Here is a 72,089-nt window from a genome sequence, read left to right on the forward strand (position 1 = left end):
GATTCTGAGGATGGTGGAGTTGTAATCCAAAACACTGCAAAATCATACCTCATAGCTGAAGTCAAGGAAAGGCAGTACGAGGACCCAGAGTTGGTCGAGTTGAGAGAGCGAGTTCCGCAACAGAAGAAACCATTGTTAGAGCTCAAGGGAGAAGGGGTTCTCAGATACAGGGGTCGTTTGTGTGTTCCAGATGTAGCAGGGCTACGAGACAAGATTATGTCAGAGGCACATTATTCATGGTATTCCATCCATCCTGGATCGACGAAGATGTATCATGACATTAAGGATGTGTACTGGTGGAATGATATGAAGAAGAACATTGCTGAGTTTGTCGCCCAATGTACTAGTTGCCAGCAAGTGAAGATAGAGCACCAGAAGCCTGGAGGGCTAATGCAGACTATAGAGATCCCGACATGGAAATGGGAGGCGATAAACATGGACTTTATCACGGGTTTACCTCGTTCTAATCGTAAGTTCGATTCCATATGGGTGATAGTCGATAGGCTCACGAAATCAGCTCACTTCCTACCGGTCAGATCTACATATACAGTAGAAGATTATGCAAAGTTATATATTAAGGAGATAGTGCGGCTACACGGAGTACCAGTTTCTATTATATCTGACCGTGGGGCTCAGTTTACAACACATTTTTGGAGGTCATTTCAGAGAGGTCTAGGGACTCAGGTGAATCTCAGCACAGCTTTTCATCCACAGACTGATGGACAAGCCGAGCGCACAATTCAGACGCTCGAGGATATGTTACGAGTATGTGTGTTGGATTTTAAAAGAAGTTGGGATGAACATCTACCTCTTATCGAGTTTGCATATAATAACAGTTACCACTCCAGTATCCAGATGGCTCCGTACGAGGCTTTGTATGGGCGTAAGTGCAGATCTCCTATAGGGTGGTTTGATGTTGGAGAATCTGGGTTACATGGGCCAGACCTGGTTCAGCAGGCCATAGAGAAAGTAAAGCTTATCCGGGAGCGACTGTTGACAGCTCAGAGTCGTCAGAAGTCATATTCTGACATGCGGCGATGAGACTTAGAGTTCAGGATTAATGACTGGGTATTCTTAAAGGTTTCACCTATGAAGGGCGTGATGAGATTTGGCAAGAAAGGCAAGCTTAGCCCACGGTATATTGGGCCTTATAGGATTATTCGGAGAGTGGGCCAAGTAGCTTATGAGTTAGAGTTGCCCTCAGAATTGGAGTCTGTCCATCCGGTTTTTCACGTATCTATGCTACGGAAGTGCATTGGCGATACTACCCGAGTGGTGCCCACGGATGATGTACAGATTACAGAGGACTTGTCATACGAGGAAATTCCAGTTGCCATCCTAGACCGACAAATCCGCAATCTACGAAATAAGGAGGTAGCTTCCGTAAAGGTTTTATGGAGGAGCAAGAATGTAGAAGAGATGACGTGGGAATCAGAGGAAGAAATGAAGTCTAAATACCCCCACCTATTTCAAACTGAAGATATGGTTCGAGATGGGACGCTACAACATAGCTCTATGTAGGCTAGCAGGTCATCAGGTAAGCTTTTATTTTTCACTTTCAATATTTATGATTTACGGTCGGTGAGGCAAATTGCTGCTATTTATAAAGATTGGCCATGTGTAGCATGCATAGTATGTTTCTGGCTACGTGCAGGTTGGTTTTAACCTAGTGTACGAAGGATACTCTGGCAAAAGTTTCCAAAGTCTCTAAGAGTAAACATTCGAGGACGAATGTTTCCAAGGGGGGAATGATGTTACACCCTATATTTTCGTACATAAAAATGCTTCGTAAGCAAACTAATGTAGGACCAAAAATGAGATAATATTTAAAAGTATATAAAGTAAGTTAATAATGTTACCTCTGAGGTTACAAATATTGAAGATCATGAACAACAAGTACAAAGAGGGTTGGACAGTTCAGAAGCTAAAGCAATTGAATAAAACAATGTTTCGTCGAAAGTCGACAAGTTGGGAATGTTATAACATGTACCTTTGGGGTGAGACTAGGGTGATTAACATGATAAGGAGATTATGTTATGATTTATATTAGTCGTATGACATCCGTTTGTTATGTTTTGAAGTCAAGAGAGTTGTGGAACAAAAGTCGATGAAAGTCATCACAAGTTACATTCATAAGTTTTACTGAAACTTTGGGTCAAATGTAACTGCGATTTTCTCCCAATATACTTAGGGTTATGGGGTGTTCCACCCATCAAATTAAAGATCTATGAGTCTAGTTTCCAACGCATTAAACCGTTTGTCAATAAGACATTGGAGTAGAGAGATATGGGCATTTTTGCAACACTGCGCAAGCTGCTAGGTGACAAGTAGGTGTGTCACCTACTTGCTTAAATGAAAGCCCAAAAATGGGCCATTTCGGGTCGTCCAAAGAGGCCTTTTAAGGGCCTATTTTCTTCATATATTAGACTTAAAATAGAGCATAATAACTAGACATAAGCTCTGCAAAGAATCCTCCCAAAAATTTCCCACAAACCCTAATTGATTTTCTCTCCCTTTCAAGTTCCAATTGGAGGTAAAACTTGGAGTTTGAAGAACCAAGATAGGAGCTGAGTTATCCAACAAATAAGGTGAGTTTACTGCTCTCTTTCATCCATTTTTTATGCTGTAAATTCATGGTAAGTCGTTCTATACTTGTAAGAACTCAAGGGACGGTGATCGGAAGCCGTGAGTTCGAGTTATTCACTTGTAGCGGACTGTTTTGTGGACTGTTTGGTGTTGCTGTTGGGCTGCGTGTTTTACTACTATTTTGTGGAGTTTTGGAGGAGGAAGGGGGTTTATAAACACCATATAAATGTAGGGTGGTTGGCTGGTCGTTCGTCATATCATTTTCGGGTCGTTTGACACTACTACGGTGGTCGTTTTGTGTACGAAGAGATTGGGGTGTGTTGGGCTGTTTTGTAGTATTTGATGGTGTATATAGGGCTGGAAAATGATGTATATATGTTGTTATTGTTCTGTTCTTGTATTGTTGGTGTTATCTTGAATTTGGAGAAAGGGCATATTATAGGGGAGATGCTGCCCGTTTTAATACAAAATAGGTTTGTCGTTCGTTGTGCGATAGTTGTACCTTTCGTAACTTAACGATAGTATTATTATCATTCTTGTAGATTAAGGTGTGAAGAGGTGAGTTCAACTTGGTGATTGGAAAGATTGTGATAAGGTATGTTAAGGCTAAGCCTTCCTTCATTTTGGCATGATCTCGTAGCTACATGTGTTAATAATGAGACATAAAGAGAAGTTCGTATTCATGAATTTATTCACACTATTCTAGTCTCATAAGTTACAATATTATTCCTTATCATGACTCTATATTCAATTTTAGTATTGTCTTCTTCTAGTCAAGAGAGCAGCAAGCCTATATATACAGTATTACAGTATTTTCATTACCATCGAGCTATAATCGATGGGCAGGCCCCTATTGGGCAACCTCTGATCAGATGGAAAGTTATATACCGAGCCTACTGTGGCCGAGCGCCTATGAGCGAGCCCAGCATGGTCGAGATACATAGCCTAGTATGGCCGAGCGCCTATGAGCGAGCCTACTATGGCAGAGCAGTTATATATACCGAGCCTTATAAGGCCGTATAATTATTTTACTTACTATATTGAAGGAGTTGAGTCAGTATCAGCAGGTAAGTATATCTCCAGATCATCTTTGACTCCCAGTTAATTTCAGTTATCATATTATCAGTTCAGTTTCAGATTTCAGTTGTTTTATTGCCTTACATACTCGGTACATTATTTCGTACTGACGTCCCTTTTTGGGGGCGCTGCATTTCATGCGTGCAGGTTCAGACAGACAGACGGGTAGACCTCCTCAGTAGGTGTTTCCCGAGTTCCGCCTGATCGGTAAGCTCCATGTCTTTCGGAGTTGCCAGGTCTAGAGTTTTGTGTACATCTTATGTATATCTGTATATATGTTATGGGTAGGTCGGGACCCTGTTCCGATCACAGTACATCTATCAGTAGAGGCTTGTAGGCATATCCTGTTGGTTAGTGCAGTATGTTGGGTTTGTATAAATTGGTGGTTTGTCAGCTGTAGTAGCTATGACGGCCTTGTCGGCCTAGCTTTATATTGATATTTAGTTAGCGCTAGTTTACATTCAGTTTTATATTTTGCTTCGCAAATTGTCTTGCAAGGTGGCCCCATGGCCAAAGTATGACATTATGTGTTCAGAGTCACTTAGTCGCAATTTGGTACGCCAGGTTAGGTGAGACACAGGGTGCTTGTCTCGCTCCTAGGTTCGGGGCGTGACAGATTTGATGGCTTGGAAACAACTCTTGGCACGTTCGAGGACGAACATATGTTTAAGTGTGGGAGAATGTAATGACCTGACCGGTCGTTTTGAGTATTACAATCCCGTTTCCCCATTTTCTGCTATGTTTGTGCTTTATAGCTATTGTATGACTTATCAGGTTAGTTAGTTCGGGTCCGGGAGAATTTAGAGTGAAATGAGACACTTAGTCTCTTAAATGGAAAGCTTAAGTTGGAAAAGTTGACCGGTTATTGATCTATGTGTAAACGGTCTCGGATCCAAATTCTGATAATTCCAATAGCTCCGTATGGTAATTTTGGACTTAGGAGCGTGTCCGAAAAATTATTTGGAAGCCCGTAGCTAAATTAGGTTTGAAATGACTAAAATAAAAATTTGAGTTTGAAAGTTTGACTGGAGAGTTGACTTTTTGATATCGGGGCCGGAATGCGATTCAGAAAATTGAAATACCTTCTTTATGTCATTTATGACTTGTATGCAAAATTTGAAGTCATTTTGGGTTGATTTGCTATGTTTCGGCACGCGTTATTGAAGTTAAAAAGTTCAAAGTTCATTGATTTTGATTTGAGGTGTGATTTGTCGTTTTGATATTGTTATGTGTGTATTGAGGCCTGTGAACAACTAATTTTTGACCACACTCAAATTCTATACTATTTTAGTGTAAATATGTATTTTTATGTCTAATCTTGATATTTTAAACATTTATCTCACTTTTAGTAGAGTTTATAAAAACTACAAAAATATTCACACTTTTAAAATACACATATTTTGTTTCTATTTGTAAAGAGAAAAAGAAAATTTCAAAATAAAATAAAATAAAAAAATTACTTTGTTTCATATAATTAGAATTTTAATAAGTAAGCTATAGTATCTTTCTTAGTATAATTTAAACTACAATGTAAATATTTAATTTTCTTATGTATATAATATTTAAATTTAAAAGTAGCTGACTAATATTTTTAGCTATACATTTTACTTTCTCTTTTGTTCATTTAGATAAGTTCATTTAAAAAAAAAAAAAGCAACTAACGAGAAGAACAAAAGTAAGGTACAAAAGAATATTATCCTAACTAATCACCCATGATCTGCTCACCCCAATCCTCATTTCCCTAACCCGCCCCACTTTGCACGTCTCTCCCCCACTTTGCACTTGCACACACACTCAATTCCTCTTTTTCACTTTAAAACCCCACGTTCCCCACTCAAAATTAGAGGAACAAGATTTTAAAAACAAAACTATTAATATTCGTCTTTATATAGAAAAAGAGAGACAGAGCAAAGAAAAATTTTGGTAGGAAAAAGAGAGAAAACTTTGAACAGGAGAAAAAGGGAGGAGGAGCATTAGAGACGATCGGATAGAAAAATCAGTAACTAAAAATAGCATTGTTCTTTTAGAGTGAAAATCACTTGGAGATAAATTATTCGGTGAACTTATTAGGTTCAGAGTCGAAAATCGAAGTATCCTTCGTAGTTTTAAATTCGCAGGTTCAACGTAGCAGATTGTAGATATTTTCTTTGTTTGAAATCTTACAGAAGGTAACACTCAATCTCATTTGTTAGTTTAATATTATGTATGATGTTAGTTTATTTAAATTCAATTATTCTTTTGCTTTCTTTTGTATTTTAAATAGCGTCGGTTTCTTCTTGTTATTTATATATGTACATGTATGTTTAAAATTAATCTGAAATGTGTTTCTAACTTTTACTAATCTGAAATTTATTCCTAATTTTTAATCTTTAGTTATAATCTATTCTTTTGCCACAATTCACGTGAAATTTTAAACCATAGATAGTTCATAAAATTGTGTAAAGCTTTTTGTCAACAAAATACTTCTTTGGTTAAATTCTATTTAATGTGTGAGTTTATTACTTACTTTTGGTTTTGGTTATCAACGTTCTGGTGCAAATTCTTACAAATATGTTAGGTCCTTATTCTTTATTTGGGATTAAAACTTACTCTCTTTTAGTTATTTTTTTTCTCTTTCCTCGAACTAGTATTCTGCTAACTAGTATTCTGTATAAATGGGTTTAGTGATAAATTTGGTGTAAATTAGTTTACTTACTTTAAATCGTTTTTATTTTTCAAAATTTGTTCATATAATATTATCGTAGTGCAGATTACATGGATTTGGTTAGAGTCCCATTAGTTAAGAAGAATAAAGTTAATTTAAAGTTGGATTTCATTTTTAATTGAGTTTCAACGTAAACATCATTCCAATTCATTTATTTTTTTTGTTAGGGTAGTTAAATAAATAACGTAACTCAAGTTCTGTCTAAACATATTTGAAGATTTAAGTTGAAATAGTCTAATAACACTTAAGTTTTAATTGATGTTAAGATTGTTAGTTTAGGTAGTTTTGAGTCTCTGTGTCAGTAAAATAATTTCATGAGTTCGGTTATATCACATGGTCAGTTTTCTTTTAATCATGTCTATATTTTAAAATTTAAAATCACAGTATTATATTTAATTAATATTTCTTTATCTTTATAAATAATATAATTATCATTGTGTGTCTGGAATTTTGGTGAGAACGTATTACTATCATTTGATTTATATTCTGTTAGAATAATATATATAAACAGCCAACGGGTTCATACCTAACTAGATAGGAAGTAATAATATTGGGATCTTCAGTTTATTTATAAGTTTGTCGAATGTGATGTCATATAGTTTAGTGGATAGAATTTTATTTCATATTAATTTGTTGTATGTTGGAACTAATAAAAGGAACAGTAGGGGAAATAATTTTGAGTATGGAAAAAAAATTGAGCCTAAATACAACTTCGAGCTTATTCCATCAATAAATAGCTCGGAGTACATATGAATTTTATAGTGAGATAAGGGTTGCGAATTAATTTAAAGCCCGTTATAAGAAATAAAATAATCAGAGTGGTAATAACAAAAATAATTGTGAGGGAGCGACATGAGCCATGAACTAATTCAAGACTCGTTCCAATAAGTAAAAGAAAAAATATAATAAAAATATACAAATCTATATCTTGAATATGAAAGAGACAAAATAATTAAATTTTCTAAATACGCTATTAGCCCATGTGTTCATACTCGAACCTTGGATTGATATACTTAAATAATAAAAGGATCATGTGTGCATTCCGCGCCTTGATGCCTTTAAATTTAAAATAATTATATCTTAACCATGTGTACATTCCGTACTTTGGTTTAATATCTAACTTCAAAAAAATACCTTGTGTGCGTATCACATCTGGTTTCAAATAATAAAAAAAATTAATAATTAATTAAACGGTAATAAATTAGCCATAATCAATAAAATACAAGAATAGCTATAAATTGATTTAAGCCTTACATTAGTCAATAAAGCGACCGTGCTAGAACCACGGGACTCGAGGGGTGCCTTACACCTTCCCCTCAGTCAACATAATTTTTTACTCAGTCTTCTATTTTCGTAGACTATAAATAAGGAGTCAAATCTTCCTTTTGATAAGGGATTCAATAAAAGGTAACTTGGAACACCAAAACTCAATTCCAAGTGGCGACTCTGAATAATAAATAATCCCTTTTCAAAACGTCACTTTAATTGGAAAAACTCTTCTAACTCAACCTCGTAATAAGGGTTTGCGAGAAGAAAAGAGGTGTGACAAGGCCTCGAGTAGGTCCGTATTGTGCTATGGAACTTGTCGGGATGTTCGGACGGGGTCCCGAGGGGCTCGGGCATGTTTCGGATGGTATTCAGATTATTTTCCTTTATTTTGGCACTGCTGGTAGTTGTTGTTTGATGGTGTTTCAAATCTTCTTCGCGATCGTGAAGATTGGGACGCGATCGCGTAGTGTATCAGAAAAGCTGACCTTTTTCCTTCATCGCGTTCGCTCCAGTGGCATCGCGTTCGCGAACCTTTGTAAGGTTTGGGGATCGCGTTCGCGCCATTATGACTGCGTTCGCATAGAGGAAATGGAGCAGAAGTTGAGATCACGAGTTTGTGCTTCGCGATTGCGTGGACGGGTCCGCGATCACATAGGTCTGTGAAGTTGTGCATCGTGATCGTGTGGTCATGTCTGCGATCGCGTAAGGTTAAATCTGGTTAGGGGCAAACTGTGCTTCACGATTGTGTTAGATTGTCCGCGGTCGCGTAGAGTAAATGACTGGCAGAGAGTTACGTTCTAAAATGGGACTTCGTCCCATTTTCTATTTTTACAGATTTGGAGCTCGGGGAGAGTGGAATTTTGGGAGATTTTCAATAAAAACAACGGGTAAGTATTTTTAACTCAATATTGGTCAAATTACCCGAATCCATAGTTGTTTTTAACATTTAATTGGTGAAGTAAGTTGGAAAATTCTGGAAACCCTCTTGGTTTAATTTGAAGATTTGAGGGTCGACTTGATGTCGGATTTAAGTAAAATTTGTATGGTTGGACTCGTGGTTGAAGGGGCGTTCATATTTTGTAACTTTTGTTGAATTCTGAGACGTGAGCCCCACGGGCGATTTTTAGAGTGTAATTTCGGATTTTGTGACAAAATATTAGTATTTTGATATGAAGTTAATTCCTATAAATTGTGTGGACTGAATCAAATTTATTGTGGCTAGATTCGAGCCGTTCGGGAGTTGATACGCGCAAAATAGGATTTCTGGAGCATTGTTTAGCTTGCTCGGCATTGGATTCATCTTGTTCGAGGTAAGTAACTCTTCTAATCTTGGAGCTGAGGGTATGAATCCTGAATATACGTGTTATGTATTTGATTTTGAGGTGACGCACATGCTAGGTGACGGGCGTGTTGGCGTGCACCGTGTAAGCTGTAATTTTTATTATTTTTGTGGTACTGTATAGTTACCTGAACTTGTCTGAAATCTCTACTTCCTAGAGTTATCGAGCTGTAATTATGTTAGAAACTATGTCTAGGCTACATGCTTATCCTGTTGGGACCCACTGAGGTCATTTCTATTGTTGAGTAGTCTATTTTCATTGCATTACATACTCAGTCATACACATTCACATGCATATCACGTCCCAGTCTCTATTGTTATTTATTGATGCATCATATCATTGTTTACGGGCTAGTATCATGACATTGTGAGCCCGAGAGACTGGAGATATTAATGACTGAGTGAGGCTAAGGGCCTGATTGTGAGGATGATTATGTGGATCGGGGCTGCCCGCCTACAGCAGGCCTTATAGGTTCTATTATAGCACGTGAGTTATTCGTGCGGATACATATATTTATATCGTGAGTTGTCCGTGCAGCACGTGAGTTGTCTGTGCAGATTATAGTGCTTGGACTGAATGAGCTACTCCGGAGTCTGTACACACCCCCAGTGAGCGCAGGTACCTACTGAGTCCGAGTGCCGAATGCGAGTGCCGAGTGTCGAGCGATTGGGAGGATTGAGTAACTGTGAGGACTGATTGACTGAGAGGACTGAGTGACTAGGAGGACTGAGTGAAATGATACTCTGAGAGTATGCATATGGTTTTATCACTGAGTTGTATCGCATTGATATTCACATTTGACATACATGCATAGAGATGCATTTTTCCTCATGCTGTACGGTATCACGTCATTCGTGACTTCTCACATATTTTGGCATATGGGCATAGTGATACATTTTCCACTGGTTATCTGGAAAGAAAATAAGACATCTTATTTATTATTGAAAGGATTTTTGGGAAAATTTCTATTTTCCAACTTACTTATATTTTTGATAAACGATTTGGATTTTCACTGACACACTGGAAAGGCAGAACTATTTTCAGAAATCATGATGTAGCTGAGCATTTATTCTTTGAGTTACTTCTTTTATTACTCATTTTATGCTGCTTTGAACTGTTGTTGGTTATTGGAGCTGGACCCTGACCTTGGTATAAGCTCGTCACTACTTTCAACCTAAGGTTAGGTTTGTTACTTATTTAGTACATGGAGTCGGTTGTACTCATACTACACTTCTGTACCTTGCGTGCAGATATTAGATGTTGATGTTGCTGTGATTGACGGGAGCTGGATTTGAAGACGTACCTGCGTTCTGCTTGTAGCTGCCTCTTGTTCATGGTAGCCTTAGATTTATAAAAATCTTTTTATGTACATTTCGAACAGATGATGTATTTATTTCATACCAGCTTTGTAATTTCTAATTTTAGAAGCTCATGATTTGTACTATCAGTTATTGGGGAGTGAATTAGAGTTAGTTAAATATTAATTGAATCAGATTATTATTATTGGGCTTACCTAGTGGGTGAGGTTAGGTGCCATCACGGCTAGTTGAATTTTGGATCGTGAGAATAACCATCCTAAATATCTGGTGTCAACGAGTACATGAGCACTACTGAATGTCAAAATACAAGGCCAAATCCTCAATACAACTGTCTGAACAATAGAACAGTAACAACATAAGTAAATGAAAGAAAACTCCAAGGTCTGCTAACGACATAGCAACTACCTCGTAGTCTCCTCAACTAGTACCGGTGCGAACTCTAGCAATCGCCATGCCTAGAAATACATGGATCTGTACATGTAGTGCAGAGTGTAGTATGAGTACAACCGACCCCATGTACTCAATAAGTAACAAATATTACCTTGGGCTGAAAGTAGTGACGAGCTCAGAAGAAACAATCAGTGTCCAATATTAATAATCAGTAACATCTCATATATAAAGGAAAAAGTATAAGTAAATAACTTAATGATATCATGTTCAACTCGTTTACATTGCAGGAATTTAGACATGCTTTCCAAGTATAACAGTTAAAGCCCAACATGGGTAAAATATTTTATTTACTAGCTAGCATGAGGAAAGTACATCTCTATGCCTATATGTAAAATATACATGTCAATTCAATATCATCACAGTGAAACCATCAATAATAACCACATTCAGCACGCTCATGGTGCCTAACACATGACCCCTCACCATCACACACAACTACACCAGCACTGCACGGGTACATGACATAAATGCCCCTTACCAAAGTACGTGTATATATCACTGTGCATGCGCTCACTTTAATATTAGACTCTGGAGGGGCGGATCCTGGCCCAAACGCTAATCAATAGTCAATATGACATGTTGCGACGTGCAACCTGGTCCAAATAATAATCTGCTTCGGCGTGCAACCTGATCCAAATAACAATCCGTTGCGGCGTGCAACTCGATCCAAATAATACTCTATTGTGGCGTGTAAACCGATCCAAATATAACTCACAACACGGTTCTATAGCCCACATAAGTCATCAACCTCTCAAATCTCAAGGACTCACAATATCATAGAACTCAGCCAAACACTATCACATATAGAAAACAACAACAGTATGTGATGTAACAAATAAATAATATACAGAGACTGAGATATGACATGTAAATGAAGGATTATGACTAAGTTTATAACTATAGTTAAGGCAAACTGCTCAAAACAACAAGAACATCCCCATTATGTCTCAACCAAATAAGCACATAGCCTAGACATAATTTCTAACATGAATCTAGCCCAAATAATCATACGAGTAGAGAAAATATGTATATAACAAGGCATGATAGCAAAATAAGTCTAGTAATAGTATAAAGTCCAACCTAATTATGAATAACTCGGTGCACACACCCCGGTTACCTAGTGCGTGCGTCACCCCTAAAACATCTCAAATATATAGTTCTCAGGAATAATTACCCTTAAATCCAAGTTTAGATATATTACTTACCTCAAAACGTGGGAATCAATACTCCAAAAAGCCCTTTCCACGCAAATCGGCCTCCGAGCGACTCGAATCTAGTCAAAGCAACTTAATATCATCAATAGAAGCCATCGAAAATAATTTCAAATGATAAAGCTAAGATCTTGAATCAAATATGCAATTCAACCCAGGCGTGTACCTTGAAACTCGACAAAACATACAAATTTCGAACACCCATTCCGATACGAGTCCCAATATATGCGTTTCACCAAAATCCAACCTCAAATCGACCATCAAATCACTAATTTTCACTCTCCAAAATCATAGTAAAAAATTCTCAAATTTTACCTTAAATTCAAATAAACTAGGTGTAATAATCTATGGGTAATCAATATATACTATCAAAATTGAATAAACTTCACTTTCTCTTCAATTGCAGCAAAATATCTCCTAAAAATTGCCTCCAATCGAGTTCCACGACTCCAAATATGAGAAAATGACCATATCCTCGCTATTAGTATTCTGCCCAGCAATCCCGCATCTGTGGTCCAATCCACCGCACCTGCGAGGCTGCATTTGTTGTCCAAAGCTCACATTTGCGAGTCCCATTAACTGCCCGACCATGTGCACCTGCGATCCCAAAAATGCATTTGCGGAGCCGCATCTGCGGAACTCACCTCGCAGATGCGAAATGCCCAGCTCTAGCAAAAGTCCAGTTCAACGCCCTCTCATCCGCATCAGTGGACTCGCAGATGCGGAAACAACTTCGTATCTGCGCCCCCAACCAGCCTTCACCTCGCATCTCATATCCGGACCCCTGTCCGCTTCTGCGGTCTCGTACCTGAGGCCATCCATTCGCAGGTGCCAAAGCACCAGAAATCAGAAAACAACAGCAATGTGCTAAGTCTAAAAATAAATCCGAAAACCATCCGAACACACCCGGGACCATATCCAACCATTCCAACCAATCCCAAAATATAACACGAACCTACTCGAAGCCTTAAATAACATAAAACAACCTCAACACCGCGAATCATTCAAGCTTAAGGAACTAATGAACTTCCAACTTTCAAAACTTATGCTGAATCACATTAGACCAACCCAGAATGACCTCAAATTTTGCATACAAGTTACAAATGACACAACGGTCCTAGTCTAGCTCCCTAAACTAAAATCCAAACCTGATATCATTAAAGTCAACTCCCAATCAAAACTACCAACCTTTCAAACCTTCTACTTTTTAACTTTCGCCGAAAAGCACCAAATCAAACTATAGACCTCCAAATCCACATCCGGACATACGCCTATGTCCAAAATCATAATACGAAGCTATTGGAATCATTAAAATACCATTCTGGATTCGTCTACACAAAAGTCAAACTCCGATCAACTCTTTCAACTTAGGCTTCCAACCTTAGAACTAAGGGTCCCAATTTACTCCAAAACCTTCCCTAAACCAATCCAACCACCCTGAAAAGTCACATAACAACAAATGAACATAGAAGACGAAATAAATAGGATAACATGGCTACAATACTCAAAATAATCGGCTAGATCATTACATTCTCCCTCTCTTAAACAAACATTCATCCTCAAACGAGTATAGAATAATACTTAGAGTCTGAAAAAGATGAGGATATCTGCTCCGCATCTCCTGCTCGGTCTCCCAAGTAGCCTCCTCGACCAATTGATCCCTCCATTGAAACTTCACTGATGCAATATTCTTCGACCTCCACTTTCGAACCTGCCGGTCCAAAGTAGATACCGACTCCACATCATACGTCAAATCCTCATCTAATTGTACAGTGCTGAAGTCCAAAATATGAGACGAATCACTATAATACTTCTGTAGCATAGAAACATGGAACACTGGGTGAACTATCGATAGACTAGTTGGCAAGGCAAGTTTGTAGGCTACCTCTCCACCTCTCTCAAGCAGCTCAAAAGGACTAATATACCTAGGGCTCAATTTGCCCATCTTCTCAAACCTCATCACACTTTTCATAGGCGAAACTCTGAGTAGGATCTTAAATCAAATATGCAAAGTCAACCTAAAAAGTTCCCACACCCCAAAACCCCACAAAACACACAAATTCTGAATACACATTTCGATACGTGTCCCAATATATGTGTTTCACCCAAATCCAACCTCAAATCGACCTTCAAATCACCAATTTTCACTCTCCAAAATTATAGTAAAAAATTCCCAAATTCCACCTTAAATCACATAAACTAGGTGTAATAATCTATGGGTAATCAACATCTATCATCAAAATTGAATAAACTTCACTTACATCTTCAATTGCAGCAAAATTTCTCCCAAAACTTGCCTCTAACCGAGCTCCACAGCTTCAAATATGAGAAAATGACCAAACCCTCGCTATTAGTATTCTGCCCAGCGATCCCGCATCTGCTGTGCAATCCACCGCACCTGCGGTACCGCATTTGCAGTCCAATACTCGCATATATGAGTCCCACTAACTACCCGACCATGCGCACCTGTGATCCCACAAACGCATATGTGGAGCCACATTTGCGGAACTCACCTCGCAGATGCGAAACATCCAGCTCCGGCCAAAGTCTGCTTCTGCGTTCTCTTATCCGCATCTGCGGACTCGTAGATGCAGATACAGCTTCGCATGTACGCTCCCATCTAGCGTCCACCTCGCATTGCATATGCGGACCCATGTCCTCTTATGCGGTCACCTACCTGTAGCCATCCCTTCGCAAGTGCCAAAGCACCAGAAAACAAAAAATAACAGCAATGTATTAGGTCCAAAAATGAATCCGAAAACCATCCGAAACACTCCCCGGGCCCCGTCCAACCATTCCAACTAATCCCAAAACATAACACGAACCTACTCGAAGCCTCAAATCACATAAAACAACCTTAATACCACTAATCGTACCACGATTTAAGCCTAAGGAACTAATGAACCTTCAACTTCCAAAACTCATGCCGAATCACATCAAACCAACCCGGAATGAACTCAAATTTTGTGTACGAGTCCCAAATGACACAACGGTCCTATTCTAATTCCCAAAACCAAGATCCGAACCTGATATCAATAAAGTCGACTCCTGGTCAAACCTACCAACCTTCCAAACCTTTAACTTTCTAACTTTCGCCAAAAAGCACCAAATCAACCCATGGACCTCCAAATCCACATCCGGACAAACGCCTAAGTCCAAAATCACAATACGAATCTATTGGAATCATCAAAATACTATTCCGGATTCGTTTACATAAAAGTCAAACTCCGGTTAACTATTACATCTTAGGTTTTCAACTTTGGGACTAAGTATCCCAATTCACTCTAAAACCTCCCCGAAACCAATCCAACCATCCCGGTAAGTCACATAACCACAAATAAATATAGAAGAGGCAATAAATAGGGGAACAAAACTACAATATACAAAACGACATGTCGGGTCATTACAACTTTTTCCATTACTCCACTTGGCAACCATATTGGTAAAAATCAAATGACTACTAATAATTGGATCGTTTACTAGCTCTGCGATCATATTATCTTCTCCCCTTGTACTTGGTTAATATTTTATACTACCTTAGCTTGTAAGTACATGAACTTTTTAAAACGTGCGATGCATAGTACATAAAACATGCAGCAAAACTCACTACTAGAAATTCGGTAAAAACCGACCAACGTTGGTCGGTAATGGCAAAAAACCGACCAAAACGCGACCATTTACGTGTGGACGGTATTTTTGTGGTCGGAAAAAAATACCGACCAAAGTTGGTCGAAAATTACCGACCAACTTTGGTCGGTCAATTAAATTCAAAAAAAAAAATATTGCAAAAAAAAACGACCAAAGTTGGTCGGTATTTTAATTATGTAAAAAGAAAATTCGCCATCTGGAAATCGAACCGGGGTCTGTACTGTGGCAGAATACTATTCTACCACTAGACCATTTGTACATTTTGTTTTAAGACTGTCTTTTATTTGATTTATACTCTTTAATCGTATTTTCGCACGAAAATAACCGACCAAAGTTGGTCGGTTTTATTAAAAACTAAAATTACCGACCAAAGTTGGTCGATTTTTTTAAATGATCCACCGAATTAACCGACCAATTTTGGTCGGTTTTTTTAATATTAATTTTTATTTATATTAATTGAAAAACCGACCAAAGTTGGTCGGTTTCTTGAAACATAAATTTCGCGGGACTCAAAAATAGTTTCCCGCATTTTTGCGCCAAAGAAAACCGACCAAAGTTGGTCGGTTTCGTAAAAAAAAAAAATTAAAAAAAACGACCAACTTTGGTCGGTTTTTTTACCGACCAAAGTTAGTCGGTCGACCTTGGTCGGTTTTTGCCGAATTTCTAGTAGTGACTCCTACCTTCTAGAACACTAGTACTCTCTCCATCCTAACTTATACCGATGTATGTTTGACTGATGACGAAATTTAAGAAATAAAAAAAGATTTTTAAAAACTTTTAGTTTAAAATAAATTAGAGATATTTGTGTGATTATAAATTATTTCACTAAGAATAAAATAAAAAATAAAAAAGTATGATATTTTTTAGAATAATTTTAAAAAATATGACACATAAATTGATATTAACGAATGAAAGTAGCATTTAAATTTTGAGCACCTCTATATTCACATATCTACCACAAAACCTAAGTTTGGGGGGGGGGGGGGGAGGGGGACAGCAATTTTATTAAGAAGACACAACCGATAATCTCGTAAGCTTCCTTTTTAAAAATTCATTACCAAATGATGAATTTTGTGAAGGAATCGCTTTTTGATGACTTCTGATGAGCAGTGTACCGTCTAATAAAGTTGGAGAGTAGTCATTTTCCGTGCATAAAAGCTGGGACAAACTTTGGCTCCGTTGAAAAATTCACAGCTCCATCCATTCATGATTCATTTAATTTGGGATTGCCGCTAATGTGTACCCTGGAAACTTCAAACCATTTGAATTTCAGAATTTTAATTAATAATTAATGAGTTTTTCTCTAACAGTGGTGCATCTCCATCACGGCATCACCAACCATTAGGTTGGAGATTCTAGTTACGTGGAGAGTAAATGAAAACAGTATTGATCCTCCTGGGTGAGGATCAATCTGCTGCAAAAAAAAAAACCCTACTATTGATGTAATTTATTTGATTTAGGTTGTTTCAACGACTTTCATGAGCAACGTTGTCTTCCATTGAACATTTGGCATAAAATTACTCCGGCCGCTAGAGAAAAGTATGTTTTTATCCTTGGCCTCTAATGTAGCTCCAATCTAAAAGCAATTTTAAGCAATAGTCGAAAATTGAGGAGTAGAGGACTTCATAAATGAAAGTGACATACAAGATTAAAAAAGTGAGATCTGTATACCGTTAACTTAGATGCAAAATTCATATATAAGGAGGAAGAGAAATTAAGCCATTGAAATGTATGCAGAGTGGTGATTACTGCTTAATATGATTTCAGGAAGATAGCAGTGATGAATGGCGCTTTACGTGCACTGTGCATGTGAAAATGGCAAGCTAATAGGACCACCCACCAATCCATATCATCTAATTTACTCGTTAGTATTCGTCATATACTTACAAAGGGGCGGCGTAAAGGCTTGGCATGTGAGCTGTCTACTTCCTTACCCACACATGTGTAGCTTCCTTTTCATTTGACAATCTGCTGCGCTTCATTTGTGGCATGCATCTACCTCTCACGATGTGTTTGCTTAAAATACATCTATGTACTGTTCTCCTCAAATATCTTAGCATCCACACAATTACGGTGAATTTAAAGTTTATGAGTTCAGAATTCTAATTCTTTTAAGTTTTTGAATTCTAAATTACTATTTATTTGATGAATTTATTAAATTAATAAGAATTTGGATTAAAGTTGCAACTGGATTACACTAAACTCGAACCTACACACTAGCTCCATCCCATTGACAAAATCTCAACCTTCACACCTTCCTATTTATGGTCATGTCTTCAGTGAGTTGGAACAACGCCATATTTTTCCTAATCACCTCTCCCCCATATTTTTTCGGCCCGCCTCTACCTTTCTGCTGGCCCTCCCATGCCAGCCTCTCACACCTCCTCACTGGAGCATCAGTGCCCCTCCTCTTCATATGCCCGAACCATCTAAGTCTCGCCTTCCACATCTTGTCCTCCACAGGGGCCATACCCACTTTGTCCCGAATAACTTCATTTCTAATTTTATCTAACTTGGTATCACTACTAGAAATTCGCTAAAAACCGACCAATGTTGGTCGGTTATGGCCAATTACCGACCAAAACGTGACCATTACGGCGTGGATGGTGTTTTGATGGTCGGAATGGCTTACCGACCAAAGTTGGTCGGAAATTACCAACCAACTTTGGTCGGTAGCTTAAAACGACCATCTGACAAGTTTAATTACTTACCGACCAACTTTGGTCGGAAACATATTTTATTAATTTAATTTTACCGACCAAAGTTGGTCGGTTTAACTAAATTATATTTTTTTATTAATTATTAAAATTAAAAAAAAACCGACCAACTTTGGTTGGTAATTGAAAATATATATATTTTTAAAATAATTAAATTAAACATTACCGACCAACTATGGTCGGTAATCTCAACAGTGCAGGCAAAATACCGACCAAAGTTGGTCGATAATGTTGAATTCTGGGAATTCAATGTTCATTAACTGACCAACTTTGATCGGTATTTTGGAATAATTTATATATTTTTATTAAAAACCGACCAACTTTGGTCAGTTTTTCTGGGTTTAATTTTGGCATAAAATGCCTGTTTTGGCAGCTACACCACCTGCCAGCATACCAATACACCTAATAACAACAACAACACAACAACAACACAACAACAACAACAACAATAACAACAACAACATAACAACAACAACAACAACAACAACAACAACAACAACAACAACACAACAACAACAACCAAAACAAACTAACAAATTAAAGTTCAATTGAACATAAAAATCCAAAACCAAGTTAAAACTAATTACAACTAGTTCAAAACTGGTTCTATTTGTCTAGTTCAAAGTATATAAAAGTCAAGGGGTGTTTTCTACAACATCATCATCACCGTCTGATGAACTTTCATTTACAAGACGATATAGAGAACGGTCTTGTGGAGGACGGGAAGCACGATCACGGGGAGGACGGGAGGAACGATCACGAGCAGGACAGGAGGATCGATCACGTGGAGGTCGACCCTCTAGAGATGACTCATGAGATCGGGGCAACGGAAAAGCTCCACTAGATAGGAGAGTTCTGATCTGAGCTTGCATGCCAAGGAATTGAGCATCTCTAAGCCTTTCTCTTTCTTTGGCCGCTTCTAGCTCTGATGTGAGTTTGTCACTGTCTCCCGCATAGCGGAGAGGCTCTCCCTATTAAGTTTCTCGCCTTGCGAGGAAGTCCCTATTCCTCGCATTTCACACTTATAGTGATGGAAGTTTTTAGTAGGAAGCCCGTATACCTTCGCCCATTTTGGACCGCCAACAGACTCCAACCATATTCTTTCAGCATCCTCGTCCGAAGGTTGGGTTGGCTCACCCGATTCACCAGCTGGATGACTACGGATGAATTCCTCCACGTTAATTTGGTAGTGACCCTATATTATTTTAAATTAAATCAGTATTTCAAATTTTTTATAAAAGTAAATTATAATACTTAAAGAAAATTGAAAGCTTACATATGCAGTCGAGGCCCAGTTCAACCCACTTATCTTGATCCCCCTCTTTCTTCTTCTTCTTCTGCACAATATGTGTCTCCTTGAATAGCTTATCATGACTCATTGGACGCCCATACGTCTTTTCCTGAAAACAAATTAATTTAGTTAATAAACAGAATAGATATACTTAGAAAAGTAAAATAATTTAAGCAATTACGTACCAATCTTCTTTTTATTGTCCCTAGACTGATCGCACCTCCAGTGTGCAAGGAGCCTCCCTTCTCGGATGCACGAGCTTTCTATCCTTTTTCTCCCCTCTCTAAGAACTCTGCGGTAAGCCATTGCCTTTGCAAATCATTCCACAAATTCTCAAGTAACCATCCAGGCCTCTTGTTCTTCTTTCTAGCATCCGAGAAAGCATCCGCCAATCTCTTGCGAACTTTATGATGAAAATTTGTAGCCACTTCCGCGTTATAGAGGTCTTCCCATAAACACTTGCTCTGTATTTCAAAAGTTAAATATTAGATGGAAACATAATAAATATAAATTATTAAACTGTTTAAAAGAACATTTATACCTTAAATCGATTGAAAATTTGCTCATTCAGTAGAATGGGCAATCAATCGAGCAGATATACCTTGAAATATCCAGCCAAACATGCATAAGTCTCAACCCAACTCGATCAAAACTAGATGGATCTGCACAAAAATATGCCGAAGCATAGCATGAGTACACGACAGCAACACCCAGTAAGTATGAAGCCTAACCTCGGTAGAGTAGTGACGAGGCCAGGTCAAGACACCTACCAGACATGTAAACCTGTGCAGGATATAACTTAAAGCTAGCAATGGGAAGAACATCAATGTAAGACCAACAACAAAAGGATAACAAATTTACAATCAATAGTGAAAATAATAGAAACACGAATAACAACTGTTGCACCCTATTTTGCACTGGTCAAGACATGATTCAACTTGTGGTTTCTCTGTTGTTGATGAAAGAGAGTCACAACCTAATATTTAAAGATATACTGGGGTACCTATTTAATTACTAAGTCATATTTTTATTAGTCTACTAACCGGTGAGATTATAGGTAAGGGTTCTTGTTCTTCTAAGGGGAAGGTGTTAGGCACCCTTTAAAATCTACCTGAGGTAACTCCATAAGATTTAGACTTATAAGTTTGGGATCATTTACTTATAAAAGGCTTTCAGTAGTGATAAGAAACGATGCTTACTAGATACTTGAGTATGATATTGATAGAAAGAATGTGAGGTCCTAAAGGGATATGAATTTATGAAGAGGTTCATAAGAGATCTTAAAAGAGTCTTGAAACTGGTATTTAAGTGGTCTAGATTTTATAAGTTTATAAAATAGGATTGGACTATGAAAGTACTTTGGTTTGGGGGTGATTATTTACACAATGCTAAAAGGATGTTTTGTAAGAAAGTGTATGTAGAATTACCTTAGATTCAGAGAATTTTCAAGGAAGGATGTTATTTACCGAAAATTCCTTAAAGGCGACAATTCTTCAAAGTTCTGATTTTCCTTTTGAAAAGGAAGTTGAAATCTGATTTTTTCCTTTTTGAAATAGAGTTGATGTTTGACCAAGTTCTGGATTTCGAAATCTTTAAAAGAAAGAAAAGTGAGTGAAAAATATAACGATTAGCTAGCAGATTATAATTAGTGAGTTAAGAGTCTACTTCTAACTAATTTCCCTTTTCAATCCTATGTTGTTTAAGGCTTGCCTAAGTTCATATGATACTAAGGCATGAAAGAAAGGTATGTGTTCTAATATATGAATATTATTTAAATAAAAGATAAAACAACAATAAAGACATAACAAATACAATTAATATTAAACTAGTAGAAGCAGTAAACTTAATTAATTAGGTAGTAATAATGATAAAGGAGTTGAGGGAAAGAGGACTGGACTCTGTGATTGGGCCTCAAGAAGGTATGCCTAGTAGTAAATAAAAGTGAACACAACTGTCTTTGGACTAATGGACGCGGTTCAATAAAGCTGGAATTGGGCCTGAGTTCATCGAGAACTTAGAGTCCCAAATAGATGTACATGTCAAAAACTAAGAAGGTCATTATACACAAATCTCATATATATTTAACCTATTTTAATTACAGCTAATAATTTGACGTATATAACAAATACACAAACAGAGAGTTGAAGCAAGAATAAGATTAATATGGTAGAGCAAATTATACATTAATGTGGTGGCTTTACTCAGCAAATAATTCACATTGGAAACCTTTCGTTGTCATTAAACACTAAACCCTTAAAGAACTGAATGCGTCAATAAATTAACAGCTAAGGAGGGAACCCCACTTGAGGTCGATGCTCCCTTTGGATCCCTCGACACTTCAAAGTTCCCAAGGGACTCAAGGCCTAGGGCAATGCTTGTGCCGGGGAGGGCAGCCCAACCTAGAGTCGAACTTCGCTCCCAAACACCCTTAATCACTAACTACATGTTTTTCTTACGTGTTTAAATGCCAATGAGGCCCGTCCAATGTAAACTAATTACTAAAGTATTACTTACCACAAAATATATACTTTTCTCTTAATGAAAATAACACAAGAGAGTAAAAAAAACTATTAATACTAAATAGGGAAGCACATATCAAGGAGACGTAAAGGGGTTGAGTCCAGAATACACATAGATAAAAAATGTTTCATAATCACACCATTGCAGGAATGAATCATTAAAGCATAACATATTCAAACAAATATTGATAACTTACTTGGCACCTTAAAGACATCAAGGCGTATTCAAACCAACAGTCATGGTCAGCTAGTGCCACTGAGAGGTTATCAAAGCCATGGGATTAAACTCTTATCATGATTACATTTTCACAGGTTCAAATATGGGACTCCTGAAGTCACAACAGGGTCATGTTTCTAACAGTATTAGCAAGTTAATGTGTTCAGATAATATCATTAAAGGAGCTTCATAAGGCTTGAGAGTCAAGTTCAACTTTAGATTAACAGTAAAGAGGAGGACTAAGCATCACTCAAATCAAAACATGGTAGTATAGACTTAAGCAAAGAGGCAAGCAACATTCAGTCAACTGTTCATAGGCAAGGTAAGTGAGATAGTGATCTCACACACATTGCAGAACCAAATTGATCATGAAAATGAAGAAAGGAAATGGAAACATTGTATCAAACACGTTCAATTCAAACATAGGTCTAACTTAACAAGTAAGTATGGAGTGACCATGCTTCAAATCCTAATGCTAGATGCATGCAGACTTTACAGAAATTCAACAGGGGCTCAAAGAGATTAAGGACAAGGATCTATTGTACATATGTACAAAGATCTCGACTGACTATGGAACAAACAAGCTTAGTTGTGAAAAAATTACTAGTTGACTTTATCCAAGCAAATCATAACTTACATTGAGAAGAGGAAAATAGTTTAACCTTACAGAATATATATGCAACAAAGATTCATGATAAGAAAACAACTTGATGCAAATGAGCTAGTTTCCTATGCATACAACAGTTGAGCATCATCATGAGAAAGTTATAATGATAGCCCATCAATTACCCTCAGAGTCAGTGGATACAGATTCAGAGAAGAAAAGCATCTAAGCACTTGAATTATTTCAACTTAGTTAGGTGATATGGGCATATTGGATTTTCAGGGGTATATCAGTTAAGGTTACAAAATAATGAAATCAACCATAAGGCAAATAAGGTTCAGGTAAATAAGATGAAATCTCTGCAGAATCATCAGTGAAAGAAAAAGCATGAAGTTTAGATGAGAATGATTGGTTCAAAAATAATGATAGCTAAAACAAAGTAAAAGACTATGGTGATAACTCAGTAAAATAATTGGACAAACACAAGCAGATACACTTCAAGTTTAGGCTCAAGGTTAAGGGGCAAGGAGATATAAGTCTTGAACAAGTTCAGGATTCATCTTAGCAATAACTATCAGGTAGTAAACTTAGCTTCCAAAAATCACAAAATTACAAAAGTGCAATAAACATGGTGAGTTTATTATATGTCACTGATAACTACAAAGTTTGAATTGAACATAAACATGTAAGAATTCAGGCATGGAGACTGTAGGAAAACTCAGAACAAAGATCAATATTTGTCATTTACCTAATTGATAATAGAATAAGTTGATCATAAAAGGTTGTCAGACTAACAAAAACATAAATATCTAACATGTCAAACATATGCAGCATAACTATAATTTGCAGAAACGTAACATCAACATACCTAAATCATTCAGAGAAACGAACAGAAGAAAAGGGAGAGAAAGGTGCTGACCTTCTTAAGGGCAGTAAACCAAAAAAATTCCTTTGTTGCTCCAAGGTCCCATAAAACTTCTAGCTTGAACCAGCAAAGGACACGACACAAGAGAGGAAGACAGTAAGAAAAGCTAAACCAAAAACCCTAATGTGCTTATTGTTTTTGTGCTTAGTGTGTTTAGTGTTAGGTTCTCTTGGTTGGTCTCTATTAGGTGAGAGCATTGAAGACTGCTATTTATAGTGACATTTAAGGCCTTTGAGTTTCATTATTCAAACCAGGATAGTGGACAGTGACGATGAGTTGATGATGTGAGCATAGTCAGATAAAATCAGAGAGAACAGAGGGGAAATCAGTGTTTGAGTTTACTTGAGTGGATAGGTATGAGAGGATGAACGTTGAGGCACAAACAAGCACCTGTCAGAACTCTAATACCTAGAGGTCATTGCATTTGACCTCTGGGTGTCAAATATTGATGATGAAATCAGCTAACATCTCTTGCTCACTTTGATTTGAAAGGACACAAGAAGAAATCAGGTGAGTTTGAAGGTTCACCTTTTGGTCTGATTTCTTCAATTAAGGTTTTGAAATCGAATGCTGAAAATGGAAAGAACGACGAGACCAAGAGTGCAGGAATAAAAGGAACAACCATGCATGCCATGGATTTGAAAGGTCAGTAGCGATTTGAAGTTTCATCTCTGAGGTTAGGGTTTGGAATTGGGAGTTTTGATTTTCGGTGATGAAATAGGCAAAGATTCAGTGAGAATCATGGATATGGGAGGCAAACGAGATGATTTGAGATTGATTTTACGACCTTGCACTAGTTTGTGCAAGGTCTGTTGATTGATGGAATTTAGGGCAGACGAGAGAAGAGAGAAGAAAGGGAAAAAAAGATAGCGGTTCAAAGGGTAAATGATTGGGGTTTTGGGAGATAGGGGAGATCTTATTGATCTAATGGTCAGGATTAAGCCTTAGGAGGGTTTTAAAATTAAAGAGGAAATGAAGTTAAAATTGTGGACCGTTGATCTAAGAAATGTACGACCCAAATGATTTGTGTTTGTTTTGTAAGTGTGGGAGACGGGTGGCGTGGTAGGACATGATTGGTTGAGAGGTAATGGCAAGGATTGCCAACAGAGATTGGGAGGATTGTTTGGGTTGGTTTTCGGACATGGGCATGCATTTCGGCCAAAATTAATTTAAACGATGGCCAAATTACATTTGATTTAAGAATTGCAATTGTAGCCTTTTAGTCTTTAATCCTTTTAAAATTAATTTAAATAAACTTAACAATATCAAGAAAAATATGGTGAAATTATAATTACTATATGTTACTAATTAATTATCTATAAATGACACAAATTTCGATTTATAGCAATAATTTCAAAATATTAACATAGTAACCTAATTCATTGGAAATTAAAGAGTAATTTTTTCAAATTATAAAACATATGTAATGCATATACAAAAGTTATTTTTATAATAGTAAATACATTTGTAGTTACATAATATTAGTACTATGTGACTAATTTTGAAAGTAATACGTAATTAATTTATAAAAATAAATATTCATTAATAGAAAAATACTTTTAAAGTATTTATTGTAAATTATTAAGCATGAATAAATTAATTTTAAAAGGGAGGGTAAAAATTGGCCGTCAACAGCTGCCCCTCTTTGACTGGAGACGATGAAAGAGTTTTCGGGCAAAGAAATTGAACCAAAGCCAATTTTGTCCCGACTATTAGGCAGGTATTGCAGGAAATGAGGATGGTGAATTCCAAGATGGAATAGAGGAAGAATCTGGAAAGATTTAGGAATATTGGGCCGAATTCTGGCTTTGAATTGCTTACATACCTCGGGATTAACGAGGATCAGTCCTCATGTAGTTCTAGAGTAGGGACTTTGGGGAAGCTGAATTCGCAGGAATTGCCCCAGTATCGTATTGTGACGATATAGTGAGACGGAAGATTAGTCAGTCATTATGGCTTGAATTTTGCAGCCTAATTTTAATGATTCAAAATTTTGAGCTCACTGGTCATCTTGATCTGGGATCTTGGGCTCGCTACTGGGTTGGCTGTCCCCAGAGCGTTGTAGTTCGGTTTGCTGCTAACAAATAGTTCCACGCTGCGGTATTTGTTCCTGCAAAACAAAATGAAATACTTGCATAGCAATATATTGTAATGCAGAATATATTAAGATGCAATGTACATGATGTAGGAAAGATGATGCTTGGATGTTGGCGAGCCGTTATTTGGGATTGGGATGATGGGATACTTTATCTTGACTCGATTTGTTAGCCGGACTGTGTACTGTTCCGCAACTATCGGAGCATTTGAGAATTATCTCCGCTTGTTGGGAGAGCTTGATTGGTAAAGTGTATCTCAGCTTGCTAGGAGAGCTTTGCACTGAGAAATATCTCCGCTTGTTGGGAGAGCTTGATTTACAGAGTGCGTCTCCGCTTATTAGGAGAGATTTTCACTACAATATAAAGTATTCTTCACTCGGGAGCGATCCAAATCATGCCTAAAGCTGCACGAACAAAACATTAAAACATTCGAGGTAACGGCGAAATGAATTATAAGCATGCCCAAGAGATACTCTTGACTGCGAAGCTTAGTTGCGACCATCGATTGGTAGAACGTTGGTGACGAGTTTTGCGATTATGTATTTTGGCATTCGTGATTGACGGAGCGGTGTTGTGGATTGCTTTTTGTTGGCAAAGTTTGTAGTTTTCTATATACAAGTCTCCAGTTGGCGAAGCTGACGTTCGATTCGTAGAAAGCGCTCCGATTGATTGAGTTGACAGTTTGCTATATTCCGGGCTTCGATTGGTGAAGTTGATGTGCATTTTGTACAGGATGCCCCGATTGATTGAGCATATGGTTTGCTATAAATAGGACTTCGACGAGCGAAGCCGGCGTGCGATTTGTACAAGGTGCTCCGATTGATTGAGCAGACGGTTTGCTATTTACAGATTTCCGTGTCAGTTGTCTGATTCTAAAGCACCTGCAAAGGATTCAAGAGTTAGCCTTAGTTGTTCTTCGAATTTTAAAGAAAAAGGAGGAGAGATAATCTTAGGCAAGTGGCGGGTCCATCATTTGCCCCAGTGTGGTCCTAGCGATTCTTTTACTCCCTATTGATCATGCACTTAAAGAAAACTTCTTAGTAGGGGAGGGGAAAAGTTGGTTTGCAACGACCATGGTATTGATTTGCCCCAACCTTTGACATGATTGTGCCACCTATTTTGGTAGATGGAACAAATTACTTTATATATATGTATTAGAAAATATTTTTAAAAGACTTGTTTCTTTTTAAGGCAAACACCGTCCTTCCAGATTATGACATGTTACAAAAGGTTCTCTACGCGCGAATCATATTTCTCTAAGAACTTCATCCTGTTGATGTCTATCTTCCATGGTGTCTCTGACAATGGGGCTTCTTGCTATTGCGATTGCATCCTAATTAAGGCTAATGCATTACAGTGGTTTCCTAAGGTAATGACCAAACCCTTTCAGGTTGCCTACGTATCCAAAACAGAATCATGTCTGAACATAGTTCATGGGATAATGATGAAATATGATGAAATGACCGAGCCTGACCCAGGCAGCCTACGTATGAAAAATGGAATCAGATTGGAACTTAGTTCAATTACAAAAGATGCAAAATGATGAGATGAAGAAATAAAAATGGCCGAGTCTGACTCAGATATCCTATGTATCCAAGTCAAATCAATCCAGAATGTAGTTCAATTACAAAAGATGACTAAATCCGTTGAGGATTGCCTACTTATTACTTTTGGAGGAAATCAAGTCGGCGTAGTTCTTGAACAACATACAAAAATGCCATTTGGTTTTTCTATTACAAGAGAATGGGGGAGAGAAACCGAACCCTACGTGGGTTGCCTATGTATCCCTATGTGGGAAGTTAGGTTGACCATAGTTCTATTACATAAAAATTCTAGCTCTATCTGTATTTAGGCATAATATCTCTTGATTGCATCCGAGTTGATTGGCTTTATGATGAATTTTCCATCCCTTTCTACTATGATTAGAGCTCTACCAGACAGTGCCCTGTGGACCACGTAAGAACCTTTCCATCTTGGTGCAAACTTCCCTTTAGCTTCTTCTTGATGAAGTTGCCCTGACGTTAATTGGCGAGGCCTCACTCTTTTGTTAAATGCACTAGCCATCCTTTTCTGGTATATCCATCCATGACATACTGCATCCATTCTTTTCTCGTCAATGAGCATGAGCTGTTCTTGATTGACGCGTATCCACTCTGCATCGTCCAATTTTGTTTCTTGAATGACTCTTAAGGATGATATTTCGACTTCTATGGGTACCACCGCTTCGGTGCCGTATATCAACATATATGGCATTGTCCCAGTAGATTTTCTCATGGTAGTCTAGTAGCCTAATAAAGAAAAAGGTAACTTTTCGTGCCATTGTCTGTGATTGTCCACTATCTTCCATAGAATCGTCTTGATATTCTTGTTAGCTGCCTCGACTACCCTGTTCATTTGTGGTCTGTAGGCTGTGGAATTGCGGTGGACGATTTTGAACTTTTCGCAGATTTCCCTCATTAGGTCGCTATTGAGGTTTGTGACGTTGTTAGTGATTTTAGACTCAGGTATCCCAAATCCGCAAACGATGTTGTTCCAGACAAAATTTGTCACTGCCTTCTTTGTGACGTCCTTGTAAGTAGATGCTTCGATCCTTTTGGTGAAATAGTTGATGGCTTCCAAAACGAAACGATGTATGTTTGATGTTGCAGGCTATATGGGTCCTATCACGTCCATGCCCTAGGCGGCAAAAGGCCAGGGTCAACCCATTACATTTAACTCATTTGGTAGAACCCGAATGTAATATCCGTGAATTTGGCACTGGTGACACTTCTGCACATAGCGGATGCTGTCGGTTTCCATAGTCATCCAAAGGTATCCAGCTCTCAAAATCTTCTTGGCTAACGTGAACCCATTCATGTGGGGTCTGCATGTCCCTGCATGTATTTCTTCTAACAGTCTGGTTGCTTCAGCATCTACACATCTCAGCAAACCTATGTCTGGAGTCCTCATGTACAAGACTTCCCCGTTGAGGAAAATGTGATTTTCCAACCTCCTAAGGGCTCGTTTTTGACCATTAGTAGCATTTTATGGGTACTACTAGGTCACAAGGAACTTCTTGATGTCGTGATACCAATGTTTACCATCTGGTTCTTCATTCACATGGAAGCAATATGAATGTTGATCTTTGATTTCTACCTCGATGAGGTCGATATAGTTCTTGTCTGGATGCTGAATCATGGATGATAAGTAACAAGGGCGTCTGCGAACTCGTTCTGAATTCTAGGGACATGCTTGAACTCTATCTTAGTGAACTTCTTGCACAACTCCTTCACACAGTGCAGGTACGGCAGTATCTTAACATTCTTCATTGACCATTCTCCATGGACTTGGTGGATCAACAAATCAAAATCTCCTTTGACCAAAAGTTCTTTTATGTTCATGTTGATTGCCATTCTGATTCCAATGATGCATGCCTCGTATTTATCCATATTATTAGTATAAGGGAATCTTATCTTTGCCGACGCTGGGTAGTGTTGTCCGGATTCTGAAATCAAGACTGCCCCAATCCCGACTCATTTGAAATTTGTTGCTCCATCGAAGAACATTCTCCACCTAGGGTATGATTCTGCAATATCTTCCACGGCAAATAGTACTTCTTTATCAGGGAAATACGTGATAAGTGGCTCGTAATCCCCATCCACCGGATTCCTAGCAAGTTGGTCGGCTAAAACTTATCTTTTGATAGCCTTTTGAGTTATGTACACAATGTCAAATTCGCCAAGGAAACTTTTCCATTTATCTAGCTTTCCGGTAGGCATTGGTTTCTGAAAAATGTAGTTGAGCGGGTCGATTCGAGATATCAAATGTGTGGTGTATGCTAACATGTAATGCCTTAACTTTTAAGCAATCCAGGTCAGAGCGCAACAAGTGCATTCTATCAAAGTGTACTTGGCCTCGCATAGTGTGAACTTCTTTCTTAAGTAGTAGAGGACTTTCTCCTTTCTCCCAATTTCGTCATGTTGCCCCAACACAATACCAAAGGCATTGTCCAAGACTGACAAATAGAGCAACAATGATTTCCCTGGTTCAGGGGGAACCAGCAATGGCGGGTTTGAAAGATACTTTTTGACTCTATCGAAGGCTTTCTGACACTACTTCATTCATTTCATGGCAGCATCCTTCTTTAATAGTTTGAATATAGGTTTACAGATTACTGTGGACTGGGCTATGAAATGACTGATATAATTCAATCTTCTCAAGAAACTCATGACATCTTTCTTACTCTTTGGTGGTGGTAATTCCTGGATGGCTTTGATTTTTGACGGGTCCAGTTATGTCCCATTCCTGCTTACACAAAAACCCAACAGTTTTCCAGCAGAGACTCCGAACGTGCACGTTGGTGGGTTCAGCTTCAAACTGTAAATTTGCAGGCATTCGAAAAATTCCCTCAAGTCTTATAAATGCTCTGAACGCTTTCGAGATTTTATGATGACATCATCAACATACACTTTGATATCCTTATGAATCATGTCGTGAAAGAGGGTTGTCATGACCCTCATTTAGGTGGCACCGGTATTCTTGAGACCCAACGACTTAACCCTATAACAGTAGACTCCCCAAGGAGTGGTGAAAACTATCTTGTCTATGTCTTCCTCGTTCATTAGGATTTGGTTGTATCTTGAAAAACAATCCACAAATGACTATAGTTCATGCTTCGTACAATTGTCGATGAGAATGCAGATATTTGGCAAGGGGAAATCATCCTTTAGACTAGATTTGTTAAGATCTCGGTAATCCACACATAGTTGGTGATCCTCACCACATTTTCTTCTATTTATTTGGTCACCTCTTCTTTTATCCTCATACTTAAATCAGGTTTGAACTTCTTGAGCTTCTACTTGACCGACGATCCGGTAGGGTCAGTAGGTAGTCGATGCGAGACAATGTTGGTGCTTCATCCTGGAATGTCATCATAGGACCATGCGAACACATCGACGTACTGTCGGAGGATCTTTCCTTCTGCTCGGCTTCTAGGTAAATGCTAATTCTAGTTTCTTTCACGTCTTCTTCGCTTCCAAGATTGACTACTTCTGTTTCTTCAAGGTTAGGCTTGTTCTGACTCTCCAGCTGTTCGATCTCCTGCGGGAGATTTTCTGCCATCATATTCTCATCACATTCTTCGTAATCCGGATCATTACGCTCAACGATTTCGTTACATGTCATAATCGCGAAATACGGATTTTTATCGATTTGATTACAGAAAAGAAAAGCTAGGCATAAATAAAGCAGCAAAATAGAGTTGCGATATTTAGGAAATAGATTCTTTTTATTTCATCAAAAGAGGAACGTCTTAAGCGTTCACAAGAGGCAAATAACAAAAGGGCACACACACGTTACATGCCTCAATTGACCATGCTCTTTCAAAAGAAAACTTTTATAGTTCCATACTACCAAGACTCCCGGCGAACCAAAGATGGAATGGCTGTCTAATTCTGCAGCTCTTTCCTTGGTTCGGTATCCCTGATAGTCGGTGTCTTGATGTCAGTTCCTTATAGCATTCTTCAATCATATTTACGAACAACTTTTCCATGTCGTCAATGATATCATCTTCGGGTGTTGAACTCTGTCATGGACTTCAAATATGCTTTGGCACAAAAACCTTTTTCCCAGAGCTAACAATGAGAGTTTTCCCTTATGGAGGCTGCTATCTTATACCAGTCCTTCCTTCCTACCCATTGTGTTCAATTGGTTCTTTGATCCCATCTGACTTGGCTCCCAACCCTGTTCCTGGCTTGTATCCATAATTCATCATCTCCCTCATGTCCATCTTGGATCTGTACGATGATTGCATTCCCAAATTCTGTTCAGTTTGCTCCACCTCAATAGTCTGTATGATTTCTAAAGCGTGGAAGGCGACTCCATCTAGTCCCTCAATAAATGGGACATCATACTGCAAATTGGCGGAGTGACCCCACTCGCTGTGGACTACGATCTCCTGGCATCCCCACTCGAATTTTATGCATTGGTGCAAGATAGACGGTACGACCCCTGCTATATGTATCCAGGGCCTGCCTACCAGCAAATTGTAAGAAGAAGATATGTCTATCACTTGAAATAGCGCTGGAAAGTCTACCGAACCAATTTGCAAGGCTAGATAAATTTCCCCAATAACATCCTTTTGCGAACCGTCAAAGGCCCTCTCCCTTACGTGGCTTTCCTTGACCTCCCTCAAATGAATTCCCAACTCCCACATGGTGGAGAGTGGACAAATGTTGACTCATGATCCTCCATCGACCAGCACTCAAGATACCACTTTGTCCGTGCATTTGACAGTGATATGAAGAGCCTTGTTGTGACTTACACCTTCGACAGGAAGTTCGTCTCTTCTGAAAGTTATCATGTTTGCTTCTACCATTTTCCCAATTGGCGTGGCCAATGCCTAGCTGGTGGTGTTACTTGGTACACTTAATCCACTTATCATTTTCAACAAGTGTCCTTATGGCTATTCGAACTCATCAATAGATCCATGATGGATATTTGTGCTGGAGATTTCTTCAACTGTTCTTCCACAGAATACTTTTTGCTTGACATTCTCTTCCAGAACTCAGTAGCTTATGGGTATGTTATGTTCATCATTGGAATAGTTTCTCTCCCCAGTTTTCCTCGATTGACCTCTTCAGGGGTGTAGCATCTCCCAGACCTAGTCATACCATGGGTTGCAACAAAGTCTGTCATTTTGGCCTTTCTCTTTTGCTGATAGGTCCATGGGACGGTTTTATATTCTCGATTTTCTTCACCCTGAGTAGCACTGGCAAGTTGCTGCAGATAAGTTTGAACTATCATTGTAGGCTTAGTTGTACTGTAATAATGGGAGCCTTTTGAGGAGGGATCCTTGAGGCTTCTGCATTTCCTATAATGACAATAATTCCCTTCAGGTCATATTCTTTGTCTAATGTGATCATGTTGTCTCCTTGGTTTCGATGATTTGGCAATGGGTTGTGGTTTATATAGGCGGTGCTGGAGTGCACTGGATGGCTCCGCTTGTGATCAAGGTTTCAAGTTCATTTTTCAACTTGAAACAGTCTTCAATATCGTGCCTTGGTACATTAGAATGATACACGCATCTATTAGTGGCAGGTTGTGCTCTGAAAGCCTCTATCCTCCATTGTCGTGCATATTCTTGAAACGTATTGGATGGTTTTTCTGCAGGTTCACTAGCGCAAACTGACCAGGAGTCCTCAGATGTGCGTGAGGGTCCCCCTTCCCATCGAAGGTGTCGAACTTTGAGTGTTTGTACCCCACTGGCATATCCACAATCGGTGAATAAACAGGTCCTCATAGTCCAGGCTTTCACTTCCTCGGGTAACTTGGAGACTCTCCATTTGTCTTCTCAACAATTGCAATTGCTCAGATACTGACTCTTCTTCCTTACACCTGGCCTCTCTCTCCATCTCGGCATACTGATCGATCTCATATGGAACCCTAACCGTGACGAGTGCTGTAAAGGTAGGTTCGGTAGCGGCATACACATATGGATTGTACCGTTCTTGAGTAGCGGCATGTGCCATAGCTATTTGTTGGTTGGTGGTGAAAGTGACTCCGTCATAAGGAGCGATAGTTGCATTAGTGGTAATAGGTAGGTTTTGTGATGTCAGAGGATATTGCAGTACATAAGGAGTGTGAATAGGAGGGCTTTGAGGGTTAGCGGGTGTTACTGGGTGTTTAACTTGAGTGGTGGGAGTTGAGGTTGAAGTGTTGTTGTTTTGGCGTGATGTTGAAGGAAAATGATATGGGAGTAAATCCAAAGAAGGGAATCTGGGTGGTTAAGGAAGTGTTGTCACGACCAGGTGCATCAATTCTCTGATATGATGTACCTCTTCTCTTAAGGATTCCATTTCTTGGGCCATTCGGGCCACGTTCTCATCATTTCTAGTACTGTCCTTTTCTCCCAATTGTCGCGGGTTGTCGTCTACGACTAGAGCATGTTCAGTTAGGTCTTCTGCAGGTGACATTTTTCCCTTAGGCCTAGATTATATGGTGGCTGCGCCAGTTTTAGTCGACGCAAACCAACTTTCTTTTATTTTCTTTAGGGGGTAATAATAAAGCAAAAGAAAATAAGAAGAAAGAAAAGAAAAAGAGCAAGAGTGAGTTTCTTCATTTATACAAGCAGGAAATCATATAGAGTAGATAATTCGTGCATTACAACTAACGTGTTCCTAAAATTTGTAGGGACCTCTCATTGCCAGAGGTAGGCCTAAGTTGTGGATGTTTGACAGACATTTAGACTCAACACATTTAGATCCGAAGCAATTTCATTTTTCATTGATAATTTGGGCTGATACAAGTGGGAACAAGGATTACATCATAGAGTTGCATGGGCTTAGATAATTTTCCCTTTTGGAAAGTGAAAGAGCGAACTAGGAATAGGGGTACAAAGTGGGAAAAGGAGGGGAAATCAACCAATTCTAATAACCATCCCCTGAGTCGCTTCCTATGACCTTTTCTTCTTCTGGCTCCTCTTCCGTATCCTCCTCCGAGTTTTCCTCAAACTCTTTTTCATCATCATTGAATTCTGAGCCTCATCTAGATCTTCTTCTGGTTTTGTGCTTGACTCTATCTAGATGCATTCTACCACTAGATCATCCTCTTCAGCCGGTGGCAATATATAGTCAATGGATCTCGAGACCACCTGATGATGCATTGATATGGTTACAAGATAGTGTGACAGGATCTCATGGTAAATCTGTAAAGCAACCACAACATCCTCTAACCAAGATATACCCTCTCTACTCGGGCAGGCCAGTTCTTCTTCTTCTTCTTCGTTAATCCAGACGTAGTACTCGGGTACACAATGAATATTGACCTATAGGCATTATTACCGGGTCATTCGACTCTTCTTGCAGTTTCCTTGTCTTGGGAATTGGGATCTGACCATTGTAGTCATATTCGTACAACACCGTCCTCATCCACAAGGGCACATCTTGGATCATGCCAAATTGTCTGAAGACCCGCAGAGGTGAGTATGGTTGAATACCTTTTAATATGATCAACTCAATGAAGCACTTTTGGGGAGTCTTCAAAATAGCTCTTCCACCTAACCAAGAGAATTTCCAATTTATCCAATCTCCTGTCAGATTGGTCAGTGTTTCCCTCCATTCTTATTGCCCATGTGGGGAGATCTATTGCCTTATTCTTTCATTGTGGCTGAGGATCATATTACCGACACCTACGAAATAGTCGATAGTAGCCTCCCGTTGGAAAAAGTGTTCAGTAGCCCAAATCTGCAGTAGCAGGTCGCATCCTTTGAAGAAATTGTATCCTCGTGCACAGGCAGATAAAGCTCTTATAATCTCGGCTAATACCATTGGCACCAAGGTATCTTGAAGATTATCGCGGAAGGTAGCCAGGACCACTTATAACAGGTTGATGTTGATATGGCCCCTTCGATGTGGGAAGACCAATAATCCCAGCAGTGCCATTGCGAAAGTGATAGGACTGAAGCTCTCCTATATCGCCTAGTCACATTGGAATTCCCCTGAATACCATTCGTAGCTTTCACGGTGCCCAAACCTGTCGAACATCTATTCGAGGCTCACCCACTCGTACTCGATACTTCTGCTATTAGTAATACCTAGAGCATCCAAGAACCGATATCCGGGCATAGTAACTGGAAGTACTAGCTATATTCCATTGAATGGAAGCTCAGTAAAACTTGTGACTTCCTCCAATGTTGGTACTAGCTCACAGTCATCAAATTTGAATACCACTTTAGCTGGATCCCGAAATTCTATCAACATGCGAGTAAGTACCCTTTTTGCTCGAATATTCATCAATGCGGTTAATGCCCCTAGGTGTGTCCGAACTTCGTCTCTGTGTTCCCGACGAATATTCTTCCACCACTATTTCAGCTTATGTGGTGCTCCCATTACCATACTAATTTCAAGGATGTTCTGGTTAATTTTTTATTTTCTGTGGTGGGTAGAAGAAAAATATTTGTGTAAGTGTTTGCTTCGGATCCATAATTGTCTTTCCACGGGAATTATGCCGCTAGGTGCATGAACCGTTGACATCAGGGTGGCTTTCCTAACTATGTGTTGGTGCCTGGGACCAACTCACCTAGGATTTATGCAATATGACCTAATTTACTAGAGTAGAGTGTTTCCTACATTTGAATTGGACTGAGAACTCTGAGAAGTTATGTCGGTTGACCCAACAAAGCCATTCTCTGAAAGTAACGAGTTTTGAAAAAGAAGGTTCGGAGGGGGGTAAGAGATATTATGACAATATATATAAAGCAGTAGCAAGCAAGGGTGAAGCAGCAATATAGAAAAGTAATCATAGAGAGCATGTATTTTTAAAGAACAAGTATGGCATATAAGCATGTAATTGCAGTTTTGACCATAATCAAAGCAATGTACAAATAAATCTAGAAGCCAAATTAGTCTAAATTTGCTAAGGTCAGAATCTAAGTGTGTATCCCCAGCAGAGTCGCCATGTTGTTGCACCTTATTTTGCACTGGTAAAGACAGGATTCAACTTGTCGTTTCCCTGTTGTTGATGCAAGAGAGTCGCCACCTAATACTAGGGTATCTATTTAATTATTAAGTCATGTTTTTATTAGTCTACTAACTGGTGAGATTATGGGTAATGGTTCTTGTTCTTCTAAGGGGAAGGTGTTACGCACCCCTTAAAATCTACCTGAGGTAGCTCCATAGGATTTAGACTAAGCTTGGGATCATTTACTTATAAAAGGCTTTGACTAGTGATAAGGAATGCTGCTTACTAGATACCTTAGCATGATAATGATAGAAAGAATGCGAGGTCCTAAAGGGATATGAGTTTATGAAGAGATTCATAAGAGATCTTAAAAGAGTCTTGAAATTGGTATATAAGTGGTCTAATTTTATAAGTGTATAAATTAGGATTGAATTATGAAAATAATTTGATTTGGGGGGGTGGTTATTTACACAATGCTAAAAAGATATTTTGTAAGAAAGTGTATCTAGAATTACCTTAGATTCTGAGGATTTTCAAAGAAGGGGGTTATTTATCGAAAATTCCTTAAAGGCGACAATTCTTCAAAGTTCTGATTTTCCTTTTGAAAACGAAGTTGAAATTTGATTTTTTTCCTTTTTGAAATAGAGTTGATGTTTGACCAAGTTCTGGATTTCGAAATCTTTAAAAGAAAGAAAAGTGAGTGAAAAATATAACGATTAGCTAGCAGATTATAATTAGTGAGTTAAGTGTCTACTTCTAACTAATTTCCCTTTTCAATCCTATGTTGTTTAAGGCTTGCCTAAGTTCATATGATACTAAGGCATGAAAGAAAGGTATGTGTTCTAATATATGAGTGTTATTTACATAAAAGATAAAACAACAATAAAGACATAACAAATACAACTAATATTAAACTAGTAGAAGCAGTAAACTAAATTAATTAGGTAGTAATAATGATAAAGGAGTTGAGGGAAAGAGGACTGGACTCTGTGATTGGGCCTCAAGAAGGTATGCCTAGTAGTAAATAAAAGTGAACACAACTGGCTTTGGACTAATGGACGCGGTTCAATAAAGCTGGAATTGGGCCTGAGTTCATCGAGAACTTAGAGGCCCAAATAGATGTACATGTCAAAAACGAAGAATGTCATTATACACAAATCTCATATATATTTAACTTATTCTAATTACAGATAATAATTTGACGTACATAACAAATACACAAACAGAGAGTTGAAGCAAGAATAAGATTAATATGGTAGAGCAAATTATACATTAATGTGGTGGTTTTACTCAACAAATAATTCACATTGGAAACCTTTCGTTGTCATTAAACACTAAACCCTTAAAGAACTGAATGCGTCAATAAATTAAGAGCTAAGGAGGGAACCCCACTCAAGGTCGATGATCCATTTGGATCTCCCGATACTTCAAAGTTTCCAAGGGACTCAAGGCCCAGGGCAATGCTTGTGCCGGGGAGGGCAGCCCAACCTAGAGTCGAACTTCGCTCCCAAATACCGTTAATCACTAACTACATGTTTTCCTTACGGGTTTAAATGCCAATGAGTCCCTTCCAATGCAAACTAAGTACTAAAGTATTACTTACCAAAAAATATATAATTTCCTCTTAATGGAAATAAAACAAGAGAGTACAAATTAATATTAATACTAAATAGGGAATCACATATTAAAGAGACCTAAAGGGGGAGGGGCTGAGTCCAAAATACACATAGATAAAAAGAGGCTTCATAATCACACCATTGAAGGAATGAATCATTAAAGCATAACATATTCAAACAGGTATAGATAACATTACTTGGCACCTTAAAGACATCAAGGCAGATTCAAACCAACAGTCATGGTCAGCTAGTGCCACAGAAAGGTTATCAAAGTCATGGGATTAAACTCTTATCGTGATTACATTTTCACAGGTTCAAATATGGGACTCTTGAAGTCACAACAAGGGTCATTCTTCTAACAGTATTAGCAAGTCAATGTGTTAAGATAATATCAACAAATGAGCTTCATAAGGTTTGAGACTCAAGTTCAACTTCAGGTTAACAGTAAGAGGAGGACTAAGCATCACTCAAATTAGAACATGGTGTTACAGAGTTAAGCAAAGAGGCTAGCAACATTCAGTTAATTGTTCATAGGAAAGGTAAGTGAGATAGTGATCTCATACACATTATAGAACTAAATTGATCATGAAAATGAAGAAAGAAAATGGAAACATTGTATCAAACAAGTTCAATTCAAACATTGGCCTAAATTAACAAGTAAGTATGGAGTGACCATGCTTCAATTCCTTAAACTATCAATTGACTATAACAATATGTCTAAATCCTACTGTAATGGAGGATAAGCTAATGCCAAATGCATGCAAACTTTATAGAAATTCAAAAGGGGCTCAAAGAGATTAAGGACAAGGATCTATTGCACATATGTGTGAAGATCTCGACTGACTATGGAACAAACAAGCTTAGCTGTACATCAATTACTAGTTGGCTTTATCCAAATAAATCATGACTTACACTAAGAAGAGGAAAATGGTTTAAACTTACAGAATATACATGCAATAAAGATTCATGAGAAGAAACCAGCTTGATGCAAATGAGATAGTTTCCTCTGCATACAACAGTTAAGCATGATCATGAGAAAGTTATAGTGATAACCCAAAAATTACCCTCAAAGTCAGTAGATACAGATTCAGATAAGAGAAACATCTAAACACTTGAATTCTTTCAACTTAGTTAGGTGATATGGGCATATTGGATTTTTAGGAGTATATCAGTTAAGGTTACCAAATAATAAAATCAACCATAAGGCAAATAAGGTGCAGGGAAACAAGATGAAATATCTATAGAATCATCATTGACGGAAAAAGCATGAAGATTAGATGAGCATGATAGGTTCAACAATAATGATAGCTAATACAAAATAAATGACTATGGTGATAACTCAGTAAAATAATTGGACAAACACAAGCAGAGACACTTCAAGTTTAGGCTCAAGGTTAAGAGGCAAGGAGATATAAGTCTTGAACAAGTTTAGGATTAATCTTAGCAATAACTATCAGGTAGTAAACTTATCTTTCAAAACTCACAAAATTATAAAAGTGCAATAAACATGGTGGGTTTATTGTATGTCACTGATAACTGCAAAGTTTGAAGTGAACATAAACATGTAAGAATTCAGGCATGGAGACTGTAGGAAAACTCAGAACAAAGATCAATATTTGTCATTTACCTAATTGATAATAGAATAAGTTGATCATAAAAGATTGTCAGACTAACAAAAACATAAATATCTAACATGTCAAACATATGCAGCATAACTATAATTTGCAGAAACGTAACATCAACATACCTAAATCATTCAGAGAAACGAACAGAAGAAAAGGGAGAGAAAGGTGCTGACCTTCTTAAGGGCAGTAAACCAAAAAAATTCCTTTGTTGCTCCAAGGTCCCATAAAACTTCTAGCTTGAACCAGCAAAGGACTCGACACAATAGAGGAAGACAGTAAGAAAAGCTAAACCAAAAACCCTAATGTGCTTATTGTTTTTGTGCTTAGTGTGTTTAGTGTTAGGTTCTCTTGGTTGGTCTCTATTAGGTGAGGGCATTGAAGACTGCTATTTATAGTGCCATTCAAGGCCTTAGAGTTTCAGTATTCAAACAAGTATAGTTGAGAGTGACGATGAGTTGATGATGTGATCATAGTCGGATAAAATCTGAGAGAATAGAGGGGGAATCAGTATTTGAGTTTACTTGAGTGGATAGGTATGAGAGGCTGAACGTTGAAGCACAAGGAAATACCGGTCAGAACCCTAATACCCAGAGGTCATTGCATTTGACCTCTGGGTGTCGAATATTGATGATGAAGCCAACTAACATCTCCTACTCGCTTTAATTTGAAAGGATGAAAGAAGAAATCATGCGAGTTTGAAGTTGCACCTTTTGGTTTGATTTCTTCAATTAAGGTTTTGAAATCGAATGGTGAAAATGGAAAGAACGATGGGACCAAGAGTTCAGGAACAAAAGGAACTACCATGCATGCCATGGATTTGAAAGGTCAGTAGCGATTTGAAGTTCCATCTCTAAGGTTAAGGTTTGGATTTGGGAGTTTTGATTTTCGGTGATGAAATAGGGAAAGATTCAACGAGAATCGTGGATATGGGAGGCAAACGAGATGATTTGAGATTGATTTTATGACCTTGCACTAATTTGTGCAAGGTCTGTTGATTGATAGAGTTTAGGGCAGACGAGAGGGGAGATAAGAAAGAGAAAGAAGGAATGTAGTTCAAAGTGGAAATGATTAGGGTTTTGGGATATGGAGGTTGGTCATCTCTGAGTTATGGTTGAGATATTTTATCTAGGCCGTTGGTCTTTTGGATCAACGGTCCTGATATTTAGGGTTATTACAATTTTTAGGTGGAGTTTTGGTGTTCGTTAAATCTTATTGATCCAACGGTGAGGATTAAGCCTTTCGAGGGTTTTAAAATTAAAGAGGAAATGGAGTTAAAATTGTGGACGGTTGATCTAAGAAATGGACGACCCAGATGATTTTTCTTTTTTTGTGAGTGTGGGAGACGAGTGACGTGGCAGGTCGTTATTGGTTGAGAGGTAATGGAAAGGATTGCCAACAAAGATTGGGAGGATTGTTTGGGTTGGGTAGTTTCGGACATGGGCTTGCATTTGGGCCAAAATTAATTTAAAAGATGGCCCAATTATGTTTGATTCGAGAATTACAATTGTAGCCTTTTAGTCTTTAACCCTTTTAAAATCAATTTAAATAAACTTAACAATTTTAATAAAAATGTGGGGAAATTATAATTACTATATGTTACTAATAAATTTAATTAATTATCCATAATGACACATATTTCGAATTATAGCACTAATTTTAATATATTAACATAGTAACGTAATTCATTGGAAATTAAAGAGTAATTTTGTCAAATTATAAAACCTATGTAATGCATATACAAAAGTTGTTTCTATAATAGTAAATACATTTGTAATTACACAATATTAGTACTATGTGATTAATTTTGAAAATAATACTTAATTAATTTATAAAGAATAGATATTCATTAATAGAAAAATACTTTTAAAGTATTTATTATAAATTGTTAAGAGTGAATAAATTAATTTTAAAAGGGAGGGTCAAATTTGGTCGTCAACAACAACAAGAATTAGACGGGTAATAAAGAAACGAATGACAACTCAATCAATCAAATCGTTCATAATGCACAATGTACAAGAAGAATTGCCCGAGGTATCACTCCTCATAATCTTAAATCATACGTCGCAACTTTCAAATCATACACGTAAGGCACCTCATGCCCACATTTCTTTCCAGATCACTTTCGCACGGCAAAACCCACGTGCCACCATGTATATTTCATCCGCGATAAATGCTAATTACAATGTTCAAGAGATTTATTTATATATGATAAGACATTATAATAATCTTGAATAAAGTAGGGAATCAAACGAGAAAATAAGTATATTTTAGAAATCATTTGGGAGAAGAAAATAATATTTTTCAAGTAAAATGAAGCATCAGATAAGCTACTGAATTAAATATAGAATTTGTTAAATTAAAACATAATAAAAAATCTTTATAAGTAAAGTAAAAACATCAGATAGGGTAAGGAGATTAAGTTGAGAAATCAACTAAAGTGAAATATGACGACTATTAAAAATAGTAAAGTACCGAATGAAACGACAAGTTTTAACTTAAGAGTCACATAAGGTAAGCATGTTAATAATTCTCTTATTTAAAATCGTTATGTTACCAATAACTCAACAGGATATGAGATAATGACTCAGCGTAATAAATTCATCTTAAAAATCAATTCACCAAAATAATAATAACAGGAAAGGAAAGCAGGAAATGACGGTCCTTAGAATCCCATAGGATAAATATCGAATCCCATAGGAAATGACCAAAATCTTCGCGAACGCGCATAGACAATCGCGAACACGGTGAGTAAACGTCCACCAGCTCCCAGCTGCACTAAACGAACGCGAACAGATAGGTGTGAATACGGACAACGGACAGCTAAAGCATCGCGAACGCGTGCCCACAATCGTGTCCGCGATGAGAAAAATGCCTGAGCTCGAAGAAACCGTTCGCGAAACATACCAACACGTTCCATAACATAACGCGGACCTACTCGAGGCCTCAAATCACATCAAACAGCATCAAACTATGAATCGCGCCTCAAATCGAACTAAATGAACTTATGAACTTTCAACTACTACAACTCACGCCGAATCATATTAAATCAACCTGTAACGACATCAAATTTTGCATGCAAGTTACAAATGATACAACAGATGTATACCAATTTTCGAAATCAAAATCCAAACCCGATATCAACAAAGTCAACTCTTGATCAAACCTCTCAACCTTCCAAACCTTCAACCTTCTAATTTTTGCCAATTAGTGCCTAAACCTTCTAGAAATATTCAAATGCAAATTTGGGCATATGACCAAGTCCAAAATCACCATTCAGACCTAACAGAACCATCAAAACTCCGATCCAAGGTCAAACACGCAAGGTCAAACTTGGTCAACTCTTCTAACTTAAAGCTTCAACAATGAAATTCATTCTTCCAAACTAATTCTAAATCACCTAAAAACCGAAACCGATGATACACTCAAGCCGTAATATATCATACGGAGCTACTCATACCCTTAAACCATCGGACAAAGTGTAAATACTCAAAACGACCGGTTGGGTCGTTACATCCTCCCCCACTTAAATATACGTTCATCCTCGAACGTGCCAAGAGTCATTCCCAAGCCGTCAAATCATTGTGTACCCTTACCATGCACATACCCGGGGGTGATCCACATCACCCCAATCCATGTACGCCTAACCACACAACATAACTGAAGATCGTTATCTTGACCTTAGCCTATAAATGTATGAACTGAATTCCCAATATCCGAAATTCCTTACAAGATTCGAATCTCGCATCCACACACTGTATAAGTCTGAAAAGTCTATATCACGGCATAACCATAACCCAAGGCACAATCACATGGTATACCACACAACTCGCATACTCATACCAAAGATTCTCGATCACAGTAGCTACTCAAATCAACCCAATACCGGCAGTGAACCTCATATCAAATAAAACCTTGTTCAAAACCTTCGTACACTCATAACCACTCATCAGATCAACAAGTACTACTACAACGCAATGATATGAACCTATCACAATAGTAGGACCAAGACACACGAATCTAACACAAAGGATCATATCCCACCATAGCCCCGCTGCAATGTGTGATCCATCTAAAACATCGGCCCATACGAAATACCTCAAGCCACAATGCTCAAAATCGATAACTACATGAAATTTGACATAAAGTACACGAAGTGCATGACCATAACACAGTGATAGCAAACCACTGTATTTCCTCTGAAGCACCCCATAATGCCGCAATTGAGATACCCACTTTGAAGAGACCTTCTGTGAGTCTGAAGTTGTTTCTCTAACCTCTTTGATGCTGAAGTGTAGAATTATTAATGACGCAGAAACACCGCAAGTCCCAGCATTAACCCATGCTAATCTCAGATCTTAATCATATATAAATTTTGGGAAAATCCTTCAAAACCCATACACATCTTAGGCCGAACTGATATAACACATGACCCTGCAATCTGACCGTCGATAATGGACTCTCCCAATTGGCGTGAAGCCATAGGACACAACATTTGACGATCCAAAATATTAACCTTCATAGCTCGTACAACACCAATCATGAGATACCCCAAATTATCTACTAAGCGCATGTCCATCCTCGTGATAGTCAAACTCACTTTCACTAAGTAGGAATCTCATACTAACCACTTAGTCCCTAATACCACCCACTATCCCCAAATCATCATCCACCTCGTGACCCTACCACGATCGCGATGATTAGGCAACCAATTAAATCTTCCCACGCTTGTACTTATCGACCAGATGCCAGAATCCGCTGCACCCACATGTCAAAAACTGACTAGTCTCTTAATACATCCACATCCTCAGCTTGGACGACACGTTGAGATAATGTTTGATCATCCCTGGTTCCCTCGTAGGCCATCCACAGCATCCAGATGTCAAAAAGTGAACAAATGAATTTACTCTAAGAAAAAGGCACAGTTGCGCCGCATTGGGCACCGCGAGGTGTGGCACGTCATAGAAAAAGTTGGTCTGAGAGGCAATGATTTTGAGGTATAAATATACCAAAAACATGATTTTGAGGAGACTTTTGACCTACGGAAGATTGGAGAACCAACCAAGGCAAAAAGACTCAAGAATTCATCAATATTTCAACCTGCAATCGGTGCACTATGGGTGTTTACCGAATCATTAGAATTGATATTTTCTTTGTTTTTGAACCTTGTTGAGATATCTTACTCCATTGATATGGAGTAGTTTCCATTACGGTGTTGACATATATGGTGTTTCGATAACTTGATTGGGGATTCAATTCTTGATAATTGTTAGAATTAATTGATGGAGTTTTAAATCGTATTGTGGAGTTATTTCTTATGTCGCTTAATCGAAAGAGGAGCTTTATATTGAATTACTTTACATCTTATGCTCTAGTATAAATTCGTGATTCAAATAGGTAATCGAAAAAGCCTCTTGAATTGTTAATCGAACTAGAAAATAGAGGAATATTCACGTGAAGTTACCCTTGAGATCATAACCATCATTTTATTGTTGCAATTGTTTACCGTGCTTCAATTGGATTAATTACTGAAATTAACGTTTAATCGAAAGAGGAACATTAACTTCAGTGTAATCTGATTATCAGTTGAATTCGTGAAAATCAACCGTATAATAGAGTTAATTAACTCAAGAATTGGAACTCTAGTCAGTTATCTTTCACATATCTAGTCAAATACCCTTATTCCTCTCATAGATATTTCTTCATTGCTCATCTGCTATCTTTTGTGACAATTGTGCTTTGCTTAGTTTTTAGTAGTTAATCATAGTAATAGTCATCAAATCATGTGTTAATTTTTCTAGATAGTAATAAACTGCAGATTATACGAACACTGTTTAAATCCAATCCTCGTGGAAACAATAATTAATCTATACTCTCTTTTATTAGCGAGCAATAATTTTGTGTTGTATTTTGCGCTCGTCAAAGTTTGGCACCGTTGTGAGGGATTGGCAATCAATAGTGTTTAAAATAGTTTTTAGTACTAATTCAGGAACCAATTTTTACTTTAGTGTATTCACGTTTTCTCACTTGTGTACAAGATACATGTTGCTTTCTCTGGTGTATGACTCGATCCTCTTCAAGGGAAGTGATACCCTATGGACCAGAGTTGGAGAAACACCTGCGACAACTAAGAAAAGAAAGAGAATTAACAAAAAAACTTTTTGGGTCAAACTTCGACTCAAGATACCATTGAAAACAAGGAGAATAATGGAATAGACTTAGCTGCAAGAGAGGTAGCACAACAAGAAGATGCACGGATAGCAGGTGAAACATCATGGAGAATTGCTGATGAGACGGTCGAAGATAATGAGGGTAGAAGATTCAATATAAATCGATCCTTAGTTGAAGACCAGTTCGAGAATGCAACACCCATGCATATAAGATCATTGGGTGACTATGCTAAGCCAGTCTATAATCAAGAACTGTCAAGTGTCAAACCACCACCCATAGCAGCAAACAACTTCGAATTGAAGCAAGGCTTCCTTCAAACTATCCAAAACAACTGCATTTTCAGAGGGAAGGCGAACGAAGATCCTAACATCACTTCATGGATTTTGAAAAATTCATGAACACCTTCTAATACAATGGAGTATCAAAAGATGAAGTCTACTTAAGGGCATTTCCCTTTTCATTGAAAGATGACTTCGTATCTTACCCACAAGTTCGATCAGGACATGGGAAGATATGACAAAATGTTTCTTGACAAGTACTTCTCAGTTGCAAAAATAGGGAACTTCAGTAGGAAAATCCAAAATTTCTGCCAGAAGGAGACAAATGGTTTTCGAAGCTTGGGAAAGATTCAAGGAGATAGTTAGAAAGTGTCAGCACAATGGCATTGATTTGTGGATGCAACTCCAAGAGTTTTGGGATGGACTGACACCTTCTTCGCGACGAACTCTGAATACTGCATGTGGAGGTCCACTAATGATGAAAACTCCAGAAAGGTTGTCTTAATCCTTGATGAACTATCTAAGGATGCTAACCAGTGGCTGGCTGAGAGGAATGACAGAAGAAAATCAGTTGGGGTTCACCAGGTGGACTCTAACACATCCATCCAAGCCCAGCTAGACACCATGGCCAAGGAGATAAGGAAGCTCACATTGGCCAAGGTACAGAGTGAGTCGCAAAACGCATGTGACTTGTGTGAAATGGGACACCCTAAACATGAGTGTCAAGCATCAGCTGAGGAAATCAACATTGTGGGGAACTTTAATAAAGGAAACTACCAATGTGGGAACAACTATAATGTTATGGGTCAAAAACATCCAGATATTTTGTGGAGTTCACCTAGTAGGAGCTTGAACTCATGGCCGAAAAATAATCTCAGACCCTAGGGTTAAGGACCACAAGGTTTTTAGAACCAGCAGAGGCAGCAATACCCGCCACAAAAGTCAAATCACTCTAATATGGAAGATCTCATGAAGGCATACATCAACAAATCAAATGAAAACTTTGAGACTCAGGGCACAACCATCCGAGAGCAAGGCGCAGGCATTCAAGAGCAGGGCATGACCATCCAGAATTTAGAAAGATAATTGGGACAGGTTGCAAATTTATTATCTAAGAGGGCTCCGGGGACTTTATCCTCTCACACTGAAAAATACCCAAAGGAAATAATCAAAATTGTATCTCTGAGAAGCGACAAAACATTGGCTGACCTAGTGGTGAAAGCAAGACCAGAGGTGGTGAACAAGCAGACCGAGACACTGGAAGAGAAAAAGAGTGAAGAGCAAAAATGCCAGATTAGTGGGATACTAAAAGAGATTGAAGAAAGTAGACATATGCCAGCTCTACCATTCCCTCAAAAGATGAAGCGGGAAAAACTTGACAAATGTTCTGAGCGATTCTTGGAGATGCTCAAGCAACTTTATGTGAACATTCCCTTCACAAATGTACTCACTCATATGCTTGCTTATGCAAAGTTCTTGAAGGAAATCATGTCCAGCAAGAGAAAATTAGAGGAGACAATAGTGGTCAAGCTGAATGCGTACTGTAGTATCATATTGCAAAACATAATTCCCCTAAAGTGTGGGGACCCAGGAAGCTTCACCATACCATGCTCGTGGAGAGTGAGAAATTCGACAAGGCACTCTACGATTCTGGTGCGTCTATAAATCTAATGCCTCTCTCTGTATTCAGAAGACTGGAAGGTGAGCTTGGAGTGATCAAATCAATACCAGTGTCCCTATAACTAGCTGACTAGACTACCATTTTACCTAAGGGAATCATTGAGGATATTTTAGTATGGGTGGACAAATTTATGTTCCCCGTAGACTTTATTGTGGTAGATATGGAGGTGAACAAGGAGGTGCCTCTAATTTTAGGGAGGCCATTTTTATGTACAAGCAGAGCTATCCTTGATATCTACGAGGGGCAGCTTATGCTCATAGTGTCCAATGAAGAAGTGGTGTCCCAGATGAAGAGGATGATGAAATACCCTAGTGATGAGGTGTCCGCCTACTCGTGTTTCAAGCTAGATGTCGTTGGGGAATTGGCTGAAAAATACAAGTTTGACAAGCTTGTGGGGGATACTCTAGAGAGGTGTATTACTTAATCTAGCACAATGATGGATGAAGATCCTGAAATAAAGAAAGAGGCTGAAGCTCTTGAAACTGAGGATCAAGTGGTTGATGAGGAGGAAATAAAAGAGGAGGCTACCAAGCCTAATGTGGAATTGAAAGTCCCCCCCCCCCTCACTCACTTGAAATATTCTTTTCATGAAATTAACAATTATTCTGTGATTAGTTTTACTTACTTGACAGGTACACAAGAACAAAAACTGGTGGAGCTGATGAAAAAGCACAAGAAGGCCATTGGCTTGAGTATACCTAATGTTCAAGGAACCAGTCTAGCCATTTGCATGCACAAAATTCTGTTGGAAAAAAATAGCAAGCCAGTGGTGCAGCTCCAACGCAAGTTGAACAAATGTTTGGAGGAGGTAGTACACAAGGAGATTATCAAATTTCTTGATGCGGGAGTGATTATCCCCATCTCTGATAGCTAGTGGATTAGTCCAGTGCAGGTTGTAGCTAAGAAGAGGGGCATGCCAATGGTGAAGAATGAAGACAATGAATTGAACCCCTAAAGAACAGTCACTGGGCGTAGAATGTGCATTGATTATAGAAGGCTGAATGATGAAACAAGGAAGGACCACTTCCCACTTCCCTTTATTGATTAAATGCTCGAGAAAGTGGCTGGACATGGATGTTACTGCTTCTTGAATGTGTAATCAGGCTACAATCAGATACCCATTGCCCCAGAAGATTTTGAGAAGACCACCTTCACTTGCCTGTAAGGTATATTTTACTTACAGGAGGATGCCATATGGGTTGTGCAATGCACCTACCACTTTTCAAAGGTGCATGATGTCTATATTCTCTGATTTAAACGGGAAGTGTCTCGAAGTATTCAAGGATGATTTCACCCTCTTTGGGGATGACTTTGAGGATTGCTTGAATAATTTTGAGCTCGTGCACGAACGTTGTGAAGCCACTTACTTGGTGCTTAACTGGGAGAAGTTCCACTTCATGGTGAAAGAGGGAATTGTCCTCGGATATAAAGTGACTGCACATAGAATTGAAGTTGATAGAGCTAAGGTTGATATAATTGCTAGGCTCCCTCCACAGAATTTTTTGAAGAGCATAAAGAGTTTCTTGGGACATTCTGGATTCTATAGGAGGTTAATCAAAAACTTTTCCAGCATTACCAAGCCGCTAACTCCATTGCTAGAGAAGAATGTTAAGTTTGTTTTCACCGCGGAGTGCTTAAGAGCATTCGAATTGATAAAGGAAAAACTTGTGAGTGCTTCTATTATGGTGACACCTGATATGAGCCAGCTATTTGAGATAACATATGATGCTAGTGATGTAGCTGTGGTAGCAGTTCTTGGGCAAAGAAAAGATAAGATGTTTAGGTCTAACTACTATGCAAGCAGGACGTTAAATGATACTCAAGTCAACTATGCCTCTACTGAGAAAGAGTTCGTTGTTGTGGTCTTTGCTTTTGAGAAGTTTAGATCATTCCTGAAAGTAAATTGATTGTACACACTGATTACTCAGCCTTGAAATACCTATTGAGTAAGAAGGAGTTGACTTGAGAAACCTCTGGTTGAAGTAAGGGAAGAGTTCCCTAATAAGCCGAGTTTTTCCATTGATGCGGTTTCTGAAAGGTTGCCTTGGTATGCTGATGTAGCCAACTTTTTTGCTAGTGGATGGTTGTCTTGTGACCTCTCTCATGATCAAAGAAAGAAGCTTCAAGGTGAGGTAAAAGTTATTTTTGGAACGAACCTTTCTTGTTTAAACTGTGCAGATGGTGTGATTTGAAGGTGTGTTCCTGAAGGAGAGATGGCAAGCATTCTTTCTCATTGCCATGATGGAGAAGCTGGAGGACACAATTGTGAAAATTGCACTACAGTAAAGGTCATGGAAGTCGTTTTCTATTGGCCTACTTTGTACAAAGACGCACAGGCATATATAGTTGTATGTGAAAAGTGTCAAAGGGCAGGTAGCATTAGCAAGGGGGATGAGATGCCACTAAACTCCATTCTGGTATGTGAAATTTTTTATGTTTGGGGCATTGAGTTCATGTTCCCATTCCCATGGTCTCATTCATATGAGTATATCCTAGTAGTCATTGACTGCGTCTCTAAATGGGTTGAAGCAATCCCTACTAGGACCAATGATGCTCGGGTGGTGTATGAGTTCTTACAGAAGAACATCTTCACCCCCTTTGGGACACCTCGAGTGATTATCAACGACAATGGGTCGCACTTTGTGAAACAAGAAGTTCACTCCATTATTGTCTAAGTATGGGGTCACACACAAAATAGGAACCCCGTACCATGCCCAAACTAGTGGGCAAGTTGAAGTGGCTAACCGTGAACTTAAATGAATTCTTGAAAAAATGGTTAGTGCTTCTCGTAAGGATTGGTCAGTAAAGTTGGATGAAGCTCTATAGGCATACAAAACTGAGTTCAAAACAACCATAGGAAATTCACCATTCAAACTATTGTATGTAAAATCATGTCACCTACCTATTAAGATAGAACATAGAACTTATTGGGCAATTAAGATGCTTAATCTTGATCTTAGCCTTACAGTTGAACACAGGTTGGCGCAAATGAACGACTTGGAGGAATTTAGATTGAACGCGTATGAAAATGCGTGAATTTTTAAGGAAAAAACAAAATGGTGGCATGATCGTCTGATTAAGCCAAAGGAGTTTCATGAAGGAGACAAAATCTTACCTTACTATATAATAGTAGACTTAGGTTGTTTCCCGGAAAATTCAAATCAAGACGGACATGTTCGTATGTGGTGAAACATGTCTCACCGAATTGTGCCATTGAAATTCATGATGAAGAAGGGAATGAAAGATTTAAGGTGAATGGGCACAGGTTGAAACCGTACCTTGTTGGTGGATTTGACAGCAATCCTCTAGCATAGTAATCAAATGAGCCTAAGTGACGAAGTCAAGGTGACGACTATAACTCAAAACTACTTCTAACCCTTTTTCTTGCTTTTGTAGAATAGTTAGATAATTCTAGTGTAGGATTATCAGAGTTTAGAAATTTTGGTACTTGTTTGGGCATGTATAAGCATGAATTGAACATAACATAAGTACATAATAGAGTCAGGGTACAACCCGTGGGTTAAAATGCAAAAATTGCCGGAACTCGGAGAAATTTGGCCTAGCGTGCTGTATGGGGCACCGCGCTAGGCCAAAAGCTCGACTCTAACAGAAAAACAACTCTCTGTATTACTCCACTACCTCGTTGCATGGGGAGCCATGCCCAGCGACGCGCCAATGTAAAATTTTGGCAGTTAATTTAAAAACAATTGAATAAACTGGAACAAGAAAATAACAAACCTTTTTTAATATATATCCCCCACCTATTTTTCCCCCTTTTCTCATACCTCTCATATTCTCTCTCAAAGTTTTCCTCTCTAACTCACCCCCACATCCTCCATTTTTTTTCCTCTTCAAAGTTCTTCCCCTTCAATTTCAAGGTAAGTTCTCCCTCTCATCTCTTCTCTTTCTTTTAGTAGTTGCTTGTAGTATTTAAGTAGTTCTAGTTTATTTTGAACCAAACCCTAGGTAGTTGTAGTCGTGCTAAATCATTTTTACTTTGCTTATTATGGCCGAAAATGGTGCGTAACTTGTGGGGTTTTCATTGTCCTTATGCTTGTGGAGGAGTTTTGGTATGTCTTGGTGCTTATTGAATAATTATATGGTGAAGTATGGTGGAGGTGCCTTTATGGCCGAAAATAAGAGGAAAGTTTATGCAAATTTGAAGCACTTTATGCCATTGTTACATTGTGGTGGTGTTATGATTGTTGTAGGGTGGTTGATTAGTATGTTTGTGTAGTAATCTTAGATTATTTGAAGTTGAAATTATGAGGTAAATTTGTTGACTACCATGTTCTTGATTAAATGTCTCAATGACATAGAAGTTGACATTGTAGATTAATTGGAGGATAACTGTTATGAGATAATGTGATTCTAAATGATAAGTGTGGGGTGATCGGTCATGTTCGTATGTTGTGAAACCTTAACGTTTTATCCCCGAGTGCTAATCGATTGACCACCCAATGCTAATGTGTTGCTAGGTGCTAATTGGGATGCACGATTCATTTTATGTTCTTGTGTAGTGTTGTATTGTAACCCCTGAATTTTGTTAGTAGTGAATTAGTATAACTTCCTTTTTTTCTCTTTTTAGTTACTAGTTTAGCTTCTTGATTTTGTATTTTACACTAGAGTAGTCTGTGGTTATGTTGTTATAATGTTATGTTGGTGGTTAGGTGGGTTGTTGATTACTTGTGGCGTGATTTCAATGGGTTAGTCTGAGCCCCTGATATACATTGTACTTGTGAACTTGCCAATAACATAAGTGTGGAGTGGTTACCTAGTTTGGTCTTGTTTTTGTTTTAAGTGTTGTGGATAATATTGTTCATCTTATGCAGGTACAATGTCTCACCGCCCTAGCAAATGTTCTAACAAGGTTTCTCAGAGGTTGCCATTAGTAGCCGTCGAGAAGGTAGGCGGGCATCTCCCCCAGCCCCAGTGGAGGAGGAAGAGGAGTGCATTAATCCAGATATGGTTGTAGTACCAGGCTGTAAGTATGACATTCAGGTTGTGCCAGCTCATGCTAGGATGTGGTACCGGACCTTTGTTCTGACAGTGAGTCCTGACCTGAAAGTTGGTATTGCTGATGGTAAGCTGGCCAGAAAATACTTGGAGATTTACAAAAACATCAGATACATGGGCTTTGAATGTTTGTTCCGTCCCGGTGAGTCGGTGAACATGAACATGGCTAAGGAATTCTATGCTTACTTGCAACATGAGGCCATTTTAGATGCAGTGTATGAAGTGGAGGTGAGAGGCAAGATAATTCCCTTTTCTTCCTGGGTAATAAATCAAATCATGGGGTTCACGGAGCACTCGCATAAGTTGTTCCTGAGGTTACTGCGTCGACCCCCTACCCTAATATTAGATGCCAGCTATGTGGCGCGGGGTCTCTTGCCACATAGACGCAAGATGCTAATGAGTTCCACAAAGACATGAAGAAGTGCAATTTCTAACGTCCCGCCAGAGCCATTCTCTGATTGATTAATGCAAAGATCATGCCTACCCAGAACGACACTGACGTATACCGATTGAAGGTGTGTCTTATTTATTCTATCTTGACTCGGATGAAGCTTGATCATGGTAATATTATGCTTGATCACATGTCTCGAGTACGCCCACTTGGGACCCGCCGCTTGTATTTCTCGAGCATGATCACGCGGCTTCTGCAGACACACTATGTGGAGGAGTACCATTATGACCAGATGATTCAGGTTCTACGACCTCTTAAGCCTTTTGATGTCACATCTATGATGGAACCCCCGTTGTTGTTGTTCCTGTAGATCAAAGATTTATTCGTGTTGAGGAGACACTGCTGCTGCTATTTGCTGATATCCGCCTTCGCGTTGCTCGGAGGGAGATTTACTTGGAAAAACTACAGGAGGACCACTCCCTCTCTGCGGTCACTCAACAGTGGTTGGTCTTGGTAGATAGAGCACATGTACCACCGGATGAGGACGCCAACTCTATTCCCTCCGATGATGAAAAGTACCTGCACACCTTTGAGCGTGTTGATGATGAGTAGGCCACGGGTCTTAGGGAGTTACCTTTTGACTCGTGTTTTACTGTTTTGCATTTGGGACAATGCAATTTCTTAAGTGTGGGGTGGGGTGATCCTATTTGAATGTATTTGTACTTGTTTTCTATTTGCTAGTTCGTTTTGTTTGATTTGTTTCTTGCTTTCTTAGACAATATGGTATGTAATCATAACTCTAAATTCTATCGGCCTGTAATGGTTAGTAATTAATTGTTTAGTTTCGACTCTTCTCGGCGATGGATTTCGTTGACTGGCTTCTTGAGGGATTTGAAGTAGAACGAGAAAAATACAAAAAAGTTAAAAAAATTAAAAATCCAAAAAATAATGTGTTTTTTTTATTTCACTTTCTTAGGTAGTGTAATAATTCCCCCTTGGGTTTTCTTTGTGTCGCGGTTCTTTTTCAAGGATTTTAATTGAATCGGGTGTAGTTAGTTTTTTTATTTTTATAGGAATAAAGAATCTTGAGTCATAATGCTAATTTGAAGCAATTTTAATTGACTGCATATGTCTTCAGAGTGGTGAGTGCCTTAGTTGTGACACATGTGCTCAGTTCTTGACTCTTAGATAAGTGCCTTAAATTGTGTGATTGTGACCCTGCTTAATTGCTTTGACTAGAGAGTCGAGATATATCCGATCCTGAGTGAGTTATGTGTCAACATGGGTGACATTTTGTTGATATTCTGTGCATGTCAGTTGATGTCTAGAACAATCCCCGTGTGTTTGCAAAGTGAAATAGTAGTCTTGTTCGGTCTAGGAAGTGATATAGGCATTTCTCTATGAGCCAATTTTATGTTTGTGACCCGCCTAATATTTGTGTATCCTAATTAGCCCTGTTGAGCCTGTAATTATATTTTCTTTTGCAACCACCCTACAAGCCTGACCCCTTTGTTTGAATTGAATATCTATTTGAATCGTTTACCTCTATTGAGAACTTGATATATTTATACAACAACAATAACAACAACAACAACAACATACCCAGTATAATCCCACAGGTGGGGTCTGGGGAGGGCATACCTTATCCCTGCATATGTTTTCTTTGTTTTTGAACCTTATTGAGATGTCTTACTCCATTGATATGGAGTAATTTCCATTAGGGTGTTGAAATATACGGTGTTTCGATAACTTGATTAGGGATTAGATTCTTGATAATTGTTAAAATTAATGGATAGAGTTTTTAATTCGTATTGTGGAGTTATTTCTTGTTTTGCTTAATCGAAAGACGAGCTTTATATTGAATTACTTTACATCTCATGCTCTAGTTTAAATTCGTGATTCAAATAGGTTATCGAAAGAGCCTCTTGAATTGTTAGTCGAACTAGAAAATAGGGTACTATTCGTGAGAAGTTACCCGTTAGATCATGACCATCATTTTATTGTTGCAATTGTTTACCGTGCTTCAATTGAATTAATTACTGAAATTAACGTTTAATTGAAAGAGGAATATTAACTTCAGTGTAATCTGATTATCGGTTGAATTCATAAAAATCAACAGTATTATAGAGTAAATTAACTCAAGAATTAGAACCCGAGTTAGTTATCTTTCACCAATCTAGTCAAATAACCTTATTCCTCTCATTGATATTTTTCGTTGCTCATCTACTGTCTTTTCTGATCAATTGTGCTTTGCTTAATTCTTAGTAGTTAATCGTAGTAATAGTCATCAAGTCAAGTGTTAATTTTCCTGGATAGTAATCAAATGAAGATTATTCGAACATTGTTTAAATTCAATCCTTGTGGAGACGATAATTAATCTATACTATCTTTTATTAGCGAGCAATAACTTTGTGTTGTGTTTTGTGCTCGTCACTCAACAGGGTATGAGATAATGAGTCAATTTAGTAAATTCATCTTAAACGTCAATTCACCAAAATAATAATAATAATACTAATAATAATAATAGGAAAGGAAAGCAAGAAATGATGGCAAAGCAGTAAACTAATGAAAACAACTCAATCCTCGAAATCAATAAATCCAAAGATAACAGTCCTCGGAATCCTATAGGATAAATATGGAAAGCTAACTCAATACAACAATGAATACATCACACATAATCAGTTGCGGCGTGCAACCCGATCCCACCGTACAAACACAATCCTCCCTTATTTTACCATATCAATATCAAGAATAACGTATTAAACCCGTTGTGGCGCGCAACCCGATCCCACTGTATCAATATCAAATCCTACCTTATTTTACCATATTAGATAATCCTCCCTTATTCCACCCATTGCGGCGTGCAACCTGATCCCATCGTATTATCATTTATCAATATCAAAATCCTCCCTTATTTCACTCGTTGCGGCGCACAAACCGATTTACAAGCAATTTAAATTAACAACAACAATCCAATAACTCAATTTACAAGAATGTCTACAATCAAAGGGTATGAGTACATTGCAATAAAGGAACCACGTAATAATCAAGGAATGCAAACAATATTACCAAAAATAGTAGGGCATGTAAAGCATGTGACAACTAAGGCGTGCACGTAAAACAGTTAAGACAAGTAGCAAATAGGCATGAAGTCATGGAAGGGACTCAACACATTAGAGGTAACAAGACAATAAGGAAGGTAATAACTTTAACTAAAGAATATAAGGGAAAAATAACAAGTAAGATGTATAATAAGTGCTAACAACATCAAATAGAGCATGTAATAGTAGATTAACAATGAGATATCACAAGTTATGACAATTCAATTAAAGGCAGGGAAAGAGACTAGACAATCTAAACCGGTCAAATACCATATGTAGCCCATGCACCCATTCATCACCTTGCGTACACGGCTTTCACATAACACAAATAATACAATCAACTCGAATCCTAAAGCGTAGTTTCCTCCACACAAAGTTAGAGAAGATACTTATCTCAAAGAAGCCAAACCGATACGCTAAAATGACTTTCTTGTGTGAAACAACCTCCTGACGGCTCAAATCTAGCCAAAAATAACTCAATATCATAAATAAAAACAAAAGGAAACAATTGCGGATAATAAAGCTTTGATCCTTAAAGAAAACAAAAAAAAAAAGTCAACCCAAAAAGTGAACCCCTGGGCCTGCACCTCGGAACCCGGCAAAATTTACAAAAATCCGAGCACCCATTCCGATACGAGTTCAACCATACCAAAATTATCAAATTCCGACATCAAATCAGCCTTCAAATCCTCATTTTATATTTTTGAAAGATTTTACAAAAATTATCATTTTATCTCATTCAATTAACTAATTTAATAATAAAAATAATTATGAAATCATGAAGTATAATCAAATCCGCATAAATAACACTTACCCCAAACCAACACGTGAAAGTCCCCTCCAAAATCGCCCAAATCCGAGCTCTCTAACTCAAAAAGTGATAAACTATCAAAAGCCCTCGAAATAGAGTACTTATACTCTGCCTAGTGATTCCTCTTTCGCGATCGCAGAACAATACTCGCTATCGCGAATGGTTGCCCAGTAAAAATAAGGCTTCGCATTCGCAGCACACACCTCGCGAAAGCGATGGAAAGTGACCAAAAGCTTCGCGAACGCGGTATGTAAAGGTTCACCAGCTCTCAGCTCCACTACGCAAACGTGAAAAGAGAGGTGTGAACGCGGACAACGGCAGCTAAAGCATCGCAAACGCATGCCCACGATCGTGTCCGCGATAAATAGAATCCTTGAACGAGCTCCAAGAAACCATTCGCGAACGCGATCGCGAAGAACAAAAGGTACGAACACGATGAAGAACACCAGGTGACTGAAACGAGCAGTCCAAAAAGAAAGAAAAGGAAATGGCCCGTAGCCCATCCGGAACACACCCGAGTCCCCCGGGACCCCGTCGAAACATACCAACACGTTCCATAACATAACGCGGACCTTCTCGAGGCCTCAAATAACATCAAACAATATCAAAACTATGAATCGCGCCTCAAATCGAACTAAATGAACTTATGAACTTTCAAATTCTACAACTAGCGGCGAATCATATCAAATCAACCTGGAATGACGTCAATTTTTTCATGCAAGTTCCAAATGATACAACGGAATCGTACCAACTCTCATAATTGAAATCCGAACCCGATATCAATAAAGTCAACTCTCGGTCAAACCTCTCAACCTTCCAATTTTCGCCAATTAGTGCGGAAACCTTCTAAAAATATCCAAATGTAAATCCGCACATACGCCCAAGTCCAAAATCACCATTCGGACCTAAGGGAACCATCAGAACTCCGATACGGGTTCAAGCACACAAAGTCAAACTTGGTCAACTATTCTAACTTAAAGCTTCAACAATGAAATTCATTCTTCCAAACTAATTTCGAATAATCCAAAAACTAAAACCGACGATACGCTCCAGTCGTTATACATCATACAGAGCTACTCATGCCCTCAAACCACTGGGCAAAGTGCAAATGCTCAAAACGACCGGTCGAGTCGTTATATCCTCCCCCACTTAAATATATGTTCGTCCTCGAACATGCCAAGAGTCGTTCCTAAGTCATCTAATCACTGTGTACCCTTACTATGAACATACTTGGGGGTGATCCCACGTCACCCCAATCCATGTATGCCTGACCACACAACATAACTGAAGATCATTATTTCGACCTTAGCTTATAGACCTTGGAACTCAATTCCCAACATCCTAAATTCCTAACAAGACTCGAATCTCGCATCCACACACTGTATAAGTCTGAACAAACTATATCAAGCCATAACCATAACCCAAGACGCAATCACATGGTATACCACACAACTCAGATACTCGTAGCAATGATTCTTGATCACAGTAGTTGCTCAAATCAAACCAATATCGGTAAAGAACCTCATATCAAATAAAACCTTGTTCAAAACCTTCGTACACTCATAACCACTCATCAGATCAAAAAGTACCACTACAACGCAATGCTATGAACCTATCACACATAGAAAGAACAAGACACACGAATCTAACACAAAGGATCATATCCTTACATAGCTCCGCTGCAATGCATGACCCATCCAAATGCCAGTCTATACGAAATACCTCAAGCCACAATGCTCAAAATCGAAAACTACACGCAATTCGACATCAAGTACACGAAGTGTATGACCATAACCATGGAAAAGTAAATAGCACAATATACCACAACTCGGAAAGACCATAGCCAAGACGCAATCAACAATTCAATACCCTAATAATTATCTCTCTCGAATTCCGCTAAAAGGCCCAAACAGAACCGCATCGGGAGTTCATATAACCAATAAATCACAACCCCTCGTACCGTATAAGAGTAACACATATAACATATCAGAACACGAACAAGTTCAATTCTAACGAATGACACACCTTTCAGCAATAATGGTGTTGAGTCACCAAATCTGACCCGCTGTGGAATACACATCCTCCTCGGGCCTACCAATGGGCCCTAAATCAACTCTGGTCATCCTTAAATGAAACAAATAGCTCTATAAAAGCCCACAAAGGTCTAACCATAACACATAACAACATCTAACTAACTTTGGCCACTTCTTTACTATCTGCAACCCCGAAACAATATGCTTCTGAGAACTCCCAGTCTCTAAATCCATAGAACACCTGAATCAGCATAGTCGGTCCTAACTCCATCACTCGAATGACTAACACATCTCTCATACATAATCATCCCCACGAGAATTACTTCTATAAGCCTCCCATGTCATATAGCAAAATCTGAACATCAACAGCTAATCAACCAGGCGAGTGCCACATTACTAGTGAAGCATTCGTAAGTCAAAACACAGTGCCCCTTCTGAAATGTGCACCCTTCTCAAGCAATACCAAGTAGTAATAGCATTTCTCTAGTCATATGAAACCATTCATGTTGTCTAAGATTTCATGACCTTCCCTTTAAAACTGAACTGCCACCTTGTTCATGCAAATCTGAATCCCACAGAGCGCACCGCATCTATCATGCCATCATATGAAAAGTACAACAATCTCATAATCAAATCTGAGTCACCAACAAAATACATACCCGATCAGTCATAAATCTTCTGGTTGATCCCATCTAGGAGAAAATCACAATACACAACATGGTCCTCATGCTAGTAGGACATATCCATCTCCAACCGTTGTAAAAACCATCGAGAACTCTTTGAAACCCATTTGCCCATCGCCAAGCCATCAGAACTTAATCTCCCTAACTCAACCAAGCCGCACAGATCGCCAAACCCAAGAGTATTGCCATAAAACACCTGTAGAGACTCACCGCATCATAAGTACCCAAAGAACTGATCATACCATTACTGTGTTGATCCAACCTACTACCAAGCTATCCTATTTCTCCAAGTTCCTTATAAATTACCCTCAATGTGGCACATCTCCTTGCCAAAACACCACGATCCTTATCCAAAGCTCACCATAAGAGATCCTAGAATGAACCACCTAGCTCAGAAGCTCATAAACCACTGTATTTCCTCTTAAGCACCCCATAATGCCGCAATCGAGATACCCACTTTGAAGAGACCTTCCGTGAGTCTGAAGTTGTTTCTCTAACCTCTCTGACGATGAAGTGTAGAATTATTAATGATGCAGAAATACCGCAATTCCCAACATTAACCCATTCTAATCTCAGATCTTAATCATATACAAATTTCGGTAAACCCCTTCAAAACCCATATACATCTCAAGCCTAACTGATATAACACATGACCCTGCAATCTGACCATCGATAATGGACTCCCCCACTTGGTGCGAAGTTATAGTACACAACATCCGATGATCCACAATATTAACCTTCATAGCTCGTGCAACACCAATCATGAGATACCCCAAATAATCTACTAAGCACACGTCCATCCTCGTGACAGTCAAACTCACTTCCTCAAGTGCCTTGAATGATAATATGTACCTTTCACTAAGTAGAAATCTCAATCAAACCACATAGTCCCTAATACCACCCATTATCCTCAAATCAGCATCCACCTCGTGACCCTGCCACAATCGTGACGAATAGGCAACCAATTAAATCTCCCCACGCTCGTACTAATCGACCAAATGCCAGAATCCGTTGCACCCCCATGTGAACAACTGAACAGTCTCTCAATATATCAGCATCCTTAGCATGGACGACACATTGAGACAATGTTTGAGCATCCCTGGTTCCCTCGTAGCCTATCCACAGCGTCACGAACCATCAACTCATAGCTGATACCGAGTGTGCAATATCATCAACGATTGGATGCAAAGGAATTTAAGGTATACGCTTCAAGATGAATCAATGATGCACGATACCTAATGAAAGAAGTGGAATTTCCAAATAGTTTCATAGCCTCTTGAAGATAAGTACAGACGTCTTTGTACCGATCCACAAGACTCTACTAATCTTTCTTATGACTCGTAGCACCTATGAACCTAGAGCTCGGATACCAACTTGTCACAACCCTAATTTTCTTTCGTAGGGTCGTCATGGCACCTAGTCTCTAAGACTAGGTAAGCCTAACACTTGCTGATTAAATAATAGAATTTTAACCCAATAACTATTAGGCATGAAACAAAAGTTTCTATAATAAGTCAACAATCTCAACATGATACAATATCCCAAAACCGGTAGTACAAGTCGTAAGCTTTACTAAGAGTCACTAGAAATTACAATACACCACTGTCCCTGAGGAATGGGAAACAATGGAAATGAAATACAACAGAATGTGACTTTGGAGCCTGCGAACGTTGAGCAGGTATACCTTGAATTCTCTAGCCGCACAGGCATAAGTATCAACCCAACTCGATCAAAAGTACATGGATCTGCACAAAAATGTGCAGAAGCATAGCATGAGTACACCACGGCGGTACCTAGTCAGTATCAGGCCTAACCTCGGTAGAGTAGTGACGAGGCCAGGTCAAGACACCTACCAAATCTACCAAAGGGAAGAACATCAATGTAAGACCAACAACAAAAGGATCACAAATTTACAATCAACAGTGAAAATAATAGAAACACGAATAGCAACAAGAATTAGATGGGTAATAAAGAAACGGATGACAACTCAATCAATTACAACAAGAATTGCCCGAGGTACCACTCCTCATAATCTCAAATCATAAGTAGCAACTTTCAAATCTTACACGTAAGTCACCTTGTGTCCACATTTCTTTCCAGATCACTTTAGCACGACAAAACCCATATGCCACCATGTATATTTCATCCGCGACAAATGCTAATTAAAATGTTCAAGAGATTTATTTATATATGATAAGATATTATAATAATCTTGAATAAAGTAGGGAATCAAACGAGAAAATAAGTATATTTTAGAAATAATTTGGGAGAAGAAAATAACATTTTTCAAGTAAAATGAAGCATTAGATAAGCTACTGAATTAAATATAGAATTTGTTAAATTAAAACATAATAATAAATCTTTTTAAGTAAAGTAAAAAAAGCAGATAGGGTAAGGAGATTAAGTTGAGAAATCAATTAAACTGAAATATGGCGACTATTAAAAATAGTAAAGTGCCGAATGAAACGACGAGTTTTAACTTAAGAGTCACATAAGGTAAGCATGCTAGTAATTCTTTTATTTAAAACCGATATGTTACCAACAACTCAATAGGGTATTGAGGGGTACTCGGGTGTTGATAGCTATAATACACCCCGACCAATGATAGCTATAATACACCCCAACCAATAAAACAAGCTTTAAAGTTTACAACCCATCAGGCGAATACCTAGGTGAAGGTCATAGCCCTAGGCCTTTTTATCAATTGAAAAACAACCAAAAACAATTTCCTAGTTTCGTTCTTTAAAATCACACTCATAGTTTAAGTTAGGTTTTAAAAAAAAACCCAATATTTTGAAAGTGCAAATTAAGATATACAAATCCACGCATTAAGATATATACTACTAGCACCCATTCGCATAGCTCCCAGTGGAATTCGACCCCGACTCTATTGGGTATTATTATTGCATCGACCGTTTTCATATCCTCAAATAGAGGACTAAAATTGGACGAGATCAATTTTTGGCACCGTTGCGGGGGAGCTGAAAAACGGTGTTAGCTAAATATTTAGGTGTGTTTTTAGAATATCTTCTTTTCCTTCCTTGTTACTAACGTGTGAGTATTGTAGGTGCAATCATGGAAAACAACGAGCTCGGAAACATAGCTGTGGGGGATGTGGACGTTGATGATGATGTAATGGATGAGGTCCCTGTTGAACCTCAAGCCAATAGATGAGGCCGACCGCCTCAAGACAATGTGCCCATTCCACCCCCACCTCCACCACGAGCGGCTCCACATCGGGTGTTGTTGAATGAAGGTATGCAAGTGCTATATTCCCACCCCGTATTAGGGCGGGCAATATTCAAATAACCAACATGATGCTCATTTTGCTCAAGCAACGAGGGTTCTTCACCGGTGCACCGTGTCAAAATGCATATAAACACTTGAAGGGGTTCGTTGATACGTGTTAGGGGAGCAAACAAACAAATTTCTCCGAGGATGCTTTGAGGCTAAGGTTTTTTCCCTTCTCTCTATGGGGGAAAGCTTTGGATTTGTTGGAACCTTTGCCAAATCATTCCATTCATACTTGGGATGAACTCACAGAGAAATTTATTTCAAAGTACTTCTCTCCCGGGCACATGGCCATTCTTAGGGATGAAATTCTAGCAGTCGAGTAAGAGCGTAATGAACCACTACACGAGATGTGGGAAAGATATAGGACAATGGTGAAAGAGTTCCCCAACAATGATATGCCGGAGAATATGATTCAACAGACTTTATATCGGGGGATCAATACGACCAACCAATGTGTAGTGAATAAACTTGCCGGTGGGAACTTCATGACTACGCCTTATGCGGAGGCGTGTGATATTTTGGATGAAATAGCGGATACTTCATTGGCATGGAAATCTAGAGCCAATGTCCCACAAGATGATCCAAATGTGATTCTTCTTCATAAAGAGCTACATGACCATGGGCAAGCAATAGCCGAGTTGACAACCACCATGGACCAATTGTCAAAGGATCAATTTCAATAAGTTCGAAACCCAAGGCAAGTCAATGCTATGGAGGGAGTCAATATGATGGTAAACAAGAGAAGAACAAGAAGTCCATAAGTGCAACAAAGAGTGGACAATTTTGTGCAAGATGATAGTGGGTTTGATTAAGGATATTCTTACAATGATCAAGATGAAGAGGTCCAATATGTGAACAACTTTCAAGGGAAAAGAAACAACTACCAGGTCCCTAGTCAACAACAATGGAGACCTTCGAATAATCAAGGCAATTGGAATTTTAGCAATCAAGGCACTTGGAATAGTAGAAACAATCAAGGCAATTGAAGTGGAAGAAATAACCAAGAGAATTGGAAAACCAATAATAATCAAGGCAATTGGGGAGTCAACAACCAAGGCGGGTAGAACAATAACCAAGGAAATCGGGGGTCGGGTTTTCAAAGGCTCCCGATGTACCAATAACCGAGCAACCCACCTCCTTATCCTTCTCATGGTCCCAGTTCCTCCAACAATGAAATGGGTCGTATTGAGAACATGTTCAAGAAAATGATGGAGAAGAATGCCAATGTCGATGCCCAACTTGCTTCACACAACACATCAATCTGTAACTTAGAAGTGCAAATGGGTCAAATCTCTCAAGCTTTAAATTCTCATCCTTAGGGGGCACTACCAAGTGATACGGTGGTGAACCCGAAGGGTGAGAACACTATAGGGCATGCCATGTCCGTTACTACAAGAAGTGGAAGAGGTGGGAATGAACCTACCTCAAGTCAAAGGCAACTTATGGATGATGAGCAAGTAGTAGAAGAAGAGGAGATCCCGAACAATGTTGTACAAGCAAATGATAAAGTGCGGATTGATATTGATGACACGGTGGAAGAGACTCAAGAGGAGGTGAACCCATCTAGGGATCATGTGATTGACATACCAAAAATGGTAGTGCAAAAAACTAAGGCACCATTGCCTAAGACATCTCCTCCCTTTCCTCAAAGGCTTTCCAAGAAAAATGGTGAGAATCAATTCAAGAAGTTCATTGATATGATGAAAAGTCTCTCTATAAATGTGCCATTAGTTGAAGCTTTGGAGCAAATGCCCGGATATGCTAACTTTATGAAAGATTTGGTGACAAAGAAGAGATCGATGAATTTTGAAACTATCAAAGTCACTCACCAAGTGAGTTCAATTGTGCATTTGATGGCTCCAAAGTTGGAAGATCCCGGTGCTTTCACAATTCCTTGTACCATTGGAAGTGCCGAATTTGCAAAAGCTCTCTGTGACCTTGGGTCTAGTATCAACTTGATGCCCTATTCGGGTTTCAAAACATTGGGAATTGGGAAACCAAGACCCATATCTATTAGATTACAAATGGCCAACCGTACAATAAAGAGACCATTGGGGGTGATTGAGGATGTATTGGTTTGGGTTGACAAGTGCATTCTCCTGGCGGATTTTGTGATTCTTGATTGTGAAGTGGACTATGAGGTGGCGATTATTATTGGTAGACCATTCCTTGCTACGGAAAAGGATCTTGTTGATGTGGAAGCCGGTGAACTCACTTTTCTAGTGGGTGATGAAAAGGTGGTGTTCCACATGTGCAAATCTATGAGGCAACCGAATAGCAATGAAGTGTGTTCGTTCGTGGACTTTGTGACCGATGTGATTATTGATGATACAAGTGCCACGATTAATGTGGGTGACATGTTCGAGATCATTTTGCTAAGTTTTGATGATGATGAAATGGATGGCTTTATGGAATGTGTCAATTGATTTCAAGGGATGGGGTCATACAATTATGCACCTCGGAAACTTTCCTTGGATCTCAAAAATAGGAAAACTCCTTCTACAAAGCCTTCAATTGAAGAGCCTCCTAGCATGTAGTTGAAGTCATTGCTTCCATATCTCAGGTATGAATTCCTTAGCCCTTGCTCTACTTTACTGGTTATTCTTTCCTCTTGTTTGACTAACGTGCAGGTTGACTCTACATTGGCGGTGCTCTAGAAGAGAAAAAAAGCTATTGGACAAATTTTGGCGGATATTCAGGGAATAAGCCCCGCATTTTGCATGCACAAGATTAACTTGGATGAGGATGCAACCCTCAATTGAACATCAAAGGAAACTCAATGAAGCTATGCAATACATGGTCAAAAAGGAGATCATAAAGTGGTTAGATGTCGAGGTTGTCTACCCTATTTCTGACAGTTCATGGGCTTCTCTAGTGCAATGTGTTCCGAAGAAGGGGGCATAACTGTGGTCACCTATGATAATAACGAGATTCCAACAAGAACAGTAACCTGGTGGAGAGTGTGTATGGACTATCGGAATCTAAGCAAAGTCATAAGGAAAGGCCATTTCCCACTACCCTCTCTTGACAAAATGCTTGATAGGTTGGCCGGTCGGGCATTCTATTGCTTTCTAGATGTATATTCGACTACAATCAAATCCTTATTGCCCAAGAAGATCAAGATAAAATAACCTTTACTTGTCCCTATGGCACTTTCTCTTTCAAGCGGATGCCATTTGGCTTATACAATACACCAGCAACTCTTCAACCGTGTATGATGGCGATCTTTACGAATATGGTAGAGGACTACCTTGAAGCCTTCATGGATGAATTTTCGCTAGTCGGGGATTCCTTTGATGATTGCTTAGCAAATTTGGATAAGGTATTGGCAAGGTGTAAAGAAATGAACTTGGTGTTGAATTGGGAGAAATGTCATTTCATGGTCGAGTAGGGTATTGTCCTTGGCCATAAAATTTCAAATAAGGGAATAGAGGCCGACAAGGCAAAAATATTTGTGATTTCTAAACTTTCACCTCCAACATCCGTGAAGGGCGTGAGAAGTTTCTTGGGTCACGCGGAGTTCTACCTGCGTTTCGTAAAGGATTTTTCCAAGGTGGTGAACCCCTTGTGAAATATTTTGGAGAAAGATGCTAAATTTCACTTCAATGATGATTGCATGAGAGCATTTAAATTGCTCAAGTTCAAGTTGATAACTACTCCCATTATCACCACCCCAAATTGGAGCATTCCTTTTGAGCTCATGTGTGATGCTAGTGATGTGGCGGTTGGAGCAGTTTTGGGGCAACGTATCAACAAGATCTTTCATCTGGTCTACTATGCTAGTAAGACCATGAATAATGCCCAAGTCAATTACACTGTGACCGAAAAAGAGCTCCTTGCCATTGTGTTTGCTATTGAGAAGTTTCGCCCGTACTTCATAGGTGCAAAAGTGATTGTGCACACGGATCATGCGGCACTTTGTTACCTTATGAGCAAGAAAGATTTCAAATCCCGGTTGATGAGATGGGTGCTTTTGTTACAAGAGTTTGACATAGACATCCAAGACCGAAGAGGAAGTGAAACCCAAGTGGCGGACCACTTGTCTTGTTTGGACGAGGAGGAGAGGCCGCATAATGGCCTTGAAATCAATGATTCCTTCCCCTATGAACAACTCTTAGCCATTTCAATGAAAGAGGTGCCATGGTTCACGGATCTAGAAAATTTTCTTATGACTGGTATCATCCCGGATGAGTTCTCTTCAAACCAAAGGAAGAAGCTCAAACGGGATTGTCAAGACTATTATTGGGATGAACCGTACCTTTTTTGGATTTGTATGGAGGGAGTGATTAGAAGATGTGTATTGAAGGAGGAACAAGTTGAAATTCTTGGGGCTTTTCATTCTTCGTCGTATGGCGGTCACCATAGTGGAGCAAGAACGACGGCCAAGGTGCTAAGTTACGGTTTCTATTTGCCCACTCTTTACAAGGATGCAAGTGATCTAGTCAAGCGTTGTGCTGAATGTCAAAGGGCCGGTGGAATCTCAAAGAAAAATGAAATTCACCTCACCACCATTTTGTAGATTGATATATTCGATGTATGGGGTGTTGACTTCATGGGACCTTTTTTGAGTTCTTGTGGAAACACCTACATCTTGGTTGCGGTTTATTATATGCCTAAAAGGTTTGAGTCCGTTGCTCTACCCAACAATGAAGCAAGAAGTGTGGTGGCATTTTTGAAGAAGAACATCTTCACAAGATTTGGTACTCCGCGGGCTATCAAAAGGGATTGGGGGTCACATTTTTGCAACAAAGCTTTTGACCCCTTGCTTAGCAAGTATGGTATCACTCATAAAGTTACGACTCCATATCACCCTCAAGCTAGCGGTCAAGTGGAAGTTTCCAACCGGGAGATAAAGAGTATTTTGTCCAAAACAGTGAATGCTAACCGGACAGATTGGTCAAAGAAGTTAAATCTTGATTGGAATGCAGCTGCTAACTTTCGGGTTGCACATTTGAATTAATTAGATGAATTCGGGTACCATGCATATGCAAGTTCGTCCTTGTACAAAGAAAGAATAAAGTACCTTCATAACAAATACATCCGAAATAGGGAGTTCAAGGTGGGCGATATTGTTTTGTTGTTCAACTCACGATGAAGATGTTTCCCGGAAAGCTGAAATCCAAATGGAGTGGTCCCTTTAAAATTGTGGGTGTGACACCTTTTGGTGCATTGGATTGAAGAACAAAAGTGATGAGGTATTTCGAGTCAATGGTCACCTGGGAAAGGTTAGTGATGGCCACATCATGGCGGTAATTCATTTCAAATGATGGTAATTTGTATTGTGCCGTGACGTTAAATCAGGCGCTTCTTAGGAGGCAACCCATGTTTCTTTTTCTTTAGATAGGTCTTATTTTGTGCTAATTGGTTTTGAAGTGTGTTACAGGAACTGTGCTCAGAAAAATTGGCCAAGTATGGAAAAAGTACGGACCTCACATATATTGTGCGAACCACACAATTTTGAATGTTATAGCAGAAATCAAATGCGGCTGCACAATTCAGGTGCGCACCGCACAATTTGAGATGTGAAAATGCAAACTTTCTGAAGTTTGTTTATCAAAGAAATGGCCAAAGTGTGACCGCACAAGGAAATCTGCGGACCGCATCAACATCTGCGGTCGCACAGCTAATTTTGCGGACCGCAGATCAACGAAGGGAACTTGAAAAAATATGTAACAGAGTGTGAACCGCAGAAGGAATTCTACGGCCGTACTTGTCTCTTGAACCCTTAGCCAAAATCGGTTAGTATAAATAGTAGCCCTAATGTTACTGTTTAAACTTTCCAATCTCTAAGAAATTAAAATAAAGGCTAAAATCTTGCACAGAACAGATTTAACTATCTGCCACTTAATTGAGCATCTGTGGTCACTCTTTAACACCACTTCATCACTGGTATGTTCAAATTATTTCTAGAATTCTTCAATTTTCTTAGTATAGTTTATAATTTGTTAGTTATTTTAGACCATTTGTCAATTTCATATCTATGTGGGGTATGAATTGTGTTGGGTAAACTCCTAGTTGCTATTTGGAGAATAGGTATTTGGTTTTTCATGTTTAAGTGCGACTACACTGTCCAATTTGTGCATAAAATCGAAACCCTAAGAACTCTGCCTGATTAAGTTTTGAAATGTGCGGTCCGTAGAAGTATAGATGAGGGCTTTGGTGAAATAATATTGTGCGGACCACACTTGAAATTGTGCGGTTCGCAGAAATTCAACCGCGGCTGCAGAAAAGTGTGTGCGGCCGCAGATCAGGACATTCTCTGTCTTCAGTGAGTTTCCATTTTTAGGTACCCATTGTGCGGCCGCCCTTAGAAAAGTGCGGACCGCACTTTAACTCTAAGGTCGCATTCAAAATTTTGCGGATCGCTGTTTCTTTGTTGCGTCCGCACTTCAAAATTATGTGATCTGCACAACTAGAGCGTTGCAGCCGCACTTAAAAAATTGTGCGGACCACACCTCCCCACCCTGTAACATGTTTTGTTCTGTGACTTTTTGTTTATCTGCAACTGAATTAGAACTCACTCATGTTGTTGTTTGTTGCAGAAAATGGTTAGATCTCGTGGTCGTGGTGATACATCAAAGGAGAAGGGTGAACCTTACATAGGTAGAGGCAAAAGAAATTTACCCCTCGCCCTCCAAAGAATAATCAGTAAGAAAGCCACAACATACGAAGACAACCAGAACCCTCCGAATAAAGTTCATATGCCCCGTCTAGGGAAGCAACGTAGGGCAACTCAGTGCAAGATCACCTTGCAGTGCAATCACAGCCACAACCGATTCAGGACAGATACCAACTAAGAAACAATCCTACCTCTTCTGAGAGCACTTCTGAGGGATCGGAAGGTAACAATCAGGCTTCAGAGCCTTCATCTACACATGCCCCCGACGCACCAGCTACTACAGTATTTATGGAAGAGATCCCTGAATGATGGCCGAAGGGGTGATACCAGAGTTTCCGGCCTTGAAAGGTCGAAGAAGAAAGGAATTTGGGAAGATAGGTTTGTCAGTCTAACTGCATTCAATAGTTTCCGAGAGTGGTAGCAGTCGAGATCGCTCACTCTTGAACGTCAGTTCTTGTTGAAAGATCTTTATAAATACAACCCGACGGTGTTGAGACAATTTCGGGAGCGGACGGGGTGGACATGGTTCACTCAAAGTGTGGTAGATTCCAAATAGTACCTGGTCTGGGAATTTTACGCCAATGTGGTGCATATAAAGAAGGGGACCAAAGTGACGAAAGTGAGGAATCTGAAAGTGCGGTTTGACCAGAGCACCTTGAGATACATACATTGGGTTGGAGGATGTTGAGCCAGTGCAATAATTGGAAAAGCTGGCTATAGGCGATGCAGCTCGCCCATGGCTAGCTGATATTCTGGCAGCTCCGGGACCACCACCATCATGGATCACAGCAGGGGGTCCTATTCAGCGGAACACACTAAATTTTGAGGCTAAGGGATGGCAGACATTTGTGTGTAGCAGACTAGACCCGTGCCAAAATAAAACAAATCTTCCAATTTAGCGGGCAGTGTTAGTCACCTCTATCATGGTCGGATACCCAATGGGTGCTGTGATATCGTCTAACATGTCTTTGGTTGGCAGGCAAAGTGACAGCTCCTACCCGTATCCCAACACTATCACGGACTACCTTACGGATGCGGGGGTGGAGCCGAGGAATTTTGACACAAAGGTTCGGGCAAAGAAGCCTTTCACTTGGTATTGTCTGAAGGACCCGAGGAACCCAAAGAATAAGGGTCAGCCGACTATTACCGTGGGCTAGTCTGATGAGCCTTCGATGGTAGCGGCAGAGTCGGCAGACATGCCTTCCCCTCCAACAGTGCCTTTTACCAGTATAGCTGCCATGCCACCACCTCTTTCTTCAAGGCCTTCAGCAGCAGTTCCTTCCACCTCACTTTAAGGTCGGTGCCTATGCCCACTCATCTACTATCTGCGCTGTGAGTCTCCCATAAACTGGCAAGCCTCAACAACTGGATGCAGATAGCTACTGCAAAGTTGTCTGACTTATCTAGTGCAATTGTAGCAGAGTCATCCACCCTGACACCCCAGATTCCTCTAACAGTGGAGAATGCATTGAAGAAGATTTTGGAGAATCAACAAACCATCATGAACACTTTAGTAGCACATGGAGCAGTGATTGAGGAGCTTGGGAAGCAGGTAAAGAAGATGAAGAAATCCCATACATCCAAGAAATCATTAGACATCCTGAGGAAATAGGTCACCAAGATAGCAGTCATTGGGTACCTTCCATTTGATACACTGATGGAGACAGATCCAGTAACACCAGTAGATCCAGCAACACCATGAACATCAGTAGCTCTAGCCGGCCAGTCTGAGGAGCCAGACCTGGCTGTCGACACTACTGAGGCAGTACGCCAGATGTTCACCCACCTAGTTACTCCCAGAGTCGAGGATGATGATATCCAGTTAGAGGAGACTGAGGGCGGTGACGCTGCTATATACACAGCCACATAGGGAGTCCTCTTCACTCTTACCCTTCTTTATTCTTATTTTGTTAAGCATTGGGGACAATTCTTACTTTTATTCGGGGGCGGAGTTTATTGGATATTTGGATGATTTGACATTTGGTTTGTAATATCTGATAACATTTTCCCTTTTCTTTTTATCATGTATAGATTATCCCCGTTCTCTCTTTATTGATGTATATATTTTCTCTTTTCCTCCCTCATTATGTATATTCATTATGCTTGCAGTAACTTGCTTTGTAAGTTCTTTATTTTATTTTCTTATTAGTCAATGTTTAATTCAGTAGCTTCTTGATTAATCTAATGGCTTCTTTTTATGTTTGAGTGGAAAATAAGCCTTTGGTTTTATTAATGCCACAGTTACTTCCAAAGGTAGTTTTTGTGTGAACCAGGTGACTCTTCCCAATGATGGATGGTGTGACAACCTTCTTAAGGGATTGAGTCTGTTTTTGGTGTTTAGGTAAGAATAGTAGTAATAAGGA

General features: G+C 38.9%; 3 protein-coding genes across 3 annotated transcripts; 2 read left to right on the top strand and 1 right to left on the bottom strand.

Moving 5' to 3' along the window:
• Positions 1-27,821: 27,821 nt before the first annotated feature.
• On the bottom strand, positions 27,822-28,247 carry LOC138898654 (uncharacterized). Its single transcript, XM_070184734.1, has one exon. It carries the CDS (start codon positions 28,245-28,247, stop codon positions 27,822-27,824), a length of 426 nt encoding a protein of 141 aa, XP_070040835.1.
• Positions 28,248-46,556: 18,309 nt separating this feature from the next.
• LOC104098506 (uncharacterized) lies at positions 46,557-48,202 on the top strand. The gene is made up of 4 exons (XM_009605255.1): positions 46,557-46,757; positions 47,193-47,635; positions 47,689-47,798; positions 47,937-48,202. Exons 1-4 carry the CDS (start codon positions 46,557-46,559, stop codon positions 48,200-48,202), a joined length of 1,020 nt encoding a protein of 339 aa, XP_009603550.1.
• A 16,284-nt stretch (positions 48,203-64,486) lies between these two features.
• Positions 64,487-65,764, top strand: LOC138898655 (uncharacterized). The gene is made up of 2 exons (XM_070184735.1): positions 64,487-65,344; positions 65,738-65,764. Exons 1-2 carry the CDS (start codon positions 64,487-64,489, stop codon positions 65,762-65,764), a joined length of 885 nt encoding a protein of 294 aa, XP_070040836.1.
• Positions 65,765-72,089: the final 6,325 nt, after the last annotated feature.

The sequence above is a fragment of the Nicotiana tomentosiformis genome, chromosome 9 (assembly GCF_000390325.3).
Source record: "Nicotiana tomentosiformis chromosome 9, ASM39032v3, whole genome shotgun sequence".
NCBI classification, from domain to species: Eukaryota; Viridiplantae; Streptophyta; class Magnoliopsida; order Solanales; family Solanaceae; genus Nicotiana; species Nicotiana tomentosiformis.

What these genes read in the sequence shown, in the direction of transcription:
- LOC104098506 (XM_009605255.1), top strand. Translation starts at nt 46,557, where the DNA reads ATGTGGAGGTCCACTAATGATGAAAACTCCAGAAAGGTTGTCTTAATC. An exon ending in ATAGTGGTCAAGCTGAATGC is followed by an intron (nt 47,636 to 47,688) that starts GTACTGTAGTAT and finishes GTGGGGACCCAG; the next exon opens with GAAGCTTCACCATACCATGC. An exon ending in TGTATTCAGAAGACTGGAAG is followed by an intron (nt 47,799 to 47,936) that starts GTGAGCTTGGAG and finishes TTATTGTGGTAG; the next exon opens with ATATGGAGGTGAACAAGGAG.
- LOC138898655 (XM_070184735.1), top strand. Translation starts at nt 64,487, where the DNA reads ATGTCCGTTACTACAAGAAGTGGAAGAGGTGGGAATGAACCTACCTCA. An exon ending in TTCTAGTGGGTGATGAAAAG is followed by an intron (nt 65,345 to 65,737) that starts GTGGTGTTCCAC and finishes ACTAACGTGCAG; the next exon opens with GTTGACTCTACATTGGCGGT.
- LOC138898654 (XM_070184734.1), bottom strand. Translation starts at nt 28,247, where the DNA reads ATGAGAAAATCTACTGGGACAATGCCATATATGTTGATATACGGCACC.